Below are 72,089 nucleotides of genomic sequence, written 5' to 3'. Positions count from 1 at the left end.
GTGCTGGGATTGATTGATTATACCTGCCACAGATGAAGCTTTGGCATGGAAGCGTTTGTGTCATGTACTTTCCACCCTCTTATCATGAATGTAATGAGAGGTTATTGTTAGTTAATATTCTTAAAGGTTCATAAATGGTTCTTTTTTATTTCAAATATATGTTTGTCTCAATAGACTAGTCTTTATCTGTTCTTAAGAACCCCCTTTAATAACACCTATACAAAAATCTTTTGGCCCAAAATTACACTTTAAAATTTAAAACAGGCACTAGAGTATCTTTTATAAATAGCCCAGTTTTAGACTATCCTCCTCCTTAAAATTATGCTGTCTCTTTTCTAATTCCATGGTGCCCATATATTTCAGAAGCAATATAATCTGCAGTTTATTTCAAATCTCTAAGCTTTCCTTAGGGCACCTATGTCTCTACAGGGCATGAGTAACTAGTAACGTTGGTTTGGTTAAAGTTCATGGAGGGGAGAAATTGCCCATCTAGGAACTGTACTTCGTCGCTAAACTTAAAATAACTTGGGCCTCCAGGGCGAATGGTAACATTAGAATCACTTGAGGCTCAAATAAGAAAATTGTAATTAAAAAGGAAATGGAGTTTGAGATATAACTGAACTTTATTATATCAAAGTTCAGCATAGCATTTTCTTCTTAACCTTGCAACCTAGTCTCTGAAGGTGCTGGAGTTCTTGATACCCACAAAACACCTGGTTGAGGGATGGGGGGATGCCAGGTGGGGGATGCGGGGTGGGGGGGTGTGGGGTAGGGATGTGTTAAGTAGACCGCTGTCAGAGTTCTGCCCTGAGTTTTATCGGATAATTAAAGCCTGCTTGACACCTATTTCAAGTTTCTCTACTTTTGTTTCATCTTAGATTGATTTTCCTCTCATCAGTTTCTTGGCGGGACGATTTTGGCCTCAGTTCCTTCACTGCTGTGGAAGCATCCTTCCTCTTATCTACTGAGTTCTCTGATTTAGTAGTTGAGTCAAGTAGGCAAAGCATCTTTAGTTTTTGTTGTATTTTTATAATGAAAACGTCATGGCTTAGTGGCAGTGTTTTCTTATTCCTTCTCTGCAACAGATTGGAATAAACATGGCACCATCCGATAAAGGTCAGCTTTGAAACACAGCTGCTTGTTGTGCTCACAGAGAGGGCCACCATGCACATCAAACTTTTCCTGGCTGCTAAGACAGTTTAAAATGCAATCAAGATTCTTAGCCTCCTCTTTAAATCCTGAAGGGTTTAGGGATACAGCCTTCTTAGAAACAGCTGAGTGAAGGCATCCTCCCCTTTCCACTTTCTGTCACCGCTTGCTCTCAGCAGTTGTTTATTTCTGAGATTAAATTGGGAAGACCTCAATGAAGTCATTTTGGAAATGAAAACCCAAGAGCATAGACCTCTCACTTCCTGCTTACCCACCTGAGTCTTGCTATAATAATTCATAACAAAGCACACAAAACTTTCTCTATCAACAGGTTCGCTAGCTTGGAATCATAAATCTGCCAATGCCTGTTTCCACCTCCCCACCACGCCCCGCCGCATTCGCATGGTTTAAATGGAGTGGAGCCTGGAGAAATTGATTTACCCTTGTTACATTATACTTACACATTTCTTTGATCTCAGAACTAGGCCGAATGCCTAGCAACATGACAGTTTTAATAAACACCACACAGTTCTGTCCAGGATACTTGCAATTGGGAACAGTAGGGTCCTTCAATATACCTGCCTATTAGTCCGTTTGACAACAGAGATGTAGGGCACTTGGGATGTCACACCTGCCACAGGTGCTCAGGTGCGTGCTCAGTAGTAGATATGCCCTTACCTGAAAACTCAATTGCATTGGTGGTTTGCATTTCTCTTTGTTGAACTTTTGCCCCTCTTGATATCTCAGCTCTATACCAAGACTCACTGGACTAGAACCACTCATTATTTGTTTTTGAGCACATGGTGTTAAGGGATTAAGAATCCGGGAGGCATATTTACAGTTTAAGAATAAAGTCTTGGAAGAGTAGGCTGCTGCCAAACAGCATATGACTACTAATGGAGGTTTCCTTTCACTCAGATGGTCTGGGGGCTGGAGGATCACAGATGTGGTTCAAATCCTTGACTCTTATCTATTGTAGCATCTGTCCTCTCCATGCTATTGTTTGGTGGCTAACAGACAGCAATCCCTTTGTAGAAAATGTATATGAAGGAAAATTTTGCAAAGCACTGAAAGGAGTTTCAAGTCCTCTAAGAAAGTCCACAGGGTTCAGTGAAAATAGAATCTAATCAACCTGTAAAAATTGAAATCCCACATCTATTGCATGACTTGATTTGATTTGAAGTATCTTCTTTTTGATCCCCAAGCAACAAAATGAGTTGACTGTCTCTCCAGGAGCATTCTCTGCATCTGTGTCTGCTTTTCTCAGTCTCCTCCTCTTCATCATTAGCATTCTTCTTTCAGGATACTAGTTCTGAAAACTTTCTAACTGCTCGTAGGCCCACATATAATTCATCATTGCTCTGGTGATCCTGGGTTTTTTGCTAACTGAAAATGAAAGAAAAGCAGTTCTTATTACTTCCTTCCTATTCATGATTGGCACTTCTCTGCCCATTAATTTTTATGTTTTCTTTTTTCTGAGGCTCATATTTTCCCCCAGACCCCCAGGATTTTATGTTGACTTCATGAATAAACATTTTAAATCAATCAAAATAGAATTGGAGCAATTTTAGAATTCCATGTGGTTTTTTTGGCAAGAGTCCTCTGTGATCACAACACACCTGACTGACTACAGGGAAGTATATGTTTAAGTAAATCTTCTTCCATGAAATATTTCAAGATAGAAACACTTGTAATGTGGAGACACACTGTGGTTGGGTGATGAAGGAAAATAACCATAGCCCCATGGATTTCACCCTGAGAAGGGTGTTACACAGGAAGAGTAGAGAAGGCACCAAAATGAAAAGGGTGGCATACATCATGATTCGGATGTGGAAGTAACTGTTAAACATGCTTTTAAAGGAATATAAGCTTAATTTCTTTAAAAATTATTCACTTCAGTTTCTGATGCAAAAAAATAAAAATTAATGCTTGCATACATTATGATAACCCAAATTTACAACAATTTATAAAAATAGTTATATCATCTGCATGTTCTCCCCAATACTTTTTCTTACTTCAGCACCCAAAACATATATTTAGTTAAATGTATTCCAACATGTTCCTTTACATATCAATATAAACAGTCCTTTATTCAGATAAACTCTAAGGCTGTGCATAATGCACTAGCTCATCATAGGAATAAAAAGAGAATTTTTTTCTAACAGCCAAAAATGTATGACTACAACAGGGAGTAATAGCTCATCAGTATTTTGCCACAGGGGGTCCAGATTCCCTTAACTACTCTAAAAAAATATAAGGGAACATAGTTTAATGTCACTTTCCAGATCTAGTACCTGAAGCAAGGATGGCTGTTAGCACCCTGCCAGTACACAGATTCAATTATGAATGGGGAGAACATGAGTGAGCTGGCTAAGCTTCCCTTTTGCCTACCCTCTACCGTCATCTCCCATCTTACACTGACAGTGCGTTCTGTGTGCTGAGCCGCCGAACCACTGAGCACTCATGAGTTCGCAGCCTACTGTGGAACAGCTGCATTTCAGTTTGACCCACTTATTCAGCAATAGAGGAGGATGGGTGGTGGTGCTCTGACCAGCTCCAGAAGCACTACCAGAGGAGAAAAGTTGTTGAAGCCAGAAGACTTCACTAGACTGTCCTTCACCTTTCATCTCCCTTAAAGTTTAGCTTTGTTTTTCTTTTTCCTTTTTTCTTTCCTTTTTTTCATTCTGGTTTCATAACAAGTGGTGGTAACTGAAAAGATTTGGGTATGTGATTATGTCAAAGCAGATTTGGGTATGTGATTATGGGTATGTGTTTTTAGCTGGTGTGTGTGTGTGTGTGTGTGTGTGTGTGAGGGGGTGTCTGATTGTCTGGCATTACAGTAATACAAAGATTTTGTTTTGGAATTTTAAAATCTAGGACTTCTGAATGATTTTCAGTTTTCTCTTGCCCTGGTGCTTATAAATCCTTGCATATTTCACCTCTCCTATAATGCGAAGAGACATACTAAGAGCACTTTCCACACTGTATATCTCTTGATTACAACATATTGCATGGGAGGCATTGCTTTCTAATGATTTTCTGTTTTCTCAGTCCTGTTTCTCATCCCACAGCAAATATTCACTTAAAGGGTGTAAAACATCTGTAGTTTATAAAACATCTTTAAGCTATTGTTTTAAAGTTTCATTTTTAATGTTTTTCTATTTATTTCCTGCTGATATATATCAACATATACCTCACCAAAACTAATCTCTTGTGACTTCTAACATATTTATACTGAACATCTGATCCAGAAAGTTTGCAGATAATAGGCAGAGTGAACACCTGTGAGGGCCAGATCATTTTTAATATTCATGGAGAGTTCATTTCTACACTGCAATCCTTATGACAAGTTCAGTTATTGAAGACACGGTACAGTGGGAGTCCTTGTGGTAGATTCTAGCATGGGAGAAGTTTTAGGCTTGAGTACTAAATCATTCATTAATTGAGACTTCAGTTATGTAAGAGAATATTTCTTGTGAGAATTTCATCACTGCACAATGTATCTGCCATAAGGAATTAATTCCATATATTCTTAAATTGTCACATGCCAAATGTGTTACAGAAAAATGTTTCTACCTTAGAAATAAGGGTCCAAAAACAAAACAAATTTATTCTTAGTTGTAAGGCAATTAATTTTCATACCATGAATGATATGTCTTAAGGCTTTGCTAACGCTTTGGAAAGAGAAAAATATTTGGTAACTATGAAATAAGGACAATATCTCATTGGTGTAGTTCACTCTTTGAAAGTATTAGTGTCTGGAAACAATTAGTCACAGGTTCAAGATTCATATCAATGCATTTTATGGCTAAAAAACTGGCCCAGAGTTTTTTTTAAAAAAGAAAATATTTTAATATATTTCTTATCCGCTTTCTCCCAGGCAGTTCTCCTTAAAGTCATAGAAGGCACAAGAAGATTAAAAAATTATACATGTTGTTACCATTGGCTAGTAAATAAATTAGCAATAACACTTAGATTCAGAGACCTGAAAAATAGCTTAGTGATCATGTGTGTTCACCCTCCATTAAACTATATCTGAAAAATAAAAATTTGTAAAAAACTCATCTATTAATGTAAGTTAGTTTGTAGCAGATTCAAGACTGAAATCTAGTCCTTACTTAGTACCCAGAGAAGTGTAGATCTAGAAAGTAATCTTGAAAAATGGTCCATGTGGGCCCTAGCCAGTTTGCTCAATGAACAGAGCATCAACCCAGTGTGCAGAAATCTCAGATTTGATCCCCAGTCAGGGCACACATGAGAAGTAACCATCTGCTTCTCTCACCCCTTCCTCTCCCTTTTCTGTCCTTCTTCCCCTCCCACAACAAGTGGCTCAATTGATTCCAGTGTCAGCCCGGGCACTGAAGATAGCTCAATTGGTCTGAGTGTCAGCCTCAGGGACGGAGTATAGCTTGGTTGATTCGAACACTAGCCTCAGATGGAAGTTTCCAGGTGGATTCTGTTTGGGGCACATGCAGGATTCTATCTCACTATCTTCCCTCCTCTCACCTGAAAAAAAAAAAAAGAAAAGAAAAAAGAATAGTCCAAGTAGGTAAAAATATTAATCTGCAATGATTTCTTACCACTAAGGAATCTCCATTTTTTCCACAGTCCTCTCATGCATATTATTACTTTTCAGAGGCCCATTGTCCATGGATAGTTTAAATTAGAAGGCAAAAACACTTTGTTCCAGGAACAATATTTTTAGGAAGAAGGGCTTCAGGCTTTTTATTATTTCATTCTCTTCTAATCTTTTGCTGCCTCACAATTTCCAGTTAGATCCTGAAATCCATACCAAAAATAATTTATCTTAGAGCAAAAGAAGCTGCCTTATCTTCTTATCTAGTAGCAGTTGGGAAATAATTGAAAGGAATTGGAAGATGGCCATAGACCTTTGTTTTGTTTTGTATTGCTTTAAGCTTCCTAAATATATAAATTTGATCAATATTGATCAGAATCATACTATAAATTTCCAGTGCAAATTTCACTTTGTGTCACATAGTAAAAATACAGTTTATTTCTTATTGAATTTGGAGGTAATGATCCTTCTGAAAGTATTAATAAAATATAGAAAACAGCACAGAAGTGCTGTGTTGTACAGAAAATTCTCTAGAAAAATAAGCCAGACAAGCAAATAAGTATCTTACCTCATGGAATTGTAGGTTTCCTGAACCCCAGAATGAAAAATAATTTGAAGAGTTTATCATGCACAGGCTTAATGTAAATAGTAGGATGCAAAGAATAGATATGTAGAATAAAAATATCTAGGTGAATAAAAATCAGTATGTTATAAACTATTATGTGATCAAGTAACCCAAGGTTGTCTCTGGGTCTAAGAAATAGAGACTTATGCCTCTGCTTTGCCAAAAGCCATCTGATTCCTTCCTCATGCTGCTATTTGGTAAACTGTTTTTGAAGTAATTAGTTGATTAGCCAGTTAGTTATTCAATAAAAGGAGGCTGCTTTTTATAAAAATCCTGGAATAGTTCATATATATCAAATGAAATAATTAAAATATGTGTAAATGATTTGGTGATATACTCCTGGTAATTCAAATACATCAGCAAATCTACAGAATATAAAGGCGAGTCTTGACTAGCTAAGAAATTGAATATGAAGGTCAATCTTTTAGATATATAATGTGTTCCCAAAGTCTGTGTGTAAACAAATAGAAGTCTTTTAACTGACTTGTGTAACTATCTCTTTGACAACTACCTTTTATAACTTGTGTAACTATCTTTTTCAGGGTCACTGAAATTAATAATAATTTTTCACACTACTTTTTATCTATTCAGGATAACATAGGCCAGGACATTAGTTTCACACATAATGAACGTTTTCATTTTTTTAAAGATTTTATTTATTTATTTTAGAGAGAAGAGAGAGAGAGCAAGAGAGAGAGAGGGAGAGAGAGAGAAGGAGGAGGAGGAGGGAGGAGCAGGAAGCATCAACTCCCATGTGTGCCTTGAATAGGGAAGCCCAGAGTTTCGAACTGGCAACCTCAGTGTTTCAGGTCAATGCTTTATCTACTGTACCACTGCAGGTCAGGCCATAATGGACGTTAAAAAAATGCTAAATTAATTGGTCTAGCAACTTGAGTTTACTGCTTTTTCAAACAACATGCTAGTATTCCTCAAGGTTTACTGTGAGATATTATCTATTGGGGTAAATGATTTGTAAACCTTTGTTAACCTGGGCCATTAAAATAGGAAAAAGTTTACATAAAAATTTTCAGGTGTAGGGGAATTATTTTCTCTTTACTTTGAGCCTTTGTAATTCTAACACTAAATCTTTGAAAAACACATTATTTACTTCTTTGTTCATTTAACCTTCCTCCAGAGAGCCTTAACTTGGTGACACATTATGGGGGTACATATAATTATATCAAAACATTGATACGGGCATGGGGGCAGATGGCATACACTTGTCTTCATCAAACTCTCCTTCAGGGCTTAACCCCTCACCACAAGGCTAAATTATCCTGATCAGCATGATTTCATGGCCACATGGTAGCAGAATATAAGACTTTTTGAGTTGCAAATAAATGTTTACATACACACACATAAATACACACACACACACACCAAAGAACACATGCTTCATGAATGGAAAGGGTATTCAAATGTTACAATATGAAGAAGGCCATAAACACATTTCTGAAACCCTATCTTTCTCATTCTTGTAGAACCTATTCTAGTTTTAGTCTATCACTCGGTCTTCTTTGTATTTGTAAAAAATTAATTTAAGCTAATAAACCTCTGATAAATGCCTTCTATGGGTATGTACTAGAGTAAGTGTTGAGAGTGGATAATAAATTTTCTGCCCTTGATTAGTTTACAATCCACTATACGTTTAAAAACCTTGAGTTAGCAGTGGTGCTCCCTATTTCCCTTATGCTGAGACCTGCTGCCAATAGCTGCTTCTCAGCTTATTTACCAAACCATTACTCATATTTAAGAGATGTGAATTCTCCTTGTACCCATATCACTATCAAAAGTGGAAAAAATTGCAAGTAGACCACAAGAAAAACGAGATAGCGCTGTGTATGTGTGTATTTGTGTGTATAAGAAGATAATATTCTTAAGGATTTAAGACATAATTCAGAGTTCCGGGACCCAGACTTAAATCTCCTCTTCTCACACATTCACTGGTGTTGTTCATCTACCCCATAGGTGTTTGTCTGTGATTAGACACCTGCTATTTACTTGCTACTTTTAAGTTCTGCCAACAATTCTGCCACAAATTGTTCATAATCATTAATATCTCCTTTCTTTATTTTTTCCCTACTTTTGTTGTTTTTTGTATCTTCTGGTTTTTCTTTTAACTTTCTTGGTTTTATTTTAAAAGGGCTGAAATTTCAAAGATGCATTAAACAATAAGAATACTTTTTTTTCTTTGTAGAAAAATTAATGATAGCATCTTTACTATAATCCCTTTGATTTCTGTAATTGTCATTTGTTCACAACATGTTTGGTCAGGGTGTTTAAATAAATCAATTATTAGGTTAAATAATATTAAAAATCTAATGTTCAATTTTTTGAGCTCTTCAAGAAAAGCTCCTATCATGAGGTAATACAGTTACACTTTGTATATCATCAAATGAAATAGTCCTAGGTGTAACCATTCTGTATATGAAAATCAATTTGTTATGAAGTAGATTACATTTGGATTTTAGTTTATCTCTATTATTTTTGCCATGATGTGTTTCAATTCTAAGACTCCTCAACAACTTCTTTCTAAATTTCCGTATTATAAAGACCTCAAGAAAGCTGTTATAATGAGTCTTTATAAATACAATCTAACCCCAACAAACAGAAGAAAATAGAAAGTGCTTGTGTATAGATTCAGAACATCTATTTAATTAGTGACAAGGAAACATACAATTAACTTTAAAGGAAAGCAGCCACATAACAGCCACACAAAGCCCTCTTGACATCACCTGTCTTTAGCTAAATGCAAAGTTAAACACACACACTTACAGAAAAATAGCTGTCTATAAAATGCCATCTGTGATACTAAATGTTTTGGAGTTGGGGGAGGTGAAGGGAAATAATGTAAGGTAAACCAACACGTGGGAGACATCAGCAAAAGCTGAGGCAGTCAGAAACACTTGCCTTATCCTCAAGTCCTGTGGTACAAACAACAATTACATTAACAATTTCCCAAAGAAACATAATCTTTCCACAGACACAGAACAAAAATGTGTTCAACCAAATGTATTTCTGTAATATCAGGAAAGGCATGGCTGTTTAGTGTTGCTGTAATTATCACAAGTATCATTTTCCTGGGAGTGAGAAGGTTGTTTTTGTTTTCTTATGTTATTGTAAAGTGCACATTAGTGAGTAAAGACAGTCCCCTTAGGTAAACACCAATCTCATCTTGCATGTGTAAACATAGACTTAGGCATTTCAAAAAGTTCATATATTATCCAGTTAAGTAGGGAGTTTGCTGTTCCTGTGAGTACAGCAAAGAGAAGTATGCATTCATAATCAGGGAGGTTCAGGATAAATAGAAAAGGCAATATGCAAATATTCAATTTGCTGGATCTTTTTAGAAGTTTCTGAAAAGTATCCCTAGTCTGAATCGGGCTAGAAGTGTCATGATTCTCTCTTTAGTCTTATGAAGATACTGCATTTGATCTTTGGCTTCAAGACTTTCCTAGGTATAAAAAAAAAAGAAAAGCACCGATATGCATAAGCAGTGGGGCTTGCCCTTGAAGAAATGTAATGTTTAGGAGCAATTCATCTAATTTATTTATGCTTAAAACTAATGAGCTACAGAAGTTCATTACAACCATCTTGTGTCAAGAGGTCATGACCTGGATGGCTAGAAATTGTTCCTGTGGAAACAGAATCAGAAGAAGGCAAAAACAGGAAAAGACTATTTATGCCAGAAAATGGTATATGAACTTGAAAGTAAAAATGAAGAGAGAAAAATTGTGTTTTTCTATGTTTAAAAATGTTCTAAAAGACTTTAATAATGAGATGAGAGGCAGAAAAGAATTGCAATATGGTGCTAAAGTCATGAAAGACAAACTTTCAGATGAAAAAAAAATCTAGAGTTGAAAATAAAAATACAATTTTCACTTTCTATCCATTGCATTTCTTTGAAATTCAGAGCACTACTCTGGTAGACAAGAATATTAACAATTGGAATGCTAACCGAGTTGGTATAATAAGAAATATCAAAACTCTCATTTTAGTAATCAGAGCCTGAGCCACAGAGGAGAACCCTGCTTGAAGCCCATTAACACATCATAATAACAACCACCTGATGTAATGAAAACAAATGAATTCCAAAGAAATAGAAAATGTAAGATTGGGTCATTATCGAACAAGCTAATGAGGAACAGACTTTACCTGTTGTCTTTGGTTCCAAGGATATTTTTCAGTCCACTGAGAGCATTTTACACCAGGAAATATTTCATTCCATCTTGGAATTTCTCCTTGGAACATGTTACAGGACTATTTTCTTGCCTTCAGCCTTCCAGTTTTAGTTTAGCGAAGCTGAAATCTCTCTGTTGCTCATTACGTTATTTGTGATTGTACAGAAAATGAGGATGTGAGGGAGCTGGGAGAAAAAACTTAAATTGTTAGTGTTCTAACTCAGAATGTTCAAATGATAACGAAAGTGAAATACTGAAGGGGCCCTTTCACTCTTATGTGTTACATTCCCACCTTTATTTTAGAGTTTAATCATTGTTACTGATAGCCATGCCCAGCAAGGTATTGAAAAGGGATGCATACAAGCTTTGAATATATGTAACTTTTGATAACTCAGGATTCTAATGTACAATATGTAGCAATAGTAATAGCTCATGCTGTAATTTCACATTTGTTATGAAAATAAAAAATATGTGTCTTCTTATACATTCCTGTCTAGCTTCCAGCACCATAGATAGCTTAGATCATTCACACATGGACCACTTCAAAGGCCCCTACCTTCTCTCCTTGCTTCCCTCTTTCTTTCAATCTAGCCAACCCTTGCCATTGTGGAGAAGACATTTTCCTTATATTGCAACTTAGAGCTTTTCTTCCTTCCTCCTCTTCATTTTTCTCAATCGTTTTCCAGCTGAAGGAACATATATATACTACATATTTCTATTTTTTAAAATTCTGAAATATAGGCAAAGTAGGCTACACATAATGCACATGTTCCCCCATCTAGCTGCCATGCCATTCTTTTCTTTTGTATAATTAACTTTGTTTAAGCATCCCCAGTGCCTAGAATGGTGCCTGGGACCTGGTAGATGAGCAAAAGTTGGGATAACAAATTCAAAATAAATGAATTTAGAAGCTCTGATACTATATGAATGTTAGCTGTCTTATTCAAATTCAGATCATCTTTGGGATTATTAGAATATATATCCAATCCTGACACCACCTAATAGTTTTCACTTATATTGAGTCAAATTCCAATTCTTCCATTTATTAAGTTTATGTCATTGGACTTGTTGTACCTCTCTCAAGCTTAGTTTTCTAGTCTATAAAATGGAGATGATAGCCAAAAAACCAGTAATAATGCCCACTTCCTAGAGATACTGTCAGAACTAAACAGTGTATACTATCTAGTGTGGCAGCTGGCTCACAGTAGGCACTCTACCCACCATTCTGTGAGATTACATTAGGCTGGGGATATATGTGGGTGACCATAAAATTTTCACGTGGCTTTCTAAATATGTACTATGCATTTTGTCGTGCGGCTGTATTCTAGACTAATCATACCTATAACTAAATCCTACACGCAGGCAACTGCCCAGTGAAACTTAAAGCTACAACACAAAAATGCCAACCTGTTCAAAACATTCCACATTGCCTTAATTATTCAGAAATTTTTTGTTTTGCAAATACATCCAGAAATGCATATTGTTAAAGTGTTATTGAGATTTTAATATTAAGAAATAATGAAAAATAATGTCAGAGTTTGAAGAGGTCCTAAATGTAAGAAGAAGGACTACTCATCCTCCTTTTCTTGGGATCGATCCAGTTCGTGCCTGTTTATCAGGCACAATTATTAACTCCCTTTATCACTCTGGTCCCGGTTTGGATGATAAATTGTAGGGTCATCTTACCTACATATATTGTCCAAACTCTATCTCATGCTTGAGATCTTTCTGCAATATCCCTATCACATGGTTATTAGTTGGCTTGAACTATATTTCTGAAAGGAAACTCACTACTTCCTCAGGCAGCCTCATACATTGTGGTTTGGTTCTGATAGATTTTTCTTAAAATAAGCTAAATTAAGTCTGTTTGTGGTTCCACCCACTGGTTCTCATTATACCCTAGGGTTGTAGTGAACAAGTCTAACACTTCTCCCACATGACAGTACCTCAAATATTCGAAGACAGCAATCATGTCCTGCCTGAGGTTACTCCTTTCCTGGCTATGCATCCCCATCTCTTAGTTCAACTGTTGCTCATATAACTCGGCATAGAATTTTCCCACCATTTTGATTGCTCTTCTCTGGATGCGTTACATTTTATCTTTATCCCTAAGCCCAGAACACAAAAACATAATGCAACTGTGGTTTGACTAATATCAAGAAGAACAGAGACTGCTGTTTTTGCTTGTTTTACTATGCTCCTTGTAACAAAATAAAAAATTCAGTAGTTGTTCTTCTTATCACGTCAAACTATGTATCTATTTTTATAAACTTATTTTATAATAGCAAAGTTATGTTTCCTCCATTCCAGTGGTTGTGCAGTTGGATTTTGGCATTCATATCAATAGTACAGCATGAGTAGTAACTTTCAAGGAAGTGAAGCCTTGAACAAAGACAACTGTTTGGGAGAGTGTAGCTGCCAGTCAGGTTATTGTCCAGAGAAGGAACGTTTAAATGTATTCTTTAAGGGTGAGTGTATAATAGAAAAACCAAAATCAATAAAAGATAAATATTTGGTTTTGGAGACATTATTAACACCCACCAATACTTCTGATTCTCTTCCCTTTCCTGGACTGATGGAAGATTAAATTTTTTAGCTCTCTATGCCATTGAGCAGGGACATATGGCTAGGGGTAGCCTAGAGGCTTTGACAGATGGTGATGAGTATCACTTATAAGACAAAGTGCAGATGTAGAGGTATGTAAATTTTCATGTTTTCTTCCACTGTCAAAGAGAATTCTGAAGCTTCATGTTGAAGTAGAAGTGTCATAATATCAACACAACCTGAAATACTAAGTTACTACATGAGGCTGCTTCCATAAAGCATCATCCATTTTTATACTTGCTACGGTCTGCACTGACTGCATACTTGTGATCAAAGGAAAGTCTGAGTCTTCAAACATTGAAAAACTAGTTAGCAATGATTCATGGCTTCCATTTAATAACTTACTAGTATTTTTTTTTTTGTATTTTTCTGAAGCTGGAAATGGGGAGAGACAGTCAGACAGACTCCCGCATGCGCCCGACCAGGATCCACCTGGCACGCCCACCAGGGGGGGAGCTCTGCCCACCGGGGGCGATGCTCTGCCCCTCTGGGGGAGCGCAACCAGAGCCACTCTAGCGCCTGGGGCAGAGGCCGAGGAGCCATCCCCAGCTCCCGGGCCATCTTTGCTCCAATGGAGCCTTGGCTGTGGGAGGGGAAGAGAGAGACAGAGAGGAAGGAGGGGGGTAGGGGGGTGGAGAAGCAAATGGGCGCTCCTCCTATGTGCCCTGGCCGGGAATCGAACCCGGGTCCCCCGCACGCCAGGCCAACGCTCTACCGCTGAGCCAACCGGCCAGGGCCTAACTTACTAAGTATTATGCACTATGTTGAGCACTCTCCATAGATTATTTTCCCTTCTATCTTTCCAATGACCCCATGAATTATTGTGGGTCTAATACTATACAAATGAATATAGACATCAAGTTACTTCCTAAAGTGTTAGCTGGTTAGTTGTTTTGTTTGTTTGTTTGTTTTGTTTGTTTGTTTGTTTTGTATTTTTCTGAAGTGAAAAGCATGGGGTGGGGGTGGAGGGAGGGTCAGACAGATAGACTCCCACATGCGCCCAACCAGGATCCATCTGGCATGGGGCATTGCTCTGCTGCAATTGGAGCCATTCCAGCACCTGAGGTGGAGGCCATGGAGCCACCCAGGTCAACTCTGCTCCAGTGGGAGGGAAAAAGAGAGACAGAGAAAAAGGAGAAGGGGAAGGGTGGAGAAGCAGATGGGTACTTTTCCTGTGTGCCCTGGGCTAGAATGGAACCAGGGACTTCCACATGCCGGGTCAAAGCTGTACCACTGAGCCAATGGGCCAGGGCTTGGTTACTTATTTTTTTTACAGAGTTATTTATGATTTCAAGCTCTGTGTACTTGATTATGCTTCTCTTAATACTTACATAAGTATATAATTTTGATATCCCTATAGTCAAGTGAAATATGATTATTTTAAGTTTAAAGAAAATTTATTAATCATTCATTCAATCTTCATTTTAATAAGCATTTATAGAGCAATAATTTTAAACCAAGCACAGGTATCAGATAGTAAGAGAATTTAGACGGAATCCCTGTTCTCCCACTTCTCTCTTTACTTCCTTCCTCTTTCTTTTTTACTGGAGGATCATTGTCTTCCATTCTGAATATTACCTTCCAGTGAAATCAGCTCAGTTATAAAGGTTGCAGTCTCTAATGTTTTATTTGTTATGTTCTGGGAAAATGAAGTCAAGTAATTGATTGGTTAGTTAAGGAAAAATAACAAAATATTCAGACTAACTCTACTGTACTTCTTTTTGGGAGAGAACCTGACTTCCATGAGCTCAGTTTTTTCTCTGCTTCAAACTAGAATGTTATATAGAAAGTGTGTGTGTGTGCATGTTAACATCCATCATCTCACATAGTTACAATTTTTTTCTTTTGATGAAATATTTTAAGTCTCCAATACTTTCTTCTTCTTCTAATCTCAATTGTGTGTGTTTTCTCTCTTTTTTTTTTGGATGGTGGAAAACAAAAGATAAGAGAAATTGGACCTACATCTATAAAATATGCCCCACATACAACACACATACACAAACTCTTATCTAGCATTTTAGTTTGAAGGAGAGAAAATTCCAAAAATTAATAAATATTGATGCAATCAGTAGGAATGGAGAGGCGTTGGAAGAGAATCACAGAGCATGTGATTCTCTTTTTATTCATAGTGTTTGCTTCTCTTCGTTTTGGAATCAGAATCAAATGGTTGTCCAAGAAGCATTAGCCAGTTTATCTAGCTCCTCCCTTCAGTGAGGAAATGAGTCTTCAGACTCATTTCACAGTTAGATTACTTAACACAGTTTACTGCAACTCTCTCTCTGCTTTCAAGGAATTGTTAAAGGGTTTTCTGAAAATTAAATTCCTAGAATTTAAGGAACTTGAAAATAGGTCACTCCACACTAACTCTGTATTTATTATGTTACAATTCCCTCAAAGAAAAAATATACATGTATATACTAGGCTATGTAAAAACTTATAATTTCAAGTCTATCAGGTTAGTTAAGAAAAATCCATGACTTATTTTTTTTCTACCAACAAGCTATATAATAGATACTTAAAGCTACTAAAGAACAATTCTCTTAGAATTGCTAGGATCTTCATAGTACATAGGATCTGATATTTAGCATGTAGGGAAGTAGGCAAAAATCTTTGTGGCTAGTCAAATAAAAAAGACAATGATAAGTAAGAATACATTTGATTTTATAATGACTTTCCTGTTCACAGGAAGAAAGTAACGTTTTAATAACTGAATTGAATGTGAATACCAAATTATTGTATGTTTGCTGTGAAGGGTTTAAATAAGAACAGGATCATTTTTGTTTATGAAATGCAAGCTATCCATTCATCTAAACCTATGCAACTAAAGAGGTACTATCTAAAAAGATTCACTACATGTAAGGTGAGTATTGCTGGCTGGAGACTAATTAAAAGCCAATATAATTCTGCTCTATCATTTAAGCTCATAGTATAATCAATGACAACCTTAAATGGTCAAAATAAAAATAATTGAATGATATTGGAAAATGAACTAGAAGTATACCAATGGAGCTCATAATAATTTCAGAAACTTCATACCTCAGGGCTGGTGAGGCAGCGCCAATGACTACTAAATTGCACACACATGCCAAGAGGTGAGAGGGCGAGTGGCATATCTGATAGCTGAAGAGCATGCAGCCACAGAAGCAAAGCAAATATTAAAGTCCTTTCTTTGCAGACTTGTTGAAAAGAAATGGAAACTTGCTCTCTTTTACATGTACTCTAGGTTGATGTTTAAGGATTTCAATGACTTCAACTGACAGAATCCTGTCAAAATTCCTGAATTGATTCTTCATAGCTGTGCCTCCTCATGCTGTGAAGACTGGTCATGCTGCGGCGCAGAGCGTGTCGTGCTTCCCGCCGACAACAGGGTGTTAGAGCACTGGCTTCACTTCAGGATTAATACGATCATTTCTGGTGCTGCAGGGAGATTGTGCTACCTCTTTATGTTGGGTAAAGTGTCTTAAATAGGCATTTAATTTATTCATTGTGACAGCTGCTTTTTGTTGAATAAACACCAACTACTCATTAGAAAGCTATTTATTGAAGATGAGCAGCTATATCATAGACACATATCCAATTTATGGTTACTAAATCTCAATATGCTTTGAATATTCTATTGGGCTTTAACATACTGTACTAAGATTACTGTATTTATTCCTTCAAATAAAAATGGTTACTATTGAATTAACATAGGCTTTTTTTTCCCCTTTGGGGCTTATTCATATAATGTTAAAATTTATGTAATAGTTACCTGCTTTAATTTATAGTGGTTAAAATTTTTAATAAATGTGTTTTAATATTTGATGATTAATAATCAACAGAGATTAAGTTACTCATTAAAATAAATTAAAAATCTGAGATTGTTAGGACATTTATTATAATATGCTACCCCAAATTCCTCTCAGTATTTTAGTAACTCTCCTGGGAAGAAGCTAAAATTCTGTTACCAGATAAAGAAGTATTTAATTTGCTCCAGAACAAAGTCTATCTGGTCAGTGATTCAGCTGACGAATTGGTAGTTAGGATTCTCACCCAAAAAACAATGAATGAAAAAGCTTTGTCTTTCTTTAAGGTGCCATGCTCTTTCATTCAAGCTGAAGGTAATTCCACATGGCTCCCGTATATTGATGAGTAATTGAATTAAGTCTTTTCTATGATGCAGCACTGGTGTTTTATTATTATTATTTTGCACTGTTGATTATGAGATGAGGATGGACTCACTGTACTAAGCCTGATACGCTTTTTATATGGCAGCTGACATTTCTAAGCCTTACATCATGAAAAAAGGCAATCTAAGAGGTGCCATTTTCTACACGTACCTGAAGTCTATAAGTTGAGACATTTATTATTTGTTTTCTACTGATTCTTGCATTTACTGATTGGAAAAAAATGCTGGAGATGTGTTTCTGTTGGGTTTTTTAAATTCATTTTGCTGGCTTTCTTTTTAGAATGGAGCTGTAAAAATAAGTAATGCAATTTATAAACATAGACTGTATAAACCCTAGCTGTTGGAAACCATGTTGTCTGTTTGGGAGTGTTTGAAAATTTCAAGAAACTAACTTTTATCATAAGGTTGGCATTTTAAAATGAAAACTGGAATTGAGTAACTATTAGGAAACAAGATATTAAGGTAAGAATAATCAAGTTAGTACACAGTCCTATCTTGCCTCCATAATAACTCCATTGAAGATAACTGTCTTTCACTGGACACTTGAATATTTTCATAACAAAACTCAACAATTAAAATTTTAAATATTGCTCTAAATGCTTCCAGTATAATTTATGTTATTACTGAGAAATTTGCTTGGAACTATCTTTTCAAAAGTCACAAAGCTTATGATTTCTTTAATTCTTCTGATTTTTTTTTATTATCTTCTGTAAACAACAGGCATGTGGTAAGCATTGTCTGGGGATTTGAGCATTTTTCTCGCAACTATTCCACAAAGATTAATAGAGCAAGAGGTTATCCCCAACTGGTATGTGGAAGCAACCCTAAGCACTTCAGAAGAGCCAGTAACCTCTTTTGCTTATTGCGAATCCAGTTATAATCAATGAATGTAAAGATTACATTTCTGCTTCTAGTCATATACCTCTTTTTCTCTACATTAGTATTGATTTAGTCATGACTCTGTTTCAACCATTAACAAACATTATTGTGTTTCCAAATCCTGCCTTTAAGGAAATCCAGAGTGACCTTTTAAGAACTAAGACAACAGATGGTTCTATCTCTCCTGAATCATATTGGATTGGATGCTGTTGGAAAAACCATAACTGGCTAGCTATGTGCACATGGGGTAATTGTCAGAGAGTGATTTTGAATAATCTAAATGACTGTTTCAATTCTGGAATAATAATTGTAACAGAAATAAACATATAGTAATTAATTACATGAGTCAGGCTGTACCCTGAGCACATTATATACATTGTCATTTAATCCTCAGAACAGACCAGTTGTATCCCTTTTTGTTGATAAGAAAAGTGGCACTTTGACCAATTAAGTAAGTTATGCAAACACACAACCCTATTAAGTGTCCACCCTGATTTTATAACCCAAATCTCTGTGAAGCTCAAGCTTGTGCTTTTACACATTATGTTATGCTATTACCAACACTTGAACATATTTTATTCGTGTTCAGAAAATTTAGTTGTTTTCTTTTTCTTTACATGATTATAAAAGTTGTTGGAGACCATACTTTTCTAGTTTGGTACTGGGTCTCGTTGTAATTTAGCCTTTATCTAGCCTCTCTGAAATACTGACAAGTTAGAATAAACTGCTTAATTATACTTACTACCACTAGTTTTGTTTGTTTTTAAGTGAAAGGAGGGGAGATAGTGAGACAGACTCTTGCATGCACTCTGACTGAGATCCACCTGGCAACTGCTGTCAGAGGCAGATGTTCAAATCAACCAAGCTATTTTTAGTACCTTAGGATGATGCTTTTAGACCAACGGAGTTATTCTCAGGGTCAGGGGTCAATGGTTGGACCAACTGAGCCACTGGCTGTGAGAGGAAAAGAAGGAGAGAAGGGGAAGAGAGAGGGAAAAAGAAGCAGATACCTGCTTCTCATGCATTTCTTCACTGGGAATTGAAACTGGGACTTTCATATGCTGCTGAATGTTGTATCCACTGAGCCAGCCAGCCAGGTTGGCTGTTTTAAACCCACCACTAGTTTTTAACACATTAGAAGAAAACCCTTGTGAAATACCATTTACCACATTGGGTGAAATCAGAATTACTTGCTTCTCATGCTACTTTGTCTTATTTATTTCTTCAATGCCTACACTTCTACCTGAAATAACATGAAATTTGCTCCTGTGTTTATAGAAGAAAAGAAGGGGGACAGAGAGAGAGAAAAGAAAGGAAGAAGTAAGAAAAGGGAGAGGAGGAAGGGAAAGAGAAAGAAAAATTTTGGAGAATATTGTACCCTGGTGTGTGGTTTGGCTCTTGAATGTCATTCTTTGAATATCTGACTTAACTAATTACATCTACTTGACCTTATTAGTTTGTGCAAACCCCCCCACCCCCTAAAAAACTTAGTGAAGACATTTTTTTTTACGGAGACAGAGAGAGAGCCAGAGAAAGGGATAGACTGGGACAGACAGACAGGAAGAGAAAGATGAGAAGCATCTATCATTAGTTTTCCGTTGTGCATTGTGACACCTTAGTTGTTCATTTATTGCTTTCTCACATGTGCCCTGACCGCAAGCCTTCAGCTGACCAAATAACTCCTTACTCGAGCCAGTGACCTTGGGTCCAAGCTGGTGAGTTTTGCTCAAAGCAGATGAGCCCGCACTCAAGCTGGCGACCTCGGGGTCTTGAACCTGGGTCCTCGGCATACCAGTCCGATGCCCTAACCACTGTGCCACCACCTGGTCAGGCACATATTTTAAAATAAAAATAATTTACTGCCTAATGCCAAACACATTTTTTATATTGACAGAGAAACATATTAAAAGCCATTTTTAACTGAATATTTATTCCCAACTTGGCACAAATCCACCTATTAATAAGTTCAATAATTACATGAATACATGTGTTAAATTGACATGAATAGCTCTATTACTGGGAAAAAAATAACCAATTATCCATAAGACTCTGTCACTAATATTTTATGGTAATTTTGAAGAGATGTCAATAAGAGGCAGTGAAACAATAAAATACCTGTGTATTAACAATAAAATTTTATACCAAATGGATTGTAGATTTTGAGTAAATGAAGGGCACGAATGAAGTAGGAATTTATTTTCTATGTTTGGGGTGAAATGTAAGTTCTGTAAAAAAGAGTTGGAATATATAGAGGGCAAAAATTTACTAAGGAAGTGCACGTGTCAAAGTTTGACAAGTCATCTAATAAAATGGATCTTATTTTCTCTCTTTATCTGAACCAGATGGCCCCTCCTTAATTAAAATGAATGAATGGTTCCAAAGAGTTCATTTCAGTCTCCCCACGGCCCAGCTGTGCCACAAATGATTCTCACTGCTGGGAGAATATATTGTCTTCCTGCTATCACCAGAACCTTCAGAACAACCTTTGTTGCAACTCTGTCTCTTTCTTTCTCTTAGTCTAATTATCTTTCCAAAATAATCAGAGTTGTAATTTAAATATTACAGCACATAATTAACCACACTGGTTGACAGAGAATGAGAAACAGTGGCTCTAGGCAAGCATCAAAATTAATACATACAAGTGGGAATATATCTTGTTGGGTAGGAGCATCATCTGCCTCGTATGCAGAAAGGAGCAGAGCTGAGCAGCCTGGGCCTCCTCTGACCACGCTGCCTGCCTTGGGTAAGGTTTATGAAATCCCAGACACAGTCAGCCTGCTTTTGCTATTTTTTCTGATGCTTCGTTTTCACGTTTCTCTAGGTGAAATTTTACTACAGCTCCCCAAAGGTCACCTCTTTTATTCTCTTAGAGGTCTCTAGTTCCTTTTAACTGTGAGCATTTGTAGGTATTTATTACTCTTACTGTTTCTGCCTTAGCTTCCTGGCCAGTTGGGAAGGGTTCTCAGTGGGATCTCTCCCAGGCATGGCCAACAAAGGTAGCTTCGCTGTGAACCCTGGGCCTTAAAGCACTGGAGAGGAAACAAGAACGGGAGGAAATGGCAAATAAGCTGTAATTAGGTCCCTATGGGCCACCCAATCAAGAATCATCTCAATGCTGCTAAGTTGTGAGGTGGAGCTGAACAGAGGAACAGCAAATTGGACTTACCAAGATTTCTGTGATCCTGTGGGTTTTCAATGCCAGTCAGCTGAAAGGAATTTGTTAGGGTTATGCTAAAATGATGCCGCCCAATCAGTCATCACCAGGAAGGACTTGAACTCTAAAATTAATGCTAAAGGGAAATGTACTATTTCTTTTTAATCTCTTAAACTTTTTAAGAGAACAAAACATAATTCCAGGCTGCAATCTAGTTTTCCATAAGAAGCAAAAGAAATCAGCATGGATCGACCTAGAGAACATTATGCTAAGTGAAATAAGCCAGTTAGAGAAAGACAAATGCCATATAATTTCACTCATATGTGGAATCTAATGAACAAAATGGACTAATAAGCAAAGGAGAAACTCACAGATAGAGCAGGCAGACAGCTGTTGGGAGAGTAGCATTGGGAGGGAGGGTAGAGGGATTGAGCAAGAAAGGACAGAAAAGAAAAAACTCATGGATAACTGTCTGCGGGGTGGAGAGATGGAGGAGAGGAGGAGTAGGGAGGATAAACGGTGATGAATAAAGACTTGACTTGGGGAGGATGAACAAACAATTCAGTGTACAAAGATGTATTATAGGATGGAGAACCTGAAACCTGTATACTTATGTTAACCAGTGTCACCCCAATAAATTCAATTTTTAAAATCAGCTGAGGTATAGTTGAAAAAAGAGAAAAATAAAGTATGAATATAAATAGAAAATTAGTGATGATTTGACAATCAAGTAAAGCCCTTGGTTGGCTACCTTGTTAATTTTGTGAACTTTATAATGACCTTTGCCCCCATGTGCAGCTTCCCTGCTGGTAACAGCACGCTCTCTTTGCTGCTCTCTATTCTTTTTGGCAATTGCTGTTACTTTGCTATTCCCTTGTGTTTTATTGTTGTTGTTGCTGTTGTTTTCATCAAGAAAGGGCATAACGTAATAGATCCATTTGCTGGATTTTTTAATTGGGTCCATTCCTTCTGCCACGAAAGGAGAGCCGAATGCCGGCATTTCATCAGAATCTTGTGAAAGAAACTATTTTCTAATAAGGTCTTCCCCTTAATGACCTTAGGAAGTAAATTAGAAAACATGGCTACAGTTGGTGTTTTTTGATCAGGTCCATTTTTTGTGCCCAGAGGATGTAAATGCTAGCTAGCATTGTTCAATTAAAAGCCACTGTTTTCCTTAGAAATTGAATACTTTTATGTAAATTACACATTAAGCTGACTGCAAATGTGGATGTCCATATCCAACTACTACCTAGTCTGATATTATGCTGAACTGATAATGGGAACAACCATTTATTACATTTGCCTTTGATTGTAAGTGGCACTAAATATATCTTTTCTTCCAATATTGTCTTAAAATTAAGATTTATTTGTTTAGTACTTGAAAAACACTCACTTATAATTTTTTTTAAAAAAATAGAAAAAATTATGATTTAAAAAAATGAAACAATTATAACAGATGACTTCTTTTTCCAGTATTTAGCAACCAATTTTATAGACAATTAAATTACACTAACAAGAAGATTAATCAACTTTTAATGTGAAACTTTTGTTGATTTCAATGTATATGAATTTTATGCTGCTATTAAATATGCCAACTAGAAGTTTATGTATATTAAAATACCTATACCCACTTGTACCCATGGCTATTAAACAATTAACCCACTTTTCATAGGTAATCAACCCACAATAATTTGGTTTGGGTGTTCATTACCCAGATTAATTCAAATAAAAAAGACACAGTGAGGCAGAAATTGGATAAGTGGATACTATCTAATCCCAACTGTCTTAATTTTCCATAGGGATGTCTGAATTGGATTTTGACAAAATACCTCTCTTTATCACAACCCCCCAATCAAATACAATGTGATTTTTCTATTTCTTAAATTGTTATTTTTTTTACAAATTGTGTGGAGTTAGTAGTCTTCAAAATTCTCAAGGGCTAAGGTTATAAAAATCTATAACTTCCAAAAGAATATACACAACTAAAAATATTATATTTACATATGTGTTTATGTAATGCACAAAGCAATAAATATAAAGCATATAAAGATATACTGGAGGCTTCTTAAAGTTTTAATTAATCAATTTTAGATTCTTAGCAAGATTATGAATTCTAGCCATGGTACTCAATTTTGTAAATTTTCTTTATGAAACCCAGCTATTGTTTGTTAATGACCAAAAAAACTTAAAGGAAAATATATATCATTTCAAAGTATTAGGGTCAGTTTTATAATTTAACTCCTCTCAAAAGGCCAATACATCTGCATCTTCTAATAATAATATTTAAGAAGATTGAGTTTTTACCTATATGTGGATCTATCCATATGTAAATATATAATTAAAAATAACCTTAATGTTCAATATTAAGAAAATTTGAAGTAAAATTTAGCATGACTATGTAATTCAAGCATTCATTTAAAACAATGTTTATGAAAACTGTTTAATAATATGGACAATGTTTATATGTTATACCAGTAGTTTTCAACCCTAGCTGCACTTTACAATCAACTCGGGAGCCCTTAAAAAATACATATATATGACTAGCTCCACCTCTAGGGATTCTGATTTAATGAGTCTAGAGTAAAATTGGAGCATGAATGTACTTTAAAATGTCATCAGTTTGTTATTTTCCACAATAGGTAGGACACCAAATTGTAAATATAATATAATTAAACTATGTTTAAAATCTCCCAAATCTTGTTGGAAGTGAGAAGGATATATAGAGAGAAATTATTTCAAATAACATGTTGTTATGTTTAGGTAATATAAGTTTGGTTGATGTTAATTTTTTATCATGATATGTTTAAATACTTTGTGTATTTTTAATGAATTTATTTAAAATGAAAGGAAAGGCAAATAATTTAAAATATACATTTTAGAAAGCAAAATCTTAGAAATTTAAACGTACGACAGATTCAAATATACTAACATAAAGATTCATTAGATGCTATAATCTTCCTTCCACAGATGCACAAATCAAACATAGTCTGTTGTACTTAGAGCCTATATTCACAGATGGAAATTTGCTGTTATGCTCTGACGACCTGAACTGTACCTATTCACATGTCTCCTGGTCAGAATATAGAATCCAACATATAGATGGATGTGACAATGGATAAGTAGAAAAACACTGGTGGGTCAACAAGTAAATGATTTTTTAAGGTTAAGCGGCTCTACTTGGAGCAAGTATCACATACTCTGATGTAGGAAACAATCCTAGAAAAAAATGTTCTGACAAATATGAGGAGCTTCTCAAGCTAGACCTTTTTTCTCTCATCTTAATGAAATTTAGAAAGCCTTTTTCATAAGAGCACTGTAATATAGATGCATTAATATTTAGCACATAACATTGATATTATGGTCTAACCATAACTAAGTCTTCTGGGTTTTGCTTAATAATAAAAAAATAAATTCTTTATGTTATTTTGCAGGTTATATTATGTGTCAACTTGACTGAATCATGGAGTGTATATTTGGTCAAACATTGTTCTGGGCGTATCTGTGAGATAACGGTGTTTCTGGATGAACCAAACATTTGATTGGTAGACTGAGTAAAGCACTTTGCCATTCCTAATGTAAGCAGGCCTCATACAATGCACTAAATATTTAATTAGAGCAAAAAGACTGAGTAAGAGGGAACTCCTCTTGCTTGATGGGTTGAGCTGTGATATCAGTTTTTTTCAGGTTTTGGAATTCAAACAAATATCTGCTCTTCTTGAGTGTGGATTCTGCAAGTTTTTAGACTTGACCTTATGACACGAAGATACTTTATTTCCACTAATTATTTTTTTGGTTTCTTTTCAGATCTACTTGAACATTTTCAATAGTCTCTGATTTCCTGCTCATGTTTTGAAACCCATCATTTATTTTTTTGAATATTTTTGTATACATTTTATATTTTGTATTTGATGATTCTAATATCTGAAGCCTTTCTGAAGCCCTTGGCGATTTATTTATTTTTTATTTATTTATTTTACAGAGACAGAGAGAGAATCAGAGAGAGGGATAGACAGGGACAGACAGACAGGAACGGAGAGATGAGAAGCATCAGTTATCAGTTTTTCATTGCAACACCTTAGTTGTTCGTTGATTGCTTTCTCATATGTGCCTTGACCATGTGCCTCCAGCAGACCGAGTAACCCCTTGCTTGAGCCAGCGACCTTGGGTTTAAGCTGGTGAGCTTTGCTCACACCAGATAAACCTGCGCTCAAGCTGGCGACCTTGGGGTCTTGAACCTGGGTCCTTCGTATCCCAGTCAAATGCTTCATCCACTGCACCACCGCCTGGTCAGGTGCCCTTGGTAATTTATATCTAATATTGGTTGTTTCTGCTCTTAGTATTTTTCTTATTCATGGTGGCTCATTTCTTTGTGTATTCAATGTTTTTCTTCCTATTATGAGCCCATATTCACCAGGTCTGTACATATCTCAAGAAGCATTAATTTTAAAGTTTCCTTCTTACGTGGAATCTTGTGTGTTTGAATTGGGCATGTGGTATCATAGACTCACTTGAGGTTAAATTTATAGCCATAATTCTCAGAGTAGATAATTATTATTATTACTATGGTTTCTTTGGCAGAGACAGGTTTGTTCTTTGTTTCTATTTGCTTTAAACAGGAGGATATATTAGTAACCACACCTTCACAGATAGTGGGGTTCTACTGATATATTCAATGTTATGTGGAAGAAAGACAGATCCTCCCTTTCATCTTCTTCCTCCATCTTTGGGAGTGCAAAGGCTCATTTGCTATTTCCCAAATGATGTCCTTTAACAACCAGTTCTAAGTCCTAGAATTCATTTTTACCCTGAAGTAGCACAGCTTCTTTATTTACTTATCACTCTGGCTTCATAATTCTGCTCCATCATTTTTTAGTCTCTGGGAAACTAATTTTCTTGTTTTGAAATTAGTACATTTAAAATATGGTTGTAATAATGAACTAGTATCTAAGTGTTTTGCAAATAAAGTTTTTTTCCCCAATGATTTATGTACCATTATGGCAGCATATATCTTTATAGAACCACAAATACTATCTATCTCTGTAAGTATGGTCTTAGAACAGGCCTAATTCTCTACAAAAGACAACTCTTCATGTATTTAAAAATAGTCACTGAAATCAATTTTCTTGTGTTTCTTTTTCTCTTCATGAGTTAAGCATCCTTCTGATCCATATAATTTTTTTCATTTTACATTATTTCAAGACTAAACCAACATATTGGCCTATTACCTCTGAGTATATTTCAATTGGCTCTATTTTCCAAATATTAGGAAAAACAAGACATTACAGGTAAGATTGAAAAGCACAGAGCAAAACACCACTAGCACCAAACACAAATATTCATTTTATTGTTTAAAGATAAATTTGCTTATTCTGTGTGCCCAGAAGCATAGCACGTCTCTTCAATATATGTGTATTTTTCTAGATATTTGCTAAGCCATACTTCCAGATCTCACACTTATAGAGTTGTTTTTACTGAGCTGAACACCAGAAATTTTTATCTGTCTTTATTAATTATCATCTTATTAAGTTAAACTTATTGTCTCAGCCTACTGACTCCTTTTAGGAGTCTGATGTCTAACTTAGTTGTGATCTTTCCCATCTTTGAAGCATCTGCAGTTAGTTAATATTTTATAATCCCCCAAGTTTTTTCCATTAATTTTATGAATATATATCAACATGTAAAATTTTGTTCCAAATTTCAAGTTGTCACTACCGAAAGTATTTCTAAAGCTGTTTTGTGTATTTTGTCCTAGCTATGAATATTAAAGATAAAGTTTTACATAAGCCAAGGTGAAGATTTAGGTCTCATAATATAAAGGTATAAACAAATAAGATATGCACATAAATGAAATCACTGCAGTCTGGATTAAAATGCAAATTCACTTTAAATTTTATAACTACCATAAACATGTTGGGTTGGCTGGTTAAAAGTTTATTTAATAACTTATAACATTTAAAATGCCTTTGAAAAATATAACACAATACTGATTATGAGAATTGCAAAAAAATTGCTACATCTCTAACCTTTGTCAAAACACTATTTTCTCTTATAACCTTAATTAATTTGGTCAACAAATTTAGCACATAAATTATAGAAGAAAATTTAAATCAAAACACAAATTACTATATTACTATATACATTAAAGTAATTTAAAAAGAAAGATTATCTTATTCATTTTTCAATTCATCCAGTAATTATTATCTATTGCATTTCTCAATGATTTTAAATTTTATAGACAAAGCAATCAAAAATTTATGTCCTCATGAGCCTACTGGGGAGGTAGATAATATACAAACAATCACAGAATTGGATAAGCAATAAAAATGCACACTATGTCAGATAAGGGAAAATACTATGAGAAAAGGAGAGTAAATAAGTAAGGTATTTGGGGTCAAGAGCTATAATTTAAATAGGTTCATTGGGAAAGCTTCACTAAAGAAAAATGGCAATCAAGCAGAAACGTGAAGTAGGTGAGAGAGTGGGTATGTTTACATGTAGGGAAAACACAAAATACAAAAGCCTTAAGGCATAAGAATATATAGAATATTCCAAGGTATCTGGTTTAGGTTGAACAAGGGGAAATGTTTACGACATGAAGTTTCGATGGAAAGTGATCAGATTTTAGTTATAACATGAAGGTAAAAATAAACAGGATTTATTGTCAGATTAGATTTATCATGTGAATGAAAGAAGAATAAATGCTGATGCCAAAGTTTTTGGCTTGAGCATCTGCATGAAGGAATAATTTCTTGGGGTTGGAAAGCTGAGAGACAATACTTGTTGGAGAAAGATAAAGAGTTTATTTTAGACATGCTGAGCTTGACCTGTCAATTAGCCACCAAGTAAGGATATCAAATGGGCAGGATATGTGAGTGAAAAATCAAGTGACCCAGTATCATTTGTTGTGTAACAAACTACTTAAAACTTAAAGGCTTAAAATGATAATTTAATATTATTTCTCATGATTCTGTGTACTGATTGGGAACAGTTGAGTGGTGCTTGTTTTAAGTGTCTCATGTGGTTGCAGTCAAATGGATGCTGGGTCTAGAGTCATTTGAAGGACAAATTGGCACGTGAAGAACCCATTTACATGATGTGCTGTTGTTGCTGGCTGTTAGCTAAGAGCTCATCCAGGACCATTTACAGAGCATCTACTCATGGTCTTTTCTTGTGGTTTTGTTTGTATGATGACTAGGTTCCAAGAAAGAAATCCCAGGAACAAGCATTCCAAATATGCTGGAGAAAGATAAAGCGTTTATTTTAGACATGCTGAGCTTGACCTGTCAATTAGCCACCAAGTAAGGATATCAAATGGGCAGGATATGTGAGTGAAAAATCAAGTGACCCAGTATCATTTGTTGTGTAACAAACTACTTAAAACTTAAAGGCTTAAAATGATAATTTAATATTATCATTTAATTACATACCTCAATGCTTCTTTGACCCAGCCTTAGCAATCACATAACCTCACTTCTCTGTATTCTGCATGTTAAGAGTAAGTCACAGGGACATCTTAGATTCAAGGGGAAAGTAGTATATACAAATGAAAATAAACGTAGATTCAGCTCATGGCAGGCCATTTTTTTAGAAATTAGCTTCTACAAATGAATATATAGATTTAGGCATCATAATTCATGCAGATTGTGTTCAGAACAATGAGAGGTAATGAAAACAGTAGTGGGTGAATATAAAGAAGAGGATCACAAACTTAGCCCTGAGGCACTCTAAGATTTACAGGTCAGGAGAAAGAGAAAAATCAAAGATAAGAAATACCACAGAAATAGGAGGAAAAAACAGGAAAGTATAGTGACCCAGATGCCAAAGGAAAAAAATGGAAGCTACAAATTGTGACAAATGCTACTGATAATTCAAGATGAGTAATGAGAATTTGCCAATCCAACATGAAAGTCATTGGTGCAGGTTCAATGTAGTCCTCTGATGCATAAAATGTTTAATTTTTTCCTGGCCAGGTCGCTCAGTTGGTTAGAGGGTTTTCCGGTATACTAAGGTTGTGGGTTTGATCTCTGGTCAGGACACAGAAAAGAATCAACCAATGAATGCATAAGTAAGTGGAACAACAAATCAATGTTTCCCTCTCTCTTTCACCCTTCCTCTCTCTCTCAAATCAAGAAATAAAATTTTAAAAAGTTTTCAATTTTGATAGTTTAATTTTATCTTTTATTGCTTGTACTTTAGGTGTCATATCGAAGAATCCATAGCCAAATTTAAAGTAATGAAGATTTATCACCTGTTTTTTTCCAATAACTTTATAGCTTCAGCTCTTACATTATTAGGTTGTTGACTCATTTTACCTGTTAAAGCAAATAAGAATAATAAAAATAAAAATTTTATTGTACCTCACTCATTCCTTCTTCAGTGCTCTTCACTTCTTCATTATGAAGAGCTGAGAATCTTCAGATCCAAGATTTCACCTATATTATTTTCTTCTTTCTAAAGAACTTTTAACATTTCTTGCAAGACTAGTCTATTGGCAACCAATTTTCTCAATTTTTTATTTGTCTGAGGGTTTTTATTACTTCTTCAGCTTTGAATAATTTTGTTTTGTTTTTGTTTGTTTGTTTTTCCTTAAGTGAGAAGCAGGGAGGCAGAGAGACAGACTCCCACATGGGTCCTGACCAGGATCTACCTGGCAAGCCCCCTATGGGGCAATGCTCTGTCCATCGGGGGCCATTGCTCTGTGGCTCAGCAATTTTCATGCCTGAGGCGAGACCATTGAGCCATCCTCAGTGCCAGGGGTCAACTTGCTCCAACTGAGCCATGGTTGTGGGAGAAGGAGAGAGAGAGAGAAAGAGAGAGAGAGAGAGAGAGAGAGAGAGAGAGAGAAATGAGAAGGGGAGAGGTGGAGAAGCAGATGGTCACTTTTTTTGTGTGCCTGGAGTAGAGACTGAACACAAAACACCCACATGCCAGGCCAATGCTCTACCATTGAGCCAACTGGTCAGGGCCATAAAGAATAACTTTGCAGCCCCGGCCGGTTGGCTCAGTGGTAGAGTGTTGGCCTGGCGTGTGGAAGTCCTGGGTTCGATTCCTGGCCAGGGCACACAGGAGAAGCGCCCATTTGCTTCTCCTCCCCCCCCCCTCCTTCCTCTCTGTCTCTCTCTTCCCCTCCTGAAGCCAAGGCTCCATTGGAGCAAAGATGGCCCGGGCGCTGGGGATGGCTCCTTGGCCTCTGCCCCAGGCACTAGAGTGGCTCTGGTCGCGGCAGAGCAACGCCCCCTGGTGGGCGTGCCAGGTGGATCCCGGTCAGGTGCATTCGGGAGTCTGTCTGACTGTCTCTCCCGGTTTCTAGCTTCAGAAAAATACAAAAAAAAAAAAAAAAAAAAAAAAAAAGAAGAACTTTGCAGGATGCAGAATTCTAAGTTTGTGTTTTTTCCTCTAGACTTTTATTTTTATTCAGTGAGAGGATGGGAGCAGAGACAGATTCTCTCATGCGCTCTGACCAGGATCCTCCTGGAGAGCTCACTAAGGGGCGATGCTTTGCTTATCTGGGGCATTACTTCATTGCTCAGCAACTGAGCTCTTCTTAGCACCTAAGGTGGAAAACATGGAGCCATCCTCAGCACCCAGGGCCAACTCACTCCAATTGACCATGGCTGTAGGAGGGGAAGAGAGAAAGAGAAAAGCAAGAAAAGAAGATTTAGAGAAGCAGACGGGCACTTCTCTAGTGTGCCCTGACTAGGAATCAAACCCAGGACATTCATATGCCAGGCCGAAGCTCTACCACTGAGTCAACTGGCCAGGGCCTTTCTCTAGACATTTTAATGATTTCACTCCACTCTCTTTCTTCTATCCATTTTCCCTTACTCTTTTTTAAAAATTTTATCTTTGTTTTTCTGCAACTACAAATAATAAATTTAGGATTATTTTTTTTCTTTATTATTTATCCTGCTTTGTGTTCTCTGAGCTTTCTGGGTCTGTAGTTCGCTGTGTGACATTAATTTGGGAAAATTCTTGGTCATTATTGTTTCAAATATTTCTTTTGTGGGTTTTTTTTTTTTTTTTTGGTCTTTTTCCTCTTCTGGAATTCCAATTATACCATTTATAATTGTCCCACACTCCTTAAGTATTCTAATTTCGAAGATTCTATTAAATATCCTCTAGGTCAGAGATTCTTTCCTCAACTGTGTTTAGTCTACTAATTAGCCCATTCAAGGCATTCTTCATATATGTATTTTTTATCTCAAGTCTTTTTTAATCTTTTTCTTAGAACACCTATCTCTTCTTTCATGTTCTCCACTTTATCCATTAGCCCCCACAGCATATAGTATAGTTGTTTTAAATTCTCAGTCTGATCATTCAAACATCTTTGTCATGTCTAGTTTTGGTGATTGTTTTTCTTTTTCAAATTGTATTTTGTTGACTTTTAGTTTGCCTTGTAATTTTTTTTATAACCAGACAGGATGTACTAAATAAAGGAACTGCTGTAAATAGGCCGTTAGTAATGTAGAGGTAAACCCTGAGGTGAGAGAAAGCATTCCTTAATCCTGTTAGTATGTCTCAGTCTTTTAGTGGGCTATGCCAAAGGACTGTGAACTTATATAAGTGTTTCTCAGTTGTTTTCTCCCCACTCAACAACATTGCTGGAGCCAGCTGCTGTTGGATATTTTATTTCCCAAGGTCAGTGAGGCTTTGATAATACCCAGCAGGTTAGGTGAAGGTGAACTAGTTTCCCCTGATGAAAACTCTGTTAAAAAGAACAGAGTGCTCTGGTGCCTTTCAAATAGTCCTTTCCCCTTTCTCCTGACCTCGCCTTCAGAAAAATTTTCTTCAATATTTACTGTGGAAATATGGTTAAGCTGCTGGAGATACATATCATGATACTGTAGAAGTCTCTCTGGAGATTTTAACTTACAGAATTGTTCCCAGTGAACCCCCAGCAATTTTTCAATTACAGCTCAGATTTTACATCCCTGGCACTGGTAGCCATGGTGGCTTCCATTCCTCATCTTTGCTCAGGTAAGCTGTGACTCGCTGTGACTCACCGTAACTTTGGGGGCAGCAGTTTACCCTGTATAATACCAGTAGCCAAGGCCAGGCACATTCACATTGGATTTGGGCAGACAGTAGAGAAACTGCTGAGCGAGAAAGTGTTGGGTCACTTCCGTTTAATAGAATCTTGCAACGGCAGCGGATGAACAAACCACCAGTGGAAAACCTAACACGCTGTTTTCCCAACACACCGTGACCTCCCTATCTCTTGGATCAAAAAGAGTTGATTCTTTCTTGTTGTTAGGACCCAGTGGTGACTTCCAGGCTTCTTATATGTAGAACTGGTAACTGCTCTACAGTTTAAAAATGATATGAATTTAAAAATTATATCGTTAAGAGATGCTGTAGGGAAAACAGTTAAAGTTAGGTTTGCTCACTTGTTTTTCGGCTTCATAGCCATAACACCTGATGTAACCAAGGACACAGAACCTTGAGCATTGCCTTAATGTAAGCACCTTATGTAATTAAGAACACAATTTTTGGCTGCACGCCACTTTCATCTAGGCAGCCCATAAGAAGCTAGGGGCCCTTGTCCCAAGAGCAGTTGTTTGAGAAATGACTTCTTGGATAGCAGTCTCTGAGGGAGAAGCGGTTTCTCCCTGTTCGTTCTTGCCTGCTGCAGCCAGATGTACCTCCTTCCCCTGGCTGGTCTCACGCACATCCCGTGAGACTAAATAAATGGGAATGAAACATCACCCTCTGCCTGACCTGTGGTGGCAGAGTGAATAAAACATCAACCTGGAATGCTGAGGTCCCTAGTTCGAGAGCCCAGGCTTGCCTGGTCAAGGCACAGAGGAGAAGCAAATAGTACAAGTTGATGCTTCCTGCTCTTGCATCCCCTTTTTCTCTTTCTCTCTTCTCTCTAAATCAACCTCTCTCTAAAACAAATGAATAAAATCTTTAAAAAAATAAACACTGCTCTCTGGTTTTGTACATGTTATTTGGCATGACTGAATCCAGTGTGAACATGCAGGGCCTCGACTGCCTGATTTACAGATGCTAAAAGTCTAAAACTAATTATACATGCTTACAGCAATGTTGCAACCCTCTAACTATATTCTAGGTTAGTGAACAACCTGTAATATTAACTTTATTAAAATTACTATCTTTTTTTGTTAATGCACTTAATAATTCATTTATTTATTCATCAGAAAATATAATAAGTATATATAATCAATAGAACCAGTGATCTGTATTGTGAAGAAATGTATTATATGCAGTTTAAAATATTAACAGGTAAGTAAAATTATTTTAAATAGTGGTAGAAAAGAGGATAAAAAAGATTTCTGGATTGTTTCTTTTCTAGAAGATTTGGGTTCCTATGGCACTTTCATCTACTTTTGTGGAGATATTGTACAGATGCTTTGAATTATATGTGTGTGTGAGAGAGAGCTTTTTCATGCCCGTGGTCAGTAGAGGAAATGGCCCATAAGAGGGTGTTGTTAGTTGGTGTGTGGGAGTGTTTGTTGTCTGATGCTAATATGTCTACAACATTAGAAGAGATTGAAAAACAGAAACAAAATTTCCTAAAGTATATAAGTTTGATTCAATCCAAATCTAGAAAACTTTTGAAAAGTTTGGATAAAAGTTAAAAAAATTAAAGATTTTGATAGAAAAGAGGATAAAATTATACAATTATAATTATCAACTGGTGTGATTTTTATATACTATTTTTCTATGTGGTAGTCACATAACATTTTAGATCATGTTTCAAAACATCCAGCTTCTAAGTGTGTATTTAAAAAAATTTTTGAGAACCATTAAACTTCATATGATAGAGCAATTAAAATTCTTTGCTTTTGTTTTCCTCTCTTTTTATATATACTTCTTTAGTTCTGAATCCAAAAAGGAGAACCACTTCAAATAGATTGCTGGAAACAAAATATGTTCTTTTTCTTTACTTTGGTGGATGAGGTGTGAGGAATAAATTTTTCTTTGTCTAAGTAATCACTGACTACTGTTTAGAATTAGACAAACTTAACTATTATACAATGAATTTACATTACATGGACATTTTCTGAATGCCAATAATTTGCATAAGTTCCAGAAGTAAAAATAGTATACTAAGAGATGTTATCAAAAGAGGAGGCAGCCACCCCTTTCAATTGATTATAATGCAGCTCGAAATAGCATGTAATGCCTAATTTGAATTCTAAAATAACTGGTGAAATCAATTGGTTTAGAAAAATAATAATATTGAAGCAATATAATAAATGATGTTTCCCTGGCCACTCTTTTTGTGTCTATATAAAATATTTTATCAGGGAACACCTCTAGAAGTAAAATCTTATGACTAATGCTGTGTACAATACATTTATAGATGCTACAAAAAAATTTACTTCAAGAAAAGATAAACACAATTTATTTTTCTTTTTTCTTTTTCAATATAAAATTATCAATGTCAATTTGATATATACTTATTTTCCAATTAAATACTTATACATTCTATTGGGAGTGCTTAGGGGAAATAAAAATGGTCAAGTAAAAAACAAAGATGGATAAACTGATGCATAAATAGTGAAAAATAAGCATGTTCATTGTTAAGCATATAGATAGAACAAAAATGATTCCTCTTACCAATCTAAGACATCCTTGTATTTGAACCTAAATAAGAAAAAAAGATGAGCTATTAAGTTAATTGAAAAGTGGGTATTATAAGAACAGATGAAAACATTATTTTCACAGAATAAACCAGAGATTATTCTTTTCATCAGGAAGGTTAAACTCAATATAAAATAAACATGTATTTTAACATGTTATAAACACATTTAGAAGCTGAATGTTTTGAAAATGACCTAAAATGTTGTGACAACCACATAGAAAAAAAGTGTAAGAAAATTACGCCAGTTGATAAATATACTGCTCATCCTCTAATTTTTGTGAGCAGTATATCAGTATATAATTGCATCCTTTTCCTCCTATTAACATCATGTATGTTAATAACTTAAGTAGGGGAAGAAACAGAATTTATATCTTATGTTAGGGTTTTCCGGAGTCTGAGCCTACCTAAAGCAGGGATTTGGGATCCTGAATTTATTGCAGTAGTAATTTTTAAGAAAAACATATAAGGACGTGAGGGAAGAAAAAGGAGAAGGAAAGAGGTGAGGAGAATGTAGTCTCATGTAAATTCTTTTATTAGCCTGATCAAAGAAATTTTCTGGAGTATAAATTGCATTGTAGAGGTGTTCTGTTACAAAAGCTTAGAGAAGTACTTTGTAACCCCTGCAGTCAGATATCTATTTCCCTGAAGTAGAGGAGTTGACTGCCAACCAAAGCAAGGATTCAGAGACAGAAGAGTCAAATTTCCACTGAGAGATCTGTCAAATACTTAATGAAACAAAGCCTTGATTTCCCTACATAACTAAAGTTCGCAACTGAAGTGCTCCCATATCTGCTGCACTGCAGAATACTTGTGAGAAATACCAGAATTCTTTGGTAGTAATCTTTCTGGTGTTGTATCCAGTAACATAAATTTAAATAACTCAGTTCTGGTGTTTATAGTCATATTAGCAGTGCGGGTTGCAGGTTACCTCAAAGAAATATGAAACATGAAACAAGGATACTTTATGGTCCAAACCTTTACAGTTTCTGTCCTATTTTACTATTGTACTTTTATGCAGCTTTGAATTTGGGGTTTGTTTTGTTTCTGCAGGGAAATGTATTTTTCTATTTTTGTATATTTGGAGCTAGTGTTTTATAGATCTTATTTAGGAAAGTTTTATTTTTTTATTTTTTATTTTTTTACTTCTATTAACATCATGGTCTTGTGATTTAATGACAATAGAGGGAGATATATTGTTTTGGGAGTTTGTAAAATTTCTATGGTTAAATGAATTAAATATGTGGGCATGGGGGAGTCATAATCCACTTAACAATTATCCCCAGGGACTAAAATAGATGAGGAAGTTGAATAAATCTGAGCCTGTAATGTGTTCATGGTCTGCTTGATTATAGAGTATGAATCTTTTTGATCATAATACAATTTTACTTTTAACCTTATACTTCTGTGCTTGCACTCAGTTTAGACTTTTTGAACGTCCTTACTCAATATCATAGAAAGCATTAAAATGTACCAAACTGGAATCTAATATATAACCTGGTGACTCATTGGTAACACATAATCTACATTTGAAATTTGCTAAAAGAATAGATTCTTAAATTTTCTCACTCCACCCAAAGAAAAGATAAATATGTGAAATGATAGATGTACAATTAACAATGGGAGAAATCCTTTTTAAAAAGGACAAAACAAATACAAAGTGATAACAGACCAAATTTATATTTGGTCTATTGAGAAGGAAACCACTCATCTATTTGGGAATTCATTAAATGTTATGTAACCATGGACTGTTACCAGAATAGTTTATTGGATTAACTACATTGCCTGTATTAGGAAGGACTATGTTTTGTTTATTCAAAGGCTATAAAATATTTGAAATGTTTTAGGTAAATTGCATAAGATAGTTTTGCCTGAAGAAGGTGAATCTATCCTTAGTGATAGAAATTAGGTTTTTACTTGCAGGATTCTTTGCTATCATCACACTGATGTTAAATACTACAGAAGGGACCTAAATTCTTTTGCAGCTCATTATGAAGTAGGGAACTCCAATGTGGGGAAAGCAGAAGTCTATTGAATATGTAGCATACAGATTGATTTGGAAAAGTATGAACTAGTAGTGAGCCAAACATTTTAAGAAATCTCAGGTCTCAGGAGAGGTGAGTGGTGAAAACCATAGAAACTGAAGTTGAATCAAGGGGCCGGACTGCCACCTTGCCTGATGAGAATCTCACATTTAAGTGGCACTTTCTTGAAAAAGTCTTTCCTGAGAATTTCCCTGCTCTCTCTTCAGTATATTTTGTCATTCTTTTCTTTGTCTTTTACAGAATAACACCCCCCGCCAACACACACACTCTTTCCTTTGGTCTAACAGTTCCTGCACATCATCACATTGAGCCAGAAATGCAGCATGGTCTCAATACAAAATTGGAATAAAATATTTGAGTAGAGCCTTACATTTGTCTTTTTACTATAAAAATAAGGAAGCATGTTTACATCTGCTCTGAATCATTTTCCTCTTCTTTAAAACTGTCAAATTGAACCTCATAAATACAGATAATTAAAGAGCCCTGGCCGGTTGGCTCAGCGGTAGAGCGTCGGCCTAGCGTGCGGAGGACCCGGGTTCGATTCCCGGCCAGGGCACATAGGAGAAGCGCCCATTTGCTTCTCCACCCCTCCGCCGCGCTTTCCTCTCTGTCTCTCTCTTCCCCTCCCGCAGCCAAGGCTCCATTGGAGCAAAGATGGCCCCGGCGCTGGGGATGGCTCTGTGGCCTCTGCCTCAGGCGCTAGAGTGGCTCTGGTCGCAACATGGCGACGCCCAGGATGGGCAGAGCATCGCCCCCTGGTGGGCAGAGCGTCGCCCCTGGTGGGCGTGCCGGGTGGATCCCGGTCGGGCGCATGCGGGAGTCTGTCTGACTGTCTCTCCCTGTTTCCAGCTTCAGAAAAATGAAAAAAAATAAAATAAATAAATAAATAAATAAATAAATACAGACAATTAAAGAAAGACCAGACACATTATTTAGCATGGAAGTAAAAGGATTTGCTCTGGAACATGACAGATTTTACATCCTGGGTCACCACTGCATAGATATCTTAACTGGGGCAAGTTGCTTAATTTTTCTAAACTGCAGTTTCTAGTTAGTTTGGAGTAGAAAATTTCACTAAGCTTCATCCAAGCAAATATTGTGTGTGTTGTTATAATATTAAGATTTATATATTAAATATAATTAGTTTTTTCTATGATATAAAGAATGGTTTTGCCATGCCTAAAACATTTACTAAATCATCCAGTTGTTTTTTTTTTTGTTGTTGTTGTTGTTGTTTTTTACTGAAAGACAATGTTACCTTTGTAATATGTTGTTTCCTTATATAAACAAATTTTATTTCTGGGTGTAATTTTATGTAGATATACTTTTATTCCTTTGACAATACCATACTCTTTCTATAAGAGTAAATTTATAATGTTTTACTATTGGATCAGCAAATATATATGCAGTTATTTGTTATTATAATTATATTTTTCCCAAATTTTAACTCTGAAATTAATTAAAATCATTGCATTGACATTCTATGCTGTCTCCAACTTGGGTAATAATTGGAATAACTATTAATATACTGAGACTTTTTCTGCTAAACTCCAGAATTATGTATAACATCTATATTTTCACTTAAAATTTTAAAATAAGCATTTCACACATAACATGTGTAATCTCAAGACTTTGCTGCAGTCCTTCTCTTTCCAGTTAATGGTAAACCTATGTGAACTTAAGCCAAAAGCCTGGATGTTATTATTAATTTCACTCTTTTCCTCATACTGAAGATCAATCAGCAGGGCTTTTGCTTTCCAATATGTCCAGGATACAATCACTTCTCACAGTTCTGTGACTACAGCCTGGCCCGTATCGTGTTTCTCACCCAGAGAGCTGGAATAGCCCATAACTGCTCTTTCCGTGTCCGCCCGTGCACCTTTTAGTATGGTCCATAGGACAAGAAAGGTATCCTGGTGAAAAGTTAGATCATGTCACTTCTCTGCTTATAGCCCTCCAGTGACTTTCCATTCTATTCAGAGTAAAAAAAACACCAAAATATTTAAGTGATATGATCTGGTTCTTCCTCCCTGACTCATCTATTCCTCTAGCCTTACTCACTCCATTTCACTTATATTAGCTTTCTTATGCACTTTCAACTTAGAGACAGTGTACTTTTACCCTCTGCCTGAAAATTTCCATACTCAGATGCCACATGGCTTGCTCTCTTACCTCCTTCAGCTCTGCATTCACATTATTCTCACTGAAGATGTTTTCAACCATCTTATGAGAGAATACTATCTCTACAATTGTTTCTCTTTGTTTATCCTGGTTTTTTTTACTCCACTTTATCACTGTTTAACATATAATTTATTTTGTTAATTTTCTGTTACACCTCTATCGTTACTTCATTCTCAACACACAGACTAATAAAATTCAATGTTGTTTGAGTTAACAAATGATAAAACACATACAAAATTTAAAAGTTTTACTAATATTACCTCATGCCATGCAGAAACACAAGTGTTTTTAAAAATATATATTTTTATTTCTGCAGGGTCTGTTTCATGTCCTTTAATATATTTTATAGTTCTATTTAAATGAGCCAAGCCTCTTTCTTAAATATTTTGCTCCAGTATAATCTTAGTTTTATCATAATTATAAATGGGTCATTTTGAGTATTTATAACTACTTAAAAAAACTTACTAAATTTATATTGATCTTGTATTTGCCCAGTATAGCAAATTGTTGTATTAATTCTATTAGTTTATGACTGAACTAAATATGAGTATGGAATTATAGCACTTCCATCCTGGCCTATAATTATTACTTCATGGCCTCCCAATGTTACAGATGGAAGGTCCAGAACTAATTTGATTCCCATTTTGTATATAAGCCCCTTCTCTCCCTCCCACTCATGTCTTCAACAGGGTTTGCTTTTCTCTTTTTTTAGTGTGATATTTATATATTTTTATAATCCTGCCTGGAAGTTTATGAATCTTTTTCTCATTCAGAATTGAACTCTTCAGCTCAGGAAACTTTTCTTCTATTATTGCTTAATGATTAGCTTTTTGTTGTTGTTGCTGTTTTTTAGTCTGTTCATTTTTTTTCTTCTTCTGGTACTCTTTTTATATTTCCAGATATCTGTCTTTCTTATCTTTTAGATTTTCCCTCAACATTCCCATTCCATTTTATTCTTGCTCTGCATTGTGAAATTTCATTTTCTATTTGATCTTTAAGATCAATAGTGTTGTGGCCACTGGGCGGTCTAGCATATGGACATCCTGAGTTTGATGGCTGGTCAAGGCATACAAGAGAAGAGAATCTACCATCTGCTTCTTTCCCTCTCCCTCTTCCCCTACTCTCCCTCCTGCAGCCAGTAGCTCCATTGGTCCTAGCATTGGAATCAGGTGCTAAAAAAGCTTGGTTAATTCAAACAATGGCCCACAGAGAATGCCAGGTAGATCCTGGTCAGGGCATGTAATGCCAGTTACTGAGCCCAGGCAGATTCACATTGGATTCAGGCAGACAGTAGAGAAACTGCATAGCCAGAAAGTGTTGGGCCATTCGCATTTATTAGAGTCTTGCAACAGCGGATGAGCAAACTGACAGGGGAAAACCACTTCTCATGGAAGCAGGTGAATAAACAGCAAGAAAACAAACAAACAAACAAAAAAACCAGCCCCTCACAGTGGTGGGCAGGCAATCCGCAATCTTCCCTGAGGCCAAGCTCCCGTAGCTTTACATAGACTACACACAGATGGCACTGCCATGTGCTCATGCACTAATCAGGCAAACTACAAATGAGCAAGCCTAACACAGCTGTTTTCCCAGCAATCCACCCTTTATGGTTGCTTACCTCACAATCTATGTGACAAGTATCTTCTGTGATGATTCCTGTGTAAGCAGTGAGGTACGTTACATAAACAGAAACAGTACAGACTACAGGAATTAAATTGCAAAGGTATAAGCTAAAACAAAAATGACAACTACAAAGGAGCCTTTCACAATGTCTCTCTGAGCATTCTTCCCAGGAAGTTAACTGGAGGCCCACATCTATCCCCTACCCCACAGTAGGTAGAAGGCCTGTAAAGTCCAGAGCTATGTCCATTGAAAAAAATGTCCTTGGTATGTCTCTGCAACTGGATGGGAACAGCTTTCTGGTGCAGGAGGGTCTCCACAGATGCTGTGGCTTCCTCATCAAGGTCTCTTATAGTACTGTCCATAAGTGATATGTGGACAAACCAAAAAGGGAGCTGGTGCTCTACTCTGGTTGCAATCCAATAGACAACCCAGCTGTCTGCAAATTACCCAAGGTGAAAGTCTGTTACAGGCAACTAGCCACACAGCTCTTTGATGACAGACCTCAGCATCTTTCTGTAAGTGCTGTGTCTGTTGCCACAAATGCCATCTAAACCCTTCAGCAAGTTTACAGAGCTTGGCAAGGTCAAATACATTCAAGGCCTCTGCCACCTTGACAGCTCTCTTAGCTGCTGCTAGTGCTGCTGCTGCTGCTGCTGCAAAGAAGCACCAATTATCTTTTAATTCCAACACCTGCTGCATATTAGAAGGGGACCAGTGGATCGCCAATTTCTCATGGGGCCTCTCATCCCCCACCCATCCTGGTTAGATGGGTCCCTCGGCATTTGTAATTTAAACTGGGATCCTCCTCTCCCAGGGCTGTTTCCTGTAAGCAATCTTGAAACTGTGCATCCTGAATGCTAGCCATTTTCTTGGCAGCTGCCAAGGCCACCTGCTTCTTCAGTGGCTCTCTGTTGCAGCTTAAGCTCTGCCACCAAAGCTCTAACAGGACTCCATTAGACTTTCCATTTAATTTCTCCTTATCTTTCCCAGCCACAATCAAATCTACCCACATCTGTGTTCAGGTAACCTTTACAGGCTCATTTCTCTCATTAGTTGGGCTGCAGCCTGCACAGCCTTATGATTTCATGCTGTCTCTACCTTGCCCAAATCTACTACCAGCTGTATAATGGCATTGATGGGCTGCCCCACATAGGAGCTCAATATAGCCACTAGTGACCCAAAAAGGGCTGACAGGGTGCTACAGAGAATAAAATCCTTTATCCTTGCCATAAACACTTCCTCATCTGGCCCATGGAACCTCATGTTGAAAGCAGCATTCTTCATACCTAGTTCCTAGAGGGCCTGCTACAGCTCAGTATATCACTGCCACTGACTCACTGCCCCTGGCAAGTCTCCAGCATTCTGCCATACCGTATGAATGGCAGCCATCACACATTCTAATAGACTATGATTTCCTAGATTGTCATGGAAGTTCTGAAGACCCTACATCAAGGAGAAGTGTGTGGTAATGGTCGCTAATTTCTCTATCTCTGTTCCGGAGAGCATGATGCCATCCACCCCTATATTCCACAACCACAGAAAAAAAGCTACCATGGGCTTGGTGGTTTGCTGCCTGAATTTCACCGCTAACTCCATCAGCTCTGTCTGGCTGTAGGGTCTACCTGTAGAGGGGGCTGTAACTGTCCCTGAAGCCCCCTTTACTGCTGGGTGTTTACATTCTGGGTGTCCACCAGCTGGAATCTGAGTCTGCGGATGATAGTTTCAGCCTGAACCTTCTTCTCAGAAAAGGAGGAGTTGGAAATGCCTACTTGCACTGTCTCAGAGCCTCTCCACCAGCACAGATGCTGCTCCATCTTCAGCACCTTCTTTGGCTCTTGCAGCTGCTAGCTCTTGGCCTGAATCTGAAACTCAAGCTCTTGAACTCTCAGTTGTTTCTCTAACAACTGTCACTGACAATGTTCTGCGTCTAGGGCAAATTGCAACTCACAAACCCATCTTCCTTCTCCAGAGACCATTCAAGTTCCAGATGCCACTGATGTTCAGCCTGTAGTTCACACTGCAGTTCGCAAAAATGGCTAGCCTCCTTCTCTAGCACTCAATCTATTTCAAGTCATTTCTGGTTCTCAGTCTGTAGCCTGAATTTCAGTTCTCAAATCAGCAACTCTTTCTTCAGTGACCATTCCAGCTCATGCTATTGCTGACCTTAGGCTGCAGCTCATCCTGGAGCCTTTGACCTTGGGGATCCTCTAGCACAGAGTTTTGGGTTTCTGTTTGCAGGGTTGTAAAACACACCCAGTCTATGGCCCCCAACAGGAGAGTCACAAGGAACCACATACTGGAGAGCAATGAGCACTCTTGTACCCTACCCTTCAAGGTTATTGGTGGCTCCATACTGATCTGTTCCAAATCCTGCCTACCATGCCAGATGTAATGCTGGTGGCCAGGGCCAGGCAAGTTCACACTGGATTCAGGCAGGGAAACTACAGAACCAGAAAGCATTGGGTCATTACCATTTAATAGAGTCTTGCATCAACAGATGAGCAAACCAGCAGGGAGATAACCTCTTCTCATGGCAGCAAGCAAACAAACAGCTAAAAAAAAATGGCTCCTCACAGTGGCTTCTGGCAATCCACGATCTGCCATTTACCCTAAGGTCAAGTAACCTTAGCCTTACATAGCCTGTACACATGTGGCATTGCCCATGCTCATGCACCAATCAGGCAAAGTACAAGCAAGCAAGCCTAACACAGCTGTTTTCCCAACAGAATGCATGCAGCAGTCTGTCTCACTATCTCCTCTCCTCTCACTTAAAAGAGAGAGAGAGAGAGAGAGAGAGAGAGAGAGAGAGAGCGTGCTTTGTTCTTGGTGGTAGTCTTGTAATTTCCAGTTTCTTTATGGACTTTTTATGTTACAAAATTCTATGTGTTCCAGAATACATTTTGTGCTCTAATTTCTTGTCCATGCATCTTAGCAATTTGTAATGTTTTCTTTGTCACACTCTCTACCACCTCCATTTCAGTTGCTGCAAACTATTCTAAATTATCAGTTGATCTTCCCTCAGTGATTTAGTGATACATTACTTTCTTCTCTGTATGTTTCATCACCATTCTTAGGAGTCTACAGATCAGCATCTGAGTTGTAAAAGAAAGGGATAGAAATTTCTGCTTTTTTGGCTTAGTTGACAACAAATTGGAAATTGTTACCTTTCTACTGAGGAATGACACAGAACCCTGATTGCCTCTGTAGGAATCAGAGCCCATTACCAACCAGTGGGACTGAGATTAATGTACCCCACCCCCTAAAATTACCCTGCAGGGTAGGGTATGTGCTCCCAGGATCATAAGTAGTAAACAGGCTGCCCTTTCTCCAGAGATTTCAACTGTTTTTTGTTGTCCAGATTTGTCCAGAGCTCTGCTAAATCCCACAAGTGATCTTGGCCTAAAGAATGACAAGTCCTCTTCCTAGCTCCTGCTCATGAACTTTCACTGATACAAGAAGAATGAGGTCTCTCACCTGCCTTTTCCTAGTAGATCCTAGGAGAAGCTGTAACTTGTTGGTGTATCAATGCTCATCAACAGTTCCTCTGGAGATTAAATGACTCTAGAAATGGAGCTAGAAAAGAGAGGTCAGAGACCATTCTCTCAATTTGCTACATACTCAGGTGCTCAAATTCTCAGAGACTACCAGTTTGGGGCCAAATGATAACAGTTCACAGAAATTTTCATGCAAACAACAAGTAGTGACCACTATGCCCTATTTACCATATTTATTGTGCGAGGGCAAGGATCCTTTTCAAAGCGTCTTAGACAAAAAGGCAGCTTCATACCCATATTTTTGCCAGCGGGAAAGTCTTTGTGAAGGTATTAGTTACTTTCTCCTGTTTTCCTGTTTCTTTGAATCTTTGGCTTTGATAAGGCTCTGAGGCAAGGGAAATAAACATTTTGTGATAATTTGTTGGAAAAAAATTACTTACAGAGGGAAGGATGTTGGTGTCATGTCTTACATTGGTGTGTCATGTAACATCTCTCATGGTTCTTGAATGTTGCCAATCATGGCTAAAAGTACAATTTCCAACAGGTAAACTATATTTAGCCAATGTTGTGGGAGTTGTACATATTTAGTGAGGGTCACATATGGCTTTACCTATCAAGAGCTTCAAAGTAGCTATATATTTTTACTTTACTAAAGTGCATATAATTTTCTTGTTCTGTTCTTTGCTGTGGCATTATCAGAACTTAAACCCACACCATTTCCCTACTAAGTCATTTGCAGTGCTTAAGAATATGCTTTCAAGCTGTAACTGCATCAATACCTGTGGTTGTACATTCTATCAAGAATAAAAATGCCTTTTGCTTTCCCTCCAGAGCTGTCAAAACTCCTGATGCTTTAGAGTTTATTTTGGAAAATGCAGGTTCAGTCCTGCTGAACATCATCTTAATGATGCTATAGATATATACATATATATGCATATATATGTAATTGTGCAGTCAACATACTTTGACCTATCTTGGTGAAAATTAATCACCTACATGTGATATGACAAATTAGATATCATATTCTGTTAAAATAAGTTGTATTTATTTATCAAATTCTCAGAAATCAAAGGTGCTCCTTTTCAGATTGAATGGCAATAAATTCTTCAGACTTACTTAGGAAATTTGATATTTTATGTAATAACTTACATAGTTCACAGTCACAATTTTATTGTTCATTCATATATGTCCATAAATGACAAGTAAGTCAACACCTGTTTAGGTGGATCCAATCAATTTAATTCCATTGTGGTCACATACATTTGCTTTAATTTGGTACTTTTTTTTTTTAATTTAGTAACTTAGTTACTTTTTTTAAAGATTTTATTTAATCATTATAGAGAGGAGAGAGAGAGAGAAAGAGAGAGAGAGAGAGAGAGAGAGAGAGAGAGAGAGAAGGGGGGGAGGAGCAGGAAGCATCAACTCCCATATGTGCCTTGACCAGGCAAATCCAGGGTTTTGAACCGGCAACCTCAGCGTTCCAGGTTGACACTTTATCTACTGAGCCACTACAGGTCAGGCCTAATTTGGTACTTTTTGTCTTTAGGACTAGAAATACTTTCCCCCAATCCTTCTTTGTAAGCAGCATTTAAAAACAAACTGCTTTGGTAAAATTTCTGCATTTCTCAGTCAGATGCCAAGATCAGATGCACAGCCACAAATTCAGTTTCTCACATGGCATGTGTAATGTGTTTTTTTACAGTATTTTACCCTACATATTTTGTATTGTCAAATGTCAGTGATTCCTTGTTCACAGATTGAATGCTTATTCTATATTTAGTAAATTTGTAACAGTATTTCTGCTAAGAGAGTATACTATACTCAATGCATTTATTTTATTAAATAACAAAAATATCATCTACTTATTTTACATTACCTGGTAACTAACAAATTTTAGCCTACTTAAATAAATCTAATTTGACATTATGAATTTTGCCTCTGTAGTAAATATGAGCTCTAGAATTTGGTGAATGAACTTTCATTCAGTTGTTTCCATTTTCCACAGCACTGCCAATAGCTTAAGTCTAGTCTTGGTTCAGATAATGCACGTAATTTTCTTTAGTAAAGAAACTCGTACAGTAAATTTCCATTATTCACAAATCCCATATTTGTGAATTTGCCTACTAACTAAATTTTATTTGTAACACTCAAATCAACACTTGAGGGCTTTCAGTTTATTTACATATATGTGCTGAGTGTCCAAAATTTTGAGTCATCTAACCATACATATTTAAACCAGCTGAGGCTGAACAAGGCGAGACTCTTATCTTCTTATTTCAGGTCTTATATTGTGAACAAGTTTTCACTTTGCAGTCCATTTAGTACCACTGGGTTTTTGTTTTTCTTTTGTTGTTGTTTTTGCTTGTGTGTGTTTATGTGCATGTGATTTCACTGTTTAAAATGGCCCCTAAGCACAGTGCTGACATGTTGTCTAATGCCCCTAAATACAAAAAGACTGTAATGTGCCTTATGGGGAAAATACATGTGCTACATAAGCTGTGCTTAGTCATGACTTAAAATACTGTTGTCCATGAGTTTAATGTTAATGAATCAAGATGGTACATCCAGAAAAGAAAAAAGGAAATTTTACCAATCTGTACATGAGTCTGCTCCATAGAGTGAGAAAGTAACATTTATTGTGTGCGATGCAACTATAAAAAAGATTAAAAAAATACCTAAATTTGTGATTTTGACAAATAAACAAAATTGTAGTGAGCAGTATTGTTGTCAGGCTGGAAGCCAAAGAACCTGATGATCATACTAGTCAGAATCAGGAAAATGGTAACCATTCTCCAAATATGGTGACTGGCTCACATGTTTCAAAAGATGAAATGGCATGAAAAATGCTAAACTTATATAGGTGAGATGGGTTTTGCGGATCAGGAGGCTATGAAGAATGTAGAATATACCTACTAAATGTTATATAAAAAAGGGATTATATAGTGGTTATCAATGTTAATGAGACTGGCTTATTTCATAAGCATGTTGGCAAATAACCCATTAGCACAGATGGTATTGCAGTCACCTAATCCTATATTTCCCTTTAGAGAAATAGTTCAGCATTTACTAATTGTGACATTAGAGAACACAAATCCATGGATAAAGAGAATTGACTATAAATGAGTAAATATATTCCACTGTACTCAAATATTCCTTAGAAATATAGGATACAAAATTACTATTTTTCAACATTATTAATAACCACGTAACTTAAAATATCTTGTTTTTAATCACTACACTCCACATTATTTAACTTATTTGGGAGAGGCAACATTACATAGACTGTGTTAGTATCTGACTATTAAGATCAAGGAAGCCACTAAAACTGTTGCCAATCTGAGAGAAAGCATCACCACAGTGACATGAACTTTCTACAACAGTCAGGTTCTTCTAGATTAGCTGCAGTAACAAACAGCCTAAACATTTAAAAGATTTATCATAACATCACCAGTGTGGGAAAGGAAGATGAAACATGGTATGGCACTTGCCAGTTCTTAAAACTGTTGTGTGTCTAGAAGCACGTTATTTTTTCTTACATTTCTCTTTTTTGCAAAAAAAAAAAAAAAAGAAGAGAAATCACATGATCATTACTGTGGATAGTAAAATAGTGTACCATATTCCCATAACAATCATGATTTTAAAAAACAAACAAAAAGTAGCAATGTGGAAAGGATTATAATATGAACACATGTCACTGGCTGTGTTGACTTACATTCCTTCCTTAAATACCAATACTAATGACTATGCAAATGTAGTTAACTTTTATTCTTAAACCCATTCTACAACACTCATGTCACCAGATAATCTCAAATTCTCTAGCCTGCTTTCAAATATTACTTTACAGTGTGCATTTTTAAAGCAATTTATTTAGAAAATTAAGTTTAATAAGGTGACATGGATTAATAAGAGTACATAGGTTTTAGGTAAATATTTCTATAGCATTTGTTTTTGTTTGTTTGTTTGTTTTGTTGTTGTTTTTTGTATTTTTCTGAAGTTGGAAACAGGGAGGCAGTCAGACAGACTCCCGCACGCGCCCGACCAGGATCCACCCGGCATGCCCACCAGGGGGCGATGCTCTGCCCATCTGGGGCATTGCTCTGTTACAACCAGAGCCACTCTAGCGCCTGAGGCAGAGGCCACAGAGTCATCCTCAGCGCTCGGGCCAACTTTGCTCCAATGGAGCCTTGGCTGCAGGAAGGGAAGAAAGAGACAGAGAGGAAGGAGAGGGGGAGGGGTGGAGAAGCAGATGGGCGCTTCTCCTGTGTGCCCTGGCCTGGAATCAAACCCGGGACTCCTGCATGCCAGGCCGTCACTCTACCACTGAGCCAACCAGCCAGAGCTGTCTATAGGCATTTGAACTGTTGATTATATTGTATACCCATCATCCAAAGTCAAATTATTTTCTATCACCTTATATTTGTCCCTCTTTTACCCTCTTCTCTGTACCTCCTCTCAAACATACTCACATCCCCTCCTGGTAACCACTTCCCTTTTATCTATCCATGAGTCTCATTTTTATATCCCACATATGTATGGAATCATGTAGTTCTTAGCTTTCTCTGCTTTACATATTTCATTCAGTAAAATGTTGCTAGGGTCCATCCATGTTGTTGTAATTGGCACTATGTCATCATTTCTAACAGCTGAGTATATATGTACCATATCTTCTTTATCTAATCATCTATCGAGGGTCACTTTGATTGGTTCCATGTCTTGGCCACTGTGAATAATGCAGTGATGAACATGGGGGTACACGTGTCTTTATGTACTAATGTGTTCAAGTTTTTGCTGTAGATACTCAGTAGAGGGATTGCTGAGTCATATGGTAGTTCTATTCTTAATTTTTTGAGGAACTACCATACTTTCTTCTGTAATAGTTGTACTAATTTGCATTCCAACCAGCAGTGAATGAGGGTTCCTTTTATCTCCACAGCCTTTCTAACACTTGTTATTACCTGTCTTGTTGATAATAGTCAATCTAAAAAGTGTGAGGAACAGAGGCGGATTTAACAGTGGGTGCACTGGGCACATGCCCTGGGCCCTGACTTCTAAAGTGCCCTGTAAAAACCAACTTTACACCTTTTTCTCTAATGAAAGGGGCCCAATATTTTCTTCTGCACCTGGGGCCTCAACTGACTTTTATCCGCCTCAGGTGAGGTGGTATCTCATTTTGCACATCTCGATTAGCTAGTGAAGATGAGGATCTTTTCATATATTTGTTGGCTATTTGTATGTCCTCTTGGAAAAAATGTCTGTTCAGGTCCTCTCCCCATTTTCTAATTGGATTGTTTACTTGCTGAGCTTTGTGAGTTCTTTATATATTTTGAATTTTAACCCCATATTTTGGATTTTAACCCTCTTTTCTGGGTCTGATGCAGAGAAGGCTGGACTTCTTTTTCAGAGGAAGAGATGGAGCTGAGACATGGGGAACCTGGGGTGGTCCCTTGATTTTGCTTTTTTAATAAATTTTGCCACAGAACCTCATCTCCCATTTAATTGGCTATTTGTTTTGTTGTCAGTTTCTTGTGCTGAGCAGAAGCTTTTTAGTTTGATACAGTCCCATTTAATTATTTTTACTTTAACTACGCTTGCCTTCTGCGTCAAAGTCATAAATTGTTCTCTACAGCCAAGGCCCATGAGTTTAGTACCTATGGTTTCTTTTATGTAATTTATTGTTTTTACTTCTTATATTTAGGTCTTTGATCCATTTTGAGTTAATTTTTTAATTTTTTTTTTGCATGGGGACAAACTGTAGTCAAGTTTTATTCCTTTGCATGTGGCTTTCCAATTTTCCTAGCACCATTTAATAAAGGGGCTTTATTTTCTTCATTGTGTGTTTTTGGCTCCTTTGTCGAAGATGATGTGTCCATATATGTGTGGTTTTGTTTCTGGGCTCTTGTTTCTGTTCCATTGATCAGTATGTCTGTTTTTCTGCCAATACTATTCTGTTTTGATTATGATGGTTCTATAGTATAATTTGAAGTCAGGGAGTGTGATACCTTTGCTTCATTCTTTTTCCTCAGGATTTCTCTGGCTATTCAGGTTTATTTTATGGTTCCATAAAAAACTGGTGATTTCTTTCATTCTATTATTTTAAAAACTGACATTGGAATTTTGATGGTGATTGGATTAAATTTGTAGATTGCTTTGGATAATATGGCTATTTTAACTATGTTGATTCTTCTAATCCATGAATATAGAATATTTTTCCATTTCATTGTGTCTTTTTAATTTCCTTCACATCCTTTGTTAAGTTTATTTCTAAATATTTTACTCTTTTGTTGCAATTGTAAAAGGAACTGTGTTTTTTACTTCATTTTCTGAAGTTTTCTCATTGGCATATAGAAAAGCAGTAGACTTTTGTATACTGATTTTGTATTCTGTGACTTTACTGTATTGGTTTACTGTTTCTAATAGTTTTTTGGTGGAGTCTTTGGAGTTTTTGATATACAGAATCATGTCATCTGCAAAAAGTGATACCTTTACTTCTTTCCTGATATAGATGCCTTTGGTTTCTTTCCCTTGCCTGATAGCTCTGGCTAAGACTTCCAGAACTATGTCGAATATGAGTGGAAAGGATGGGCAGCCTTGGGTTGTACCTGACTTTAGAGAAAAAAGCTTTATTATTTTTCACCATTTAGTATGATATTAGCTGATGGTTTGTCATCTATGGCCTCTATCATGTTGAGGTACATTTCTTCTATTGAGATTTTATTGAGTGTTTTAAATATAAAGGGATATTGTATCTTATCAAATGTCTTTTCTGCATCTATTGATAGGATCATATGATTTTTTGTTGTTGTTGATGTGGCGTATTATGTCAATTGATTTTCATATGTTGAACCATTCTTGTGCTCCTAGAATGAATTCCACTGGATTGTGATGTATTATTTTTTTCATGTATAGTTGTATTTGATTTGCTAGCATTTTGTTTAAGATTTTTTTTTTTTGTATTTTTCTGAAGCTGGAAACGGGGAGAGACAGTCAGACAGACTCCCGCATGCGCCTGACCAGGATCCACCCGGCAGGCCCACCAGGGGGCGATGCTCTGCCCCTCCGGAGCATAGCTCTGTTGTGACCAGAGCCACTCTAGCGCCTGGGGCAGAGGCCAAGGAGCCATCCCCAGCGCCCGGGCCATCTTTGCTCCAATGGAGCCTTTGCTGTGGGAGGGGAAGAGAGAGACAGAGAGGAAGGAGAGGGGGACGGGTGGAGAAGCAGATTGGCGCTTCTCCTGTGTGCCCTGGCCGGGAATTGAACCTGGGACTTCTGCACGCCAGGCTGACGCTCTACCACTGAGCCAACCGGCCAGGGCCTTGTTTAAGATTTTTGCATCTGTACTCATTAGAGATATTAGTCTGTAGTTTTCTTTTCTTGTGTTATCTTTTCCAGGTTTTGGTATAAGAGTTATATTGGCCTCATAAAATGTGTTAAGGAATATTGTTTCTTCTTCCATTTTTTTGGAAGACTTGAGAAGGATAGATACCAAATCTTCTTTGAATGGTTGGTAGAATTCACTAGTGTAGCCATCTGGTACTAGACTTTTGTTTTGGGGGAGGTTTTTGATCATTGTTTCTATTTCCTCCTGGGTAATAGGTCTATTTAGGTTTTCCACTTCTTCATGACTCAGTCTAGGAAGATTGTATAGTTCTAGGAATGTATTCATTTCCTCTAGGTTGTTGAATTTGGTGGCATATAATCTTTCATAATATTCCACTATGATTTTTTGTATATCTATAGTGTCTGTGGTAATTTCTTCTCTTTCATTTTGGGTTTTGTTTATATGAGTCCTTTCTCTTTTTTTTCTACAGTGTGGTTTGTCAATTTTGTTGATATTTTCAAAGAACAAGCTCTTTGTTGTATTAATTTTTTCTATAGTTTTTTTCTCTATTTCATTTAGTTCTGCTCTATGTTTTATTATTTTCTTTCTTCTGCTGGCTTTGGGTTGCCTTTGTTCTTCTTTTTCTAGTTCCTTAGATGTAATGTTAGGTTGCTTACTTGGGATCTCTCTTGTTTCTTGATATAAGCTTGGAATGATATAAACTTTCCTCTTACTACTGCTTTTCCCGCATCCCAAAATTTTTGATTTGTTGTGTTGTCATTTTCATTTGCCTGTGTATATCTTTTGATCTCTGCTTTTATTTATTCTTTGATCCAGTCTTTTTTTTAGATGTTGATTAATTTTCACACTTAAGTGGGCTTCTTTGCTTCCTTTTTACCATTGAATTCTAACTTCAAAGACTTATAGTCAGAAAATATGCTTGGTATATATTCAACCTAAGAGAATGGACCCAAATATTCAAAGTACTGAAAGATAGAAATTGCCAACCAAGAATACTAAATCCATCAAAATTATCCTTCAGATATGAAGAAGAAATAAATCATTACAGACAAACAGAAGCTGAGCAAATTTATCACCAGAAAACTCCCATTGTAAGAAATACTCACGGAGATTATTCAACCGAACACAAAGAACAACAACAAAAAAAACCAAAACTATAAGTAAAAACTCCAACAAGGTCACATTAAATACAACCTGTGACAATAATAACATAAAAGGGGAGAGGATAAAGATCTGCAGTAGTAAAGGAGGATAGAATTCAAAAGCACTCATAAGACAAAGGACTCTTGTACTTATGAACATTTTTCTTTTAATAACCTAATGCTTACCACCCACAAAAAAGCCTCTACTGAAATACACCTTTAAAAAAAGAAAAAACAGGGGAAAGAACTAAGGAATATCACCAAATGAAAACTACTGTCGGAAAAAAAAAGAGAAGAACCAAAGACACAAAGTTACCAGAAAACAGAACATAAAATGGCCATAGAAAATCCTCGACTGCCAATAATTGCCCTAAATGTAGATGGACAGAACTCATCAATAAAAAGACATATAGCAGATTGGATCAAAAAGCAAAACCCAACTATATGCTGCCTTGAAGAGACATCTAAACTGCAAGGACAAAATGAGACTCAAAGTGAAAGGTTATAAAAGGATTCTCCAAGTAAATAGTATCCAAAAGAAAGCAAGCATAGCCATACTCATGTCTGACAATGCTGACTTCAAGACAACAGAGGTAACCAAAGACAAAGATGGACATTTTATAATAATAAAGGTGACATTGTATCAAAAAGATATAACACTTCTTAATATATATGCTCCAAATTAGGAAACACCAAAATATATAACATATCTACTAACTGATCTAAAATTAGAAGCAAGGCCCTGGCCGGTTGGCTCAGCGGTAGAGCGTCGGCCTAGCGTGCAGAGGACCCGGGTTTGATTCCCGGCCAGGGCACATAGGAGAAGCACCCATTTGCTTCTCCACCCCTCCACCGCGCCTTCCTCTCTGTCTCTCTCTTCCCCTACCGCAGCCAAGGCTCCATTGGAGCAAAAGATGGCCTGGGCGCTGGGGATGGCTCTGTGGCCTCTGCCCCAGGTGCTAGAGTGGCTCTGGTCGCAACATGGCGACGCCCAGGATGGGCAGAGCATCGCCCCCTGGTGGGCAGAGCATCGCCCCCTGGTGGGCGTGCCGGGTGGATCCCGGTCGGGCGCATGCGGGAGTCTGTCTGACTGTCTCTCCCTGTTTCCAGCTTCAGAAAAATGAAAAAAAAAATAAAAATAAATAAAATAAAAATAAAATAAAATTAGAAGCAGACAAAATATAATGTGTACTTTTCATCTATTTCTCTATGTGTCTTGCCATTTTCTGACTTCCTGTTAGGTATCTGCAATATAGATTAAAAATTTTCATGTCTTTGTGCATTTGGTTATATTTTTTCTTCTGCTTGGAATGCATTTCTGATCATTCCCTCTTGGCCTGGTTAATACTTGCTAATCCTTTAATACTACCCTGAATCCTGCCTCTGTTTCATTTCAGATGGGATTGCTTATCTCCATTTCTTTGTTCTTCTAGTAAACTATCTTTATCCTGAGTTATAACACAGTTTATTAAACATATCATTCTTACATATACCAGACTGTGAGCTTATTTATGACACAGGAATTTTGTCTTAATTATATTTGTATGCCAGTGTCTCATAGAGTATCTGGAACATTTTATATATTACTAGTAATATGTAGAACATATAAGAAATTAAATCTGGATTTAAAGCACTGCTATTAAATCAGATAATATTACACATATATAATTTTATATATGAACATAAAATTATAGCAAGTCCAATAATATTCAAGATATCTATATTCTCATAGAAATTATGCATCTGGGGAAGTTTATAAATAAACTATGTTTCAACTGAACAGTGCATAAATATTTGTGATTTTGTTTCTGCAGAATTTATAAAATAAATTACAGAAGGATTTCTCAAAACATTGGGTAAAATTAACATAGAGCTGGCTTCTCAAAAAACTTGAAGACTTCTCTAAGTTGCTAATAACCTATGACCAGAAAGCACTACTCTAGAACAATTTTTTAAATCAGAAATAAGAGCCTGCCTGAAAGTACTATCATGATAATTACACATCATTCTGTCCTAATTTATGAGTAAGAAATATTAAGAAAATAATACCTGTCCCTTAAAGAAAGAAGTAAGAAGATCCAAACCAGAAACTGTAGCACCTTTCTTGCAGAAATGGCACATCACAAAGACCTTCATAAACATCAGTTTCATAGACTATGTTAAAATTTAAAAATGTAAAACCCTTAGATTTATTTAAACTTTCAGTATATTTTTAGTCTTAAATCCTATCATTAGATGCTGTGTTTTTAAAGACTGAGCCCTAAAATTTTTTTTATTTCTTTCATTATATATTTTCACCTATGTCTAATCAATTTATCACTTATGAGAAGATGATTCTCAAATTTAGTGTAGTCTATTTTTTTTTTTTCCTGAAGCTGGAAACGGGGAGAGACAGTCAGATTCCCGCATGCGCCCGACCGGGATCCACCCGGCACGCCCACCAGGGGCGACGCTCTTGCCCACCAGGGGGCGATGCTCTGCCCCTCCGGGGCATCGCTCTGCCGTGACCAGAGCCACTGTAGCGCCTGGGGCAGAGGCCAAGGAGCCATCCCCAGCGCCCGGGCCATCTTTGCTCCAATGGAGCCTTTGCTGCGGGAGGGGAAGAGAGAGACAGAGAGGAAGGAGAGGGGAAGGGGTGGAGAAGCAAATGGGCGCTTCTCCTATGTGCCCTGGCCGGGAATCCAACCCGGTCCCCCGCACACCAGGCCGACACTCTACCGCTGAGCCAACCGGCCAGGGCCTGTTACCTAGGTCTTTATACTCAGAAACTAAAGTAGCCTTTTGAGGTTTACCAAAAGCAGATCAAATTCAGTTATTTCCAAATATATAGTCACACTTTTTATTTTCTAAACTGACCCTTTTCTGGGAGACACCACTCAGTGAATTTCACCACTATGGATTTAAATGTGTAAATCAGAAGTCTGGGACTCTTCGTTTTATCACTTTTTATGCCTCCAATATGCTGTAAATTACTATACTCTGAATATTTTGCTTCTTAGTTGGATTTTTACTTTTCTTTCAACATCCAGAGCATCGACCCTAAAGCAAACTACTATGAGCTCACACTTGGAATACTATAATAGCCAATCTCCCTTTTGTCCTGACATTAAATGTCTACCTTTATATTAGGCTTTTCTGGATAAATAGAACCAATAGGATGGAGACACAGATAAGTAGACAGGTAGATGGACAAACAGCTATAGATAGATATAGATAGATAATAGATAGATGATAGATAGATAGATAGATAGATAGATAATGAGTAGATAAATAAATGATAGAGAGATAGATAAATAAAGTTGTTTTAAGGACTTGGTCCATAAAATTTTAGAAAGTGACAAGCTCAAAATTAGCCTTGTGGGCTGGAGATGCAAAGAGAAGCTAATGTTGTATTTCAAGTCATAAGGCTGTCTGCTGGCAGAATTTCTTCCTGTTTGAGGGAGACCAGTCTTTTTGGTCTATTTAGGCCTTCGACTTACTAGATGAAGCCCTCTTACCTTATGGAAGACTATCTGCTTTACTTAAGTTCACTAATTTAGATGTTACTCTTGCCCAAAAACACTCCCATCGAAACAGCCAGAATAATGTTTGACCACAAGCTAGGCCCTGAGGCTTAGCCAAGTTGACACACAAAATTAACCATCACACTATTGCAGCCAGATTTATATTTTCATACCACAAATCTCATCACATTACCCCTTTCCTTAACAGGACTCCTATTAGCCTGGCAGCGCTTGCTTCATCAATTTCATCTAACAGCACTCTTCTGCCTTTAATGTCATTTCAATTGAACCTTCTCTGATTTGCCTGAGTATGTGAAAGGGGTTCAAAACACACCTCCCCAGAACATGCCACGTGGATATACACAGCTGAAGGCAATCAAGACCCAGCAGTCTTGATATAAGTACATAGTCACAGTGGATCAATAAACTAAATTTAGGAAAGTAAAAGGAAGAAGGAAAGTAAAACAAGAAAAAGCCATCTGAAAAAAAGGGGACTATGAGAGAAGGCTGAGCAGATTCTTTTTTATAGCTTTTACTTCGTGTTACAATTGGACAAGAACACTGGTTGAGTTTCAGAGCAACTAGGATGAGGTTTTAAAGGATGTTTAGTGCTATGGAGATGGATATAAAATATGTGAACATGTGTCTAGTAGGCTCTTTATCTATACTGGAGTGACTATAAATCAAAGGTTTGCTCTTCATGGAGTACCCTTGAAATAAATAAAAGGTTTTTCAAATTAGTTGATTACCCATAAGAATGATTTGGAGAGATTAAAATCAGAATCCTCAGATAATCACCCAACTCCATTGATTCAGTTGATTTGGGAGCTACGAGTATAGGCAGGAAAATCAGATAAATATGATAAAATGTAGGCAAAATAGTGTTTTGAAAGTGTAAGATCCTGTTTATTGCCTAAGAGCAAATTAAAACTTAGCTGCATTTTCAAAGCAGTGATAGAAGGTTCTGTATTTTGCATTTCATAGTAGTAAGCAAGTATCAGGTAAGTTTTTTTTTCCTTTTTTTGAGAGAAAAGCAGGGAGGGAAAGGGAGAGAGAGAGAGAGAGAGAGAGAGATGGACACTAAGCTCCTATATGTGTGAAAACCTGGGATCAAACCTTCAACCTTGTTGTTTCGGGACAACGCTCATAACCAACTGAACTACCCAACCGGGGCCATGGAATTTTCTATATAGGAGCACTAACTCCATCAAGTGGCTTTAGCATAGGCAGCTAAACTATTTTCCTGAATCAAAACAACCCAGATACTTATAGGCAAAGTATCCATTTTTTAAAATTAATTAATTTTGGAGGGAGGAAGAAAACTTATAAGGAAACTTAAAATCTGTGTCAGTTTTTAGAAGCATGATATATTAAAGTTTCCTAAGGGGAGAAAAAACATTAGCTAAAGAAATACATCTTTTTCTGTGTCCTTTTCTTTCCTCTAATGGTGACATTTAGCAGCCTCTGATATAACACAAGCATTTGCAACTACCTAGCAGAGACCATCTTCAGTTTATATTACACTTGACTTAGAAATGTGTAAAACCATGTGTTTTCAAATGTTTTTACTGTATTATGGCCATCAGCTCTTAAATATGTGCAATCTTCAGGCAAATAATATATGGTTGATTTTAGTTGGAAGAGATTAAATATTAGTTCCTTAAAATAAACATGTGCACATAATATATTAACATTTGCCTCATTTTGTATAATAAGGTGTGAGTCACTTTCTTCTTTAGCATTTGGCAAAGCACCCAAGGCTACAGTTTGAAACTTCAAGGTACTGCTAACCCTCTATAGACATCAGACCTCAGCAAGAATACTATCCTCAAAAGGAAGGCTTGGAAAATGCACAGATGAATACATTGCTGAAAGTAGATGGAATTCTTGATGAATGCTTTAGATGTCTTTGAAAAAACACTGGATTCTGTTTCTTTAATTAATACCCATTATATTTAGTTACATCTGTAATATATGAATTACCTAAAGGTTTCTACTCTGAATTTTAAATCATATTTCTTCCTCTTGCTTTAAATTTTTCAAACTAGACTGAGATGGATGCATCGCTGTAGCACCCTTGCCACCTGCCTGTCTTATAGATGTTTTGCACCCATAGTAGCTGCCTACAGTTGAAAGAAGAATTTTTAGACAGCTTGGCAGACAGCCCAACCATATCTTCAATGGGGAGAATCTAAAGGATCAGAGACAGAAAAAGGATGGCAGCTGCACTGTCTCATAGGACTCTGGAATGGGATTTACTCCATTGAAATGCATTTGAAGGACATTGAAACTGAACATCTTTGAACTCTAATCTTCCAAAGATTGGCAGCTATGGAATATTACATATATAAAGACCTGTTGACTTACCACAGGTTTAGCAGAACATTAAGAAGCTTTGCATTGTATACGTATGGTGATGCGTGAAACTATACGTCAGATGCTTATTGCAATAAGAACGTAATTAAAAGTTTAATAGAAAAATAAATGACACGTAGAAAACAAAGAAAAAGATTAAATAAAGGGCATATGATAGAAATGAAAAAGAAAAAGAAAAACCTGCCTATTTGCCTATTACTTTTTTTGCCACAAAAACGAAACCTAAATTCCAGTGTTGGATATTATCTTGATAACTCAATCCAGGAAGATGTCCTTTGAAAGATTTAGATGTTAATTTGAAACTAACGCAAGCCTTCTGAGTTCAAAAATTGGATTGGAAATCTTTTAAGAACAGGCTTTCTTATAAAATTTTCATTATTTCTATTCTTACTGATAAGCCACAGGTATCAGAGAAACATTCATTTATGGGATATCTTTGGATCTTTCACTAAGAAAGATGTACAGAATGAAAAAAAAAGACAAGGTTTGCTTTAAATCAAGTTTTAGAGCAGTGGTCCCCAGCCCCCGGGCTGCGGACTGGTACTGGTCTGTGGGCCATTTGGTATCGGTCCGCAGAGAAAAAATAAATAACCTACATTATTTCCGTTTTATTTATATTTAAGTCTGAACAATGTTTTATTTTTAAAAAATGATCAGATTCCCTCTGTTACATCTATCTAAGATTCACTCTTGACGCTTGTCTCAGTCACGTAATACATTTATCCGTCCCACCCTAAAAGCCAGTCCGTGAAAATATTTTCTGACATTAAACTGGTCCATGGCCCAAAAAAGGTTAGGGACCACTGTTTTAGAGAAAAGTTTCAATCCATTTAATTTTGTCTGAAGCCACTCTACAATAATAGCTTAAAGTCTTTATTTGATACTCATATGATGTTTCTCTCAGTGTAATATGTCAACTTCAAGGAAGGAAGTTGATCTATTCTAATGGATAGGACCAAGTTCTGGCTTTCTGTTCCTGACCTATAAAATTGATCTTGCATAAGACAATAATTTACTTTTTGTCCTCAGTATTCTTACCTCTATTGTGAGGGTAGTTACTTAAAGAAGCATACTCTATAGCCGTGATGGCAAACGTATGACACACGTGTCAGCACTGACATTTGTAGCCATTTTAGATGACACACGGCTGCATGCAGCCACATACCACGGCCAGGTGCAGGAGCCGAGGATAAAACATTTGCTGTAGTGTAGACATTCTGTGCCAGAGGCCTGTAGGCCAAAACAACAACTCCGGCACAGAGCGTCTAGTTCTGGGACTTCCGGTTAGGCTGTTAGGGGATCTTTGACCTCTCTTCCAGCCGGCAGAGCAGGGAACAGCGGAATGCCGTGGGGGACGCATCTCTGGGGGCTCTGTGATTGCCATTACCAGCAACCACATAACCACAGCAACCATCATCCAATCTACTGTTCTGAGGTGTCGTGGATTTCAAATTTACCATAGTTACTGAGATAAGTGAGGGGGAGGCTGGGAAAGGTGAGGGCCTGTTCTATGGGTGCCATTTTCTGCCATTAGAAATAGTGGCAGCCATCTTAATTTATATAAGATGCAACTTGCAGAATTTCAAGACAGCATCTGGGCTCAGGTGTTTGTCGACTTGAGGTCAAAACTTGAGAATCTGGAAAGGTGCCACTTGGAGAATCAAGAGGCATGTCACTACGAACAAGAAATTTGGAGTGCCTGGAACTGATTACCAGACACTTAGCACCCTGAAAAATATAGCAATGGCATTACTCACAATTGTTCCCTCTACATACTTTTGTGAGACCTTAGCGTTAAATAATATCAAAACCCACACAAAAAAAAAACACAACAGATTGACAGATGAAGTTAGTAGCTCTTGCTCGGGCTTGAAGTGTACAAAATACCAATCTTCAATTGAAGATTTAGCCAATGAAATTCAGCAACAAAAAAGTCACTAATAGGCAAGTTAGTTAAAGAATTACCCCTCCCCATCACTTATCTTAGTTCACAGCACCCTACACAAGTTAAATAATATCAAGGCCAACAAAAGAAACCGACTGACAGATGAACAAAGAAGTCACTAAGTAGCTAAGTTAAATAATTAGTTTTTGGTTTATTAGGCACAGTTATATATTACAATTATACATTTTTGTTATTTAAACTATAAATATCGCAAAATTATGGTTTTTTCTCGAAGTGACACACCACCCAAGTTATGTCTTGTTTTTTTTTGGTGAATTTTGGCACACCAAGCTCAAAAGATTGCCCATTACTGCTCTATAGCATGATTTGACATGGTCAAAGTTGACATTTATATGTGTGATATTGTTATTAATATTATAAAATATTTTTATATATGCTGGTTGCAAGATAGACTTGCATTTTCAAGTGGAGATACTTGCTGGAGGAACAAGCTGTATAATAAGGGAAAATGCATAAGGGTTTCATTCCATAGTGTCTTATGAGACATATATATACATAATCCTCTTTTAATGAACACACATGCACTTTTAATGAAGTACCTGTGAAATGCTTAGTGTTCTTTCTTTCTCTTCTGAGCATGGCTCCACCAGCGATATTAATTTGCTCTCAGTAAAGGAGCTTTATTTGGTCACTAATATAATATAACCACCTAAATGTTAAGCTATGTCAATGACCTATTCTTCTCCCTCTATGTCTTGATGCCACACCTGCTCATTAATTATTTATCTTTTGTCTGCCAACAGAAAAACATGAATATGAGAGAAAAAGAACTGACAGTAGCTTTTATTTTATCCTTGATGCATCCTGTTGGAGACCTCACTTTATAGCATTAAACCCCCTTCCTGAGTATTATTAACATATTTTAATTATAAATTACATTGCCAAGTAACCTCAAGAAGAAGAAATGAAAAAAAATTGCCAAAGTTCCTAATTCTGAAATAAAAAGAAACATTTCCTGCAATCAATTCCTACATTTTAGTATTTAAATAAAAATATCTCCTCGGAAGTGTCTTCCTCAGAATGACGCACTCCCTCTGGCATGGCATGATGAGCCAATGTATGCTGCAGACACTAACTGACAAGCTGATTGAGAATTCAGGTGTATGAAGCAGGGGGAGCATGGAAATTTTTTTAAGTCCTTTATATATAAAAATAATGCACAGTTGAATAAGTTACTTCCTTGTGTGTTTTCATTGTGAAGGATGAAACTTTAGAGTGCAGACAGTATTTATGTACAGTGTCTGCTTTATTTCAAAAACTGCTTTGCTTCTCTAACCTGGTGCTCTACAGATATAAATGAAAATAGAACATGTAGTTTTATGTTTTTCTTAAGGCCAAAATCTATGACATTGACCTTTTACTACAGTGCTTAAAAGATGGTACATTATCTTGTAAAAGCTATGGCATATTTATGGATATATACTAGTAGGGAAGAGCTATAATTTGGACTAAGAGCAAGGAATATATATATGGAAAGTGAGAGTTGATAAGATTTCTTCACCATATTGTCCAATCTGTCTAAGAAGTAATATGCTGAAATAAAATAAATAAATGTCATTTGTCCTTACTTGTCATTATGTTGTTTTCAATAATCATCATGACATTTTATTAAATATTTTCATGACAAAAGTAAGCAGATATGAAATGTGAATTGTTTTGTCTTGTCCTGTTAATTCTATTGACTAAACATTGAAATTTCCATATACTCTTAACAGTTTATCATGCCATTAGTCAAATATAAATATACAAATGTCATGTTTCCACATATACACACACACAACACATTTACTGTTATAGGATAATAGTAAAATTGTTTTATATCAGCAAATTCATGGATACAAACATTGAAAGAACAAAAATCACTGATTAAAGAGAAATAAAAAGTCCAAACTTAATATTTTAACAAATATTAAATGAACACCTTAAGTAGTCTGGCATGTTCTAGGAACTACAGTTATGGTAGTAAATAAAAAACAGAGACCAACCCCAGTTATTATGAAACTCATATAGTAGTGGGGAAGACTGACAATACACTAGATAATTGAATAAAATCAATAGTATATTGTATAGTATTAGGCATATATTATAGGGATAAATAGAAAAATAAACAAAGGGGTTAGCTATCAAATCTTTATATAAGATAGTCAGGAAAGAATTTAGGGACTGGTACATTAGTTTACTATCACTGCTGTAACAGATTAGCACAAACTTAGTGGCTTAAAACAATACAAATGTATTCTTACAATTTTAGAGATCGGTAGTGAAAAATCAAAGTGTTAGCAGGGCTGTGCTCCTTCTTGACTTTATGGGAGAATTGGTTTATTTTCTGGTATCTTTTTCAGCTTCTAGAATTTGGCTTCATTCCTTGGCTTATATCCCCTTTCTCTCATCATTATAACCGTGTGTTTTTTTAGTTTTATGTCCTAATGCTTACTCTACTCATGACTCACCCTTATAAGGACATTTGTCATTAGGTTGGAACTACCTCAATAATATAGATAATCTCCCCAGCTCAAGATATACTTAGTTTAATTGGTAAAATTGCTATTGCCTTATAAGATAAAATATTGCCAAGTTCTAGGGATTAAGACATGAACATCTTGATGAAATGGCATTGTTCAATCTACTGCAGAAGGTAAAATTTGAGTAAACAAAAAAATGAGTGATCTAGTCATGTGATATATTTAGGGGAAGAATTGTCTAAGAAGAGTAAAAAAATAAACTCAGAGTAGTGAACAGAAGTGCTCCTTATATATTCAAGGAATAAGAAGAAAGCCATGAAGGAGAGTAGTGAGATCAGATAGATGACAATATTTTATGGAGGGGCATAAAACATCTAAGATGTGACTGTAGTGATATAAAAACTTGCCTTGCATGCTGAATGATATAAGGACCCATCAAATGATTTTGAGAAAGGAGTGACATCTGTATCACGTTTATCAGGATTACTGTGGATGCTGAATTGAGTGGTCTGAAAGAAGTCAATAGCAGAAACAGAAGTCTATTCAAAAGATATTCTTTAAGAAGAAAAAAATATCAAAAATATGAATGATAAAATGGTAATAAATATATATAGTTTTCAGAATTGTATCTAAAAAAACCCAAAACAAACAAATAAACAGAACAGAAACAGATTCATAAATACAGAAAATGTTTTGATGGTTGCCAGATGGGAGGGGTCTTAGAGGGATGAGTGAAAAAAGAGTTAAGAAGTACAAATTGATGGTTACATAATAATCATGGGAATATAATGCACAGCATAGGGAAAATAGTCAATAATATTCTAATAACCATGTATGGTGTCAGATGGGTGCAAGATTAATTGGGATGCTCGCTTAGTTGTGCAATGTCTAATCCCTGGGGTGTACACCTGAACGTGGTATAATGATGCGTGGCAATTGTAATTAAAAATTTTAAAAATGACAAAATATTGGCAATTTCTAAAATAATAATAATGCAATCATTTGGAAAATCATTTAATTTTATTGGCTGCGAACTTCAGACAAAAAGCATATACACAATCATCTAAGACAGGAGTGTCACCTAATATATTTTCTAAGTTTTAAAATATTACTACTTATTGATGATTACCTCCGCACATCTGTAAGAAAAAAATTAAAATGGAATATATTACTGGACTGTTGAGCTGCATTTTGTTGTAAGGGATTTAATTAAAATTTATATTTTAGTTTTGCAAAAAAAAATAATAATCCAAGTGAGACATTAAAGTAGTCTAGACAGAGATAAGGGCAGTGGATATGAGGAGAAATGGTCATATTATAGGTGAATTTTGAAAGCAGAACTAACAGAATTGACTGAGAAGTAAGAGAATTAAAAGCATCATAATGACATCATGGTTTGGGGCCTAAGAAGCTGAAAGAGTAAAGCTGTCAATAACTAAATTGGAGCAGGCTGTGGGTACATCCAGTTCTGAAAGGGAGATCAGGAGTTTATTTTGGGATATGTGGAATTTGAAATTCTTATTGGTCATACAAGAGGAAATTTAGTAGAGTGAGATATTATAGAAGTATAAATTTATCAATCATCAACATATATAATAGGATTAAACTCAAGAGATTGGATAAAGTCACCTAGGGAGTAGATGTAGAAAGAAAAGAGAAATGTCCAAGATTTCAGCCTTAGAACCTTAGGGTATTCTATCATTTAGAGCAGGGGTCCCCAAACTACGGCCCGCGGGCCGCATGCGGCCCCCTGAGGCCATTTATCCGGCCCCCGCCACACTTCCAGAAGAGGCACTTCTTTCATTGGTGGTTAGTGAGAGGAGCATAATTCCCATTGAAATACTGGTCAATTTGTTGATTTAAATTTACTTATTCTTTATTTTCAATATTGTATTTGTTCCCATTTTGTTTTTTTACTTTAAAATAAGATATGTGCAGTGTGCATAGGGATTTGTTCATAGTTTTTTTTATAGTCCGGCCCTCCAATGGTCTGAGGGACAGTGAACTGGCCCCCTGTGTAAAAAGTTTGGGGACCCCTGATTTAGAGGCTGAGGAAGGGCTGGATTTATGGACTTGATAACTATGTGTTCCACAGGGCCTCATACACACATGGAGCCCAAGCTTGTTTTAAGACTTCGTTCTTGCTTGTGTCACTCTTAATTTTTTATCTATCACCCCCACATTTTCATTTTTCCTTGGGCTCCAAAAATTACATAGCTGGTTCTGGTTGAGAAGATATAAAGGAACCAGGAAAGAAGACAATATGATCATACAGGTAAAATAACAATCAGAAAATGTGGGGTGCTGGGAGTGAGATTAACAGTAAAATCCTGGGAGTAGAGTTATACATCTTTTTCACGTTGCTAAGAGGTCAAGTAAAGACTGAGAAATTTAGTCAAGTTACCAATGAGCAAGTCTTTGGTCTTTGAGAAGAACAATTTGATAGAGTAGTAAGGGGAAATTTTTATTATAGTCTTTCTTTTTCAAATTCTAAATTAAATAATTTTGAGAGCAATAGATAATTCTGTCAATAAACTTTGTTCTATAGTACTATAGTACCTAAAAAGTAGAGTAGGAAAGAGTGTGAGAACAGTATGGTTATATGTTAATCACATTGAGGAAGAGGAGGGGGAAGTTATGAAGCTTGGCTGGAAGAGAGAATGATTGATGAAACAATGCTTTTGAATAAGGAAGAGAATCTCAGGGCAGCTGTACAGTAGAGGTGCTACCCTAAACTAGAAGCAGAGAGAGGTCATCTTGTCTATCAATCTAGAAGTTATAGTCTGTGGACGCTGAGGTAGATAAAAGGACGAATGTAAAGATGGTAGTAAACCATTATGGTGGTTTTAGTTTTTTGTTTGTTTTGGGGGTCTTGTTTGTTTGTTTGCATTTTGGTGAAGTGCTAAGGAAGATAATGAGCTGAGGGTGAGGCTGATGGAAGAGTATTAGAGATTTAAAGGGAGAGAAATACATTTAAAATAATTGTTTGGGAGGACAGAAGAGAAAAGGGGCTAGGAAAACATAGTGTGCTTGCCTGATAATATTAAGAGCCTACATGTGTTGACTAATTATAAATTTAAAATAGCCTATATAGTTATATATTTTATTCTTCTACTTTCAGTAGTCATAAAAGGATAAAGTCAAATTTAACAAGGGTTGCTAGTTTGACAAGGGAATGTGCTTACCCAATAAAAAAAGGCAAAGGAGGTAAACATTAAAGCAAGATATAATAATAATAATAATAATAATGTATTATAAAATGTGATTTGCTTTAGAAAAAAGAAAACATGGAGAAGGTGAGGAACTGGGAAAATGTGGTAAGATGAATGAATTCAAGATGCAATTGAAGTAAAGAATTAATGGAGTTGAGATAATAGAAAAAATGAACAAAGAACAAGGTGCAGGATGAGATGATTGGAACTGAAATTGTGTAAAGTTTGCAGTTATTGACTAGAATAAGGTGAATGTAAGAGTTTGGGGCTGAAATTTTATAGAGAGCAAATTCACTGGAGAAAGAGAAATCGAGAATTCAAGGAGCTAGGGTACTAAAAAGATAATCTGTGTGAATATTGTGATCATCAAGCGTGACCATCAACAAGAATAGTGTTGTAAAGAGTTACCAATGGTCTAGGTACTATTAATAAAATAACTTAGTACACTGTGGATTAGTAGATAGCTATAGTGTGAAGGGTAGTGGGTATTTAGGTCTAGAATAAGATTAATAAGAGATATATTATTTTTCTTGGTGAGAGAGAATGGTTTGAATGTGGTAATATGAAGTAAGGAGAAAAGATATGCCATCTTCAAGAACTGTTTTCTGAGAGCAAATCAGCCACCCTTTGAGAGCGCTTCTTGGAGAGCTGTATTATTAGAAAATAAAATTTTAGTTAGAGAAAAAGAAAAGATTATTTACATAAAAGATTGAGATTAATGGTGATTTTAGTGATGATGAAGTCCTTTAAAATATTCTTTTATTGAAATATAACAGGCTTTAATAAATTTAAAAAGGTTAAATTTATACAAGATATGCTCTTCAAATACAAAGGAGTTAAATATGAAATGAATTACTAAAAGATATCTGGAAAATTCCTAAATATTTAGAAATAAAAAAACATATTTATCAATAATTTTGAAAGAAATTAGAAAGCATTTCTCCTTAAATGAAAGCAAAAACTCATACCATCAAAATTTTTGTAATAAAGATAATCAGGGGCCAGAGGAAAAAAAAATTTTTTTAATTTATTTAGTGGGAGTAGGAGAGGCAGAGACAGACTTCCACATGTGCCCTGACTGGTATTCACTTGGCAATCCAATAGGAGGCGATGCTCTGTCCATCTGGGATACTGCTCAGAACCATCTCTTCTTAACACCTGAGGTGGAGGCCATGGAGCAATCCTCAATGCCCAGGGCCAACTCACTCGAATCAAGCCATGGCTGAAAAAGGAGAAGAGAGAAGCAAGAGGGGCAGAAGGAAAAATAGATGGGAGCTTCTGCTGTGTGCTCTGACCAGGAATCAAGTCTGGGATATCCACACACTGGCTGATGCTCTATCACTGAGCTGACTGGCCAGGGCCTAGAGGAAAATTTGTAACTCTAAAAGCTTATATGAAAATGAAAAAATATTTTTATATCAATGATACATGCTTCCAATATAGGGAACTAGGGGGAAAAACACATAATATTAAAGTAAGCATAAGGAAGATATTATTAAACTTTAGAAATAATTGAAAAAATAAATAAATAAGAAATAAAAGTAACAGAAATATAAATAAAGTGAACTTCATCAAAATTAAACAATTTTGCCCTTCAACAAAAGCTAAAAAATTATAGAAAGTTGTTTTTCTGAAAAAAAATTTCATGCATATATCTAAATTGTTTGGTATCCAGATATATAGAGAACTTTGAAAATTTAAAGATTAAAAAATATATAAAATAAATGATGAGTTAAAGTTTAAGAATCTATTTCACAAAATAAGATATGAATGATCAGTAGGCACAAACATTATTTTCAACATCACTAGTAAATTAAAAGCACAATGAGATACCTCCTACATATTCACTTCAATGGCTAAAATTAAAAAAAGAAATGAACAGTATCAAGTGTTGGCAAGGATGGAGAATTACCAGAATTCATACACTGCTGAAGAGAGTATGAAATTGTGCACATTTAGGAGAGTTTTTTTATTGTAGCTCATTAAGTTAAATTTACACTTAACCATATGACCAAGAAATTACACTCTTAGATATTTGACCAAGAGAAATAGAAACATATATCCACAAAAAGACTTATCTGCAAATGTTCATAGATACTTCAAAAAATGAACACTTGGCAATCAAGAAGTGAATGGTTAAAAAACTATAATATTATATTCATACTATGTAATATCACTTAGCAATAAAAATATATAAATGACTGATATATGCAACAATATGGAAGAATCAGAAAAAAATTCTGAGTGATAGTTCGTAGAGGGAAGTAAGAATTATTTATAATTAAATGGGGTGTTAAGGGGGCTTTCTGGGATGGCAGATATTTTTTGTATATTGATTGAGACAGTGATTATACACTAGACAATTTGTACAACTCATCAATCATCTATATTAATAAAATGTAAACAATAAATTACTTGATATCTGTTATTTTACAGTGTATCAAGAAAATATAAACATTTTTGTTTTAAGAAGACAAAACTTTATGTTTTGTTTCATGTCTTTTATAATTTTTGTGTTTGGGTATTTTGAAATGATGACTAGCTACTTAAATATCTTATGGTATTTTCATAGTCAATGTAGAATAATTATTAAAACATTTTTATCAACTTAATAAAGCAAATATTCTTTTAATTAAAATATGTCTTTTGGTTCTAAAACATATCTAAAGAAAATTTTATATTTTTGGAGAATACTTATTCTCTTTTTTTGGCTAATGAGCTTTAATTAAGTTTAATTACAAAATATATCATAATTATATTTAAAAATATACTCATTTGTTTTATCTTCATACCTCTACCTTTCACTTCAGAGAAAAATATATTTGGTTTTTGTTTTACAGAGTAAGTAGTAGAGACAAACATGAGGATTGAATTTCTACATACATTTCTTGATTTATGGCAGTGGTTCTCAAAGTGTGCACCAGGGCGCACTGGTGCGCCCTAGAAGATTTCCAGGTGCACCCGATGGTATTCCAGAGAAATAAGTGCTTGTTGGGGACCAAAAAACCAACAGGGTTTTTGGGGTTTCGATATTTGGGGGACAGAGGTGTGGGGAATTGGCTGTAAGCTGATGATCTGCCCAACCCCCCACCTCACTTCCCTGATTAGGTTGCAAAAGGCTGTTAAGCTGTGGTGCTGGACTGTTTACACTACCCCGCATGTTCCCCAAAAAGACTGGAGGCAAGTTTCTTCTATCCTTTGTTTGGTGTAAAGTTAAGATGATATGTATGGTGGGGGTTTTGGATTAATGAGTAAACATAAGGAATTGTCTCTTGAAGCCTTTTGGATTTCTATAAAAGAAGAATATGTGGCAATATATAAAAAAAAAGCTTTGAACATTTTACTACAATTTTCAACATCCTATTTATATGAATTAGGATTTTCTACCCTCAACACAATTAAGAGTAAAAAGAGAGGAGTTCTTCAATGTATTGATGAGGAAATGAGAGTTTGCCTTTCAAATATATGCCCAACCATTGAAGAAATCACTAGGACACATCAGGCTCATGTTTCTCATAATCACAAGAATGAAAAAACATAACACATTAGTGCTAGGACCTGCTGAATTTACTAAATCTTACTAAGAAAGTATCTCTCTCTATATATAAAGATAACTTTTTTGTCGTTTCTTTTATTTTTTAACCCCTCTTTTTTATGAATTCTAAAAAGCATAACTCAAAAAATGTAACATAAAAATGTTTTTTAATGTCAGAATAAATTTGATTTTGTTGTTTTATTTTGTTTTATTACCATAAAAACACGCTAGGAATTTATATTTTTTCTTTAATATTTGACTTAATTATTATAACATATTTCTCAAAAATTTGTATATAGTGCACCTAAAATTATTTGTAGAATTTTAAATGCACCCCGACTTCAAAAAGTTTGAGAACCACTAGTTTATGGTGTATTTAAATTAAGTTAAAGAGCCTTTATTGTTCTTGGCCCAGTGACACTATCTAACTGGAATAACTTTAATTTTTCCAAAATCTTTTTTTTTTTTTGAGAAATATTTGTTACTCTAATAGCCTGCTTTTAATTTTTTTTTTTTCCCCCCTCCGGCCAGGGCTTAACTTTTATTGATTTTTTTTTTTTTATAATTTTATTTTTTTAATGGGGTGACATCAATAAATCAGGATACATATATTCAAAGATAACAAGTCCAGGTTATCTTGTCGTTCAATTATGTTGCATACCCACAACCCAAAGTCAGATTGTCCTCTGTCACCTTCTATCTTGTTTTCTTTGTGCCCCTCCCCACCCCCTATACCTCTCCCATTCCCCCCTCCCCCCCGTAACCACCACACTCTTATCAATGTCTCTTAGTTTCACTATTATGTCCCACCTACGTATGGAATAATACAGTTCCTGTTTTTTTCTGATTTACTTATTTCGCTTCGTATCATGTTATCAAGATCCCACCATTTTGCTGTAAATGTTCCGATGTCATCATTTCTTATGGCTGAGTAGTATTCCATAGTGTATATGTGCCACATCTTCTTTATCCAGTCATCTATTGATGGGCTTTTTGGTTGTTTCCATGTCCTGGCCACTGTGAACAATGCTGCAATAAACATGGGGCTGCATGTGTCTTTACGTATCAATGTTTCTGAGTTTTGGGGATATGTACCCAGTAGAGGGATTGCTGGGTCATAAGGTAGTCCTATTTTCAGTTTTTTGAGGAACCACCATACTTTCTTCCATAATGGTTGTACTACTTTACATTCCCACCAACAGTGTATGAGGGTTCCTTTTTCTCCACAGCCTCTCCAACATTTGCTATTACCTGACTTGCTAATAACAGCTAATCGAACAGGTGTGAGGTGGTATCTCATTGCCGTTTTGATTTGCATTTCTCTAATAGCTAAAGAAGATGAGCATCTTTTCATATATCTGTTGGCCATTTGTATTTCTTCCTGGGAGAAGTGTCTATTCATATCCTCTTCCCATTTTTTTATTGGATTGTTTGTTTGTTTGTTGTTGAGTTTTATGAGTTCTTTGTATATTTTGGATATTAGGCCCTTATCTGAGCTGTTGTTTGAAAATATCATTTCCCATTTAGTTGGCTTTCTGTTTATTTTGTTATCAGTTTCCCTTGCTGAGCAAAAACTTCTTAGTCTGATGTAGTCCCATTCATTAATTTTTGCCTTCACTTCTCTTGCCTGTGGAGTCAAATTCATAAAATGCTCTTTAAAACCCAGGTCCATGAGTTGAGTACCTATGTCTTCTTCTATGTACTTAATTGTTTCAGGTCTTATGTTTAGATCTTTGATCCATTTTGAGTTAATTTTTGTACAGGGGGAGAGACTGTAGTCCAGTTTCATTCTTTTGCATGTGGCTTTCCAGTTTTCCCAGCACCATTTATTGAAGAGGCTTTCTTTTCTCCATTGTGTGTTCTTGGCCCCTTTATCAAAAATTATTTGACTATATATATGTGGTTTTATTTCTGGACTTTCTATTCTGTTCTATTGGTCTGAGTGTCTATTTTTCTGCCAATACCATGCTGTTTTGATTGTCGTGGCCCTATAATAGAGTTTGAAGTCAGGTATTGTTATGCCCCCAGCTTCATTCTTTTTCTTTAGGATTGCTTTGGCTATTCGGGGTTTTTTATAGTTCCATATAAATCTGATGATTTTTTGCTCTATTTCTTTAAAAAATGTCATTGGAATTTTGATGGGAATTGCATTAAATTTGTATATTGCTTTGGGTAATATAGCCATCTTGATTATATTTATTCTTCCTAGCCAAGAACAAGGTATATTTTTCCATCTCATTATATCTTTTTCGATTTCCCTTAACAA

The sequence above is a fragment of the Saccopteryx bilineata genome, chromosome 3, assembly GCF_036850765.1.
Source record: "Saccopteryx bilineata isolate mSacBil1 chromosome 3, mSacBil1_pri_phased_curated, whole genome shotgun sequence".
Taxonomy (NCBI): domain Eukaryota; kingdom Metazoa; phylum Chordata; class Mammalia; order Chiroptera; family Emballonuridae; genus Saccopteryx; species Saccopteryx bilineata.
This window is presented reverse-complemented; position numbering follows the sequence as displayed.